The sequence below is a fragment of the Stegostoma tigrinum genome, chromosome 14 (assembly GCF_030684315.1).
Source record: "Stegostoma tigrinum isolate sSteTig4 chromosome 14, sSteTig4.hap1, whole genome shotgun sequence".
Classification (NCBI taxonomy): domain Eukaryota; kingdom Metazoa; phylum Chordata; class Chondrichthyes; order Orectolobiformes; family Stegostomatidae; genus Stegostoma; species Stegostoma tigrinum.
This window is the reverse complement of record NC_081367.1, coordinates 11,073,769-11,145,857: the sequence shown is the minus strand read 5'-3', so window position 1 is coordinate 11,145,857 and position 72,089 is coordinate 11,073,769. Positions and strand designations below refer to the sequence as shown.

General features: G+C 44.3%; 1 protein-coding gene across 1 annotated transcript; it reads left to right on the top strand.

The window, feature by feature from the left end:
• The first annotated feature begins 37,395 nt into the window (after positions 1 to 37,395).
• Positions 37,396 to 50,615, top strand: map6d1 (MAP6 domain containing 1). Its single transcript, XM_048541667.2, has 3 exons — positions 37,396 to 38,165; positions 46,545 to 46,770; positions 50,187 to 50,615. Exons 1-3 carry the CDS (start codon positions 37,600 to 37,602, stop codon positions 50,268 to 50,270), a joined length of 876 nt encoding a protein of 291 aa, XP_048397624.1. The 5' UTR covers positions 37,396 to 37,599; the 3' UTR covers positions 50,271 to 50,615.
• The last annotated feature ends 21,474 nt before the right edge of the window (positions 50,616 to 72,089 follow it).

Here is a 72,089-nt window from a genome sequence, read left to right as displayed (position 1 = left end):
AATCAGACTTCCCAATTCAAAGGGAACACGATCTGACCAGTTTATGGCATCAGCACACACTGACACCACTCTGTTAACAACTAATACGCAGGGATATCCAAATGGAGAATTCACAGCTGCCAGTACTATGTGTTCTAGATGTAGTACCAAGAGATCCCATTTGCTTAAGCTATGTTCTACCACCAATTCTCACTGTCGCGCCTACAGGAGAAGAAGTCATGCCACGGCAGTGTGAAGAAGCTTCTATCTTAAAGATACATGTCTCGCCAGGAGCATAGAGATCAGTTAACATACTGAAGGTTGAATACTTCCGAATATTTGAAGAGCTCTTTCTTGGAGAAGTAGCCTAAATGGTAAGGGAGGGTCTGGAGCAAAGGGCAGTTCTTAGTGAACACAAGACAAGACTAAATCTTGACATCAGAGCAGCCATCTCTACTCTCTCAGATACTCTGCCGTGGCTGAGACCAAAGCTCTTCAAGCACTCTATAAAAGGGAACCAAGGCCTAGAGGAGCTTCGTTGAGGGTCTTCAACTACATGGCTTTGAGAACTCCACCTACCTCCCCACCTATGGCACAAGGGAGATAAATGTCACAGACCCTTTGTGGCCTTCCAAATAAACATTAGTCGTTCTTGAGCAGGGAAGCATGTATGGCCTTCCAGCTTCTTTACACGCTGATAGAAAATGAAACTGCAACTAATTTCAGACCACTTTGAATCAGCCCCTATTGAGGATGCTCAGCAGAAAGATGTCCGACAAAACATATCTTGCCCGAATGGGGCACCACTGACAAGAGCAACCAGCTGGAACAGTAGACTCTGGACCTCAATCTGTTCCACCAGAGCACAGTGGAGAGTGTGACTGTGGTGATCTTGCAGGAGGGTGACAGCCTGGCACAATGTGAAATCCAGCTGGGAGCACAATGCATCATCAGAAAAGTGGAGAAGGTGGCAGGAAGGCATTGCACAATCAGAAGACAATTCCAGGACACAGGAGGTACCAGAGACAAGACTGATTAAAGAGTATTTTGACAGAATTGTTGCAGCACCAAAAAGGCCAAAGGGAGGGCAATCCTGACAATGAATTTGGGGGACAATGTCAAGTGGGACACCCAGGGAAATGAGCCTCAGACGATCACAGGCACCTTACTCCCTAGTGAGGTAGAGGCACAAACTTTCCTGTAGAAAGCAGCAGAATGCCCCAGTCCACCAGGATACACACATGGGGAAACCATCGCCCAAAGACAGTAACAGTGTCATTGCAGGTGATAACAGAAGATCGTACTGCTGGTAGCAATTGTCGCACCCAGCACCAGTCCAACTGCATATAAGTGCAGCCAAGAAATTGGTCAACATTAAAGCATGACTTTGAGAGATGATGGAGAAGGGAATGTGTTACAGGATGAATACCTGGAGGAGCTGTAGTAAAGTAGCTATCAATAGGAGAGCTGATGTCAACACAAGAGTTGACATTAAGTCATGAACCATTGAGTGTGTAGAAGGACTTACCCCAAGTATATCTCCCTGCTCTGTATATAATGTGTGCAGTTCAGTACTCAGTTTTGATTACCAATACTTACTCCATAACCATTTCAAAGCATTGTGACAACATTGGATAGGAATTTTGGTCAACTCATACCCTGTCAGCTCATGAAGCCTGCTCCACTATTTAATTACATTATTGTAACTGATCATCTACCTCAATGCCACTTTGTCACACATCTCCAAATCCCTATGTCATTACTATCCAGAAGTCTATTGTTTTGAATTTTGAACATTGTCAATGATGCTCCTGAACTCAGTCTTAAATAACTTACCACTGACCCTGAGGTTATGTTGCCTGATTCTAGAATAACCCGCCAGAGTGTCTACATCCACTCTGTTACACCTTGTAAGAGTTTTATAAATTTCAATAGGTCACCCCTTATTCTTAGAAACTCTTTGGAATCTCCTCATAAAACAATCTCACTGTGCCAGAGCTCAATCGGACTCTATTTTATCACTCTTTTCTAAATGTCCCCAGTATTACACCATTTGTAATAAATTCAATATTCTCCTTGTTAAGAACATCAAACCAATTGGCCTGCAGTTCCCCATTCTCCCTCTACCTCCCTTCTTAAATACTGAGGGTACATTTGCTACTTCCAGTCTGCAGGAACTTTCCAGAGTAAATAGAATTTTGAAATATTCCTACCACTTCCCTGTTCTCTGTTGTGATTATAACAAGGTTAGCCAGATGGGCTTCACAGAATATGAGTTGTCTGATTTGGGCTGCTAGCTTGGTCCAGTCAGGGATCCCTGGCTGAAAAATAGACACAGGAGTGTCAGAGGTGCTATTCATTTTGAGAGCTGGCTCTGACGAAGCCGGACCAGTGTCAAGTACTATGTGCATGTAAATAAAGGGTGACTTGATGACAAGATACCAGCCTCTATGGAGTTATTTCATTCTCCATTATATATTCTCCTGTAATTACCTCACAACTATCCTTGCTAATCTTTTCCTTTTCATATACCTTTGTGTTCCTTGTTAGTATGCATTCATATTGATTTGCCTCTTTTAATCATTTTCTTGCTCTGTTCTAAATTGTTCCAAATCTTAAGGCTTGCCACTTTTATCTTTCATCCTTTTAAGCCTCTTACATCTAATGCACGTTTTAACTTCTTTTATTAACTATGGTTAACCTTTTCCTTTAGGAATGTGTGCCTTAGAGGAAGGTACGTCTGTTTTACGCTATGAAGCATTTCTTTAAACACTAACCTATCAAATCTTTTAATGCATTTTTCTAATCCAGCAGAGCCAACTTGTACCCATACCTTCATAATTTCCTTTCCTTGGATTTAAGACATTAGTTTCAGAACGAATGACCACATTCAAAGCTGGTATGAAATTCAATCATATTATGATCACTATTTCCCAAATGTTCCTTTACAGAATCCCTTTCACATTGCTCAACACTAAATCCAAAATAGTTGGCATCTCAAAATATTGTTCCGAAAGTCAGTTCATGTTCATTCTAGGAGGTTGCCCTTGACAGCATTAGTGTTGCTAGGATTAACCTTGCCTCCATGTAAATTTAACTTGCCAATTATTGTTGCATTATCCGCTGTGCATACATCTCTAATTTTCTGATTTATAGCATGACCAACATTAATACAGTTTCGTGGCCTACAAAACATTGCACCAATGGTGTTCCTTGCAGTTACATCATAGGCCTTTTCTTATTACTTATGTACTAATTCTGTTCCTTTTTACCATCCCACCTCTTTTCCCCTTTTTGCCTATCCTTCTCAGTCACCCTGCAGCTATGTTTACATATTAATTTACCTCCATTTTTGTATGAAAATCATCAACTCTTTAGCTATCATTGTATGTGTCTAGATAGTGTGCCATTTAATATGTGTTTATTACATTATTCTCTATTTTAATCCTGTTTGATGCTTGCTGTGCTTTGTCTGACGTCTATTTTTGCTTCCTAATTTTCTACTTCTGTTCACCAGTTTTGCTTCCCTAAAATCTGAGCTCACTGTTAAATTTCCATCCCTTTGCCAACCTAGTTTAGACACTCCCCTGTAGCAGTAGTGAATGTCTCAATGAGGATGTTAGCCACAGGCCTGGCAAGATGTAGTCCATTCATCTTGCACAAATCCCACCTCTCCCAGATCCGAATGTTTCACAAATTAATGCTCTCCCATTAGCAATGAAAATAAAGACAATCCTGTCAAGGACCATTGTGAACCAGGGGTGGGGAGTGGCATGTTTGATCTGGTGGGGCCATGGATGGAGCCAAGCTTAGGGCTGTTGGGGTCAGGCTGAAGTATTGTTTGAGAGATCATTGATGAGTCAAGAGTTCAGTTTCATAGTTAGTGTTAGTCTAGGTTCTTATCTTCTAACTGTCCCTGAGTAATCAATAAGCTTAAAGACTCAGAACTGTCTGAACTCTCTGACTCCTAATGCAATTTTCTAGGCAAATCCTATGGAATAAACTTCTTTGGGAATTCCACTTGGTTATGACCTGTGATTCCAATTGACACTGAAATGGTGATGATCCAACCATTGGAATTCCTGAGCCACTGGGGAGAGTAACCACACGGAATTGTTATTAGTGGTGCAATAAAACTATAAAGACCACAAATAAACTTGCAATACAGCTTTAGAGAGACAAAATGCATTTTTTGTAACTGCCACACTAAATCATGTTTTGAAGCAATCTTGTGACAGGCACGCCTCAATTCACACAAAACTTCCTGGTATTTGTTTTGTGAACCTGATTATATTTTATTGGTATCGAGCACGCTTATGGCATTCTCAGTTCCAGCCTGTAGTCACATTCATTTCCTCTTGGAGCAATTTTTTTCTCTCTCTCTACATCTTCTGGTTTAGTGCAGCAACGCTTTCGTGAAATAAATAAACTGCACGTTAAAAATCATTGACTGGGTGCAGTGGGGAGTCTGTGATTCAATCTCCACTTCATTCCCCCTCCAATGTCTCACAGATCTGCCTACACTGTGTAAATTGTTCAGTACACTATAAGAACATGGGAAAAAGAAGCAGGAGTAGGCCATACAGCCCATCAAACCTACCCCACCTTTCAACACGATCATGGCTGGTCTGCCCCAGGTCTCAACTCCTCCCCCATGACAATTCCTCACAGCTCTTAACTCCTCAAAGTTTCAAAAATGTATCTACCTCCTCTTTAACACTTGCAGTAATCTAGCCTTGAAAACTCTCTGGGTCAGAGAATTCCAGACAACGACTACACTCTGAGAGAAGAAATTCCTTCAAATCTCAGTTTTAAATGAATGCCTCCTTATTCTGTTCAGAGATAATGGGAACTGCAAATGCTGGAGAATCCAAAATAACAAAGTGTGAAGCTGGATGAACACAGCAAGCCAAGCAGCATCTCAGGAGCACAAAAGCTGACGTTTCAGGCCTAGACCCTTCATCAGAGGGGTCTAGGCCCGAAACATCAGCTTTTGTGCTCCTAAGATGATGCTTGGCCTGCTGTGTTCATCCAGCTTCACATAGAACATAGAATAGTACAGCACAGAACAGGCCCTTCAGCCCACGATGTTGCGCCGACCATTGATCCTCATGTATGCACCCTCAAATTTCTGTGACCATATGCATGCCCAGCAGTCTCTTAAATGACCCCAATGACCTTGCTTCCACAACTGCTGCTGGCAACGCATTCCATGCTCTCACAACTCTCTGTGCAAAGAACCCGCCTCTGACATCCCCTCTATACTTTCTTCCAACCAGCTTAAAACTATGACCCCTCGTGTTAGCCATTTCTGCCCTGGGAAATAGTCTCTGGCTATCAACTCTATCTATGCCTCTCATTATCTTGTATACCTCAATTAGGTCCCCTCTCCTCCTCCTTTTCTCCAATGAAAAAAGTCCGAGCTCAGTCAACCTCTCTTCATAAGATAAGCCCTCCAGTCCAGGCACTTTGTTATCTTGGAGCCTCCTTATTCTGTTCCTGCTTTCCCTAATTCGAGATTCCCCACTGGAAGATGGATGTCTTCTCATCATTTATCCTGCCCAGCCTCCTCAGAATCTTCTATGTTTCCATGCGATTGCCCTTCATTTTGCTAAACTCAAATAGATAAAGGCCTAACCAGTTTAGCAGTTCTTGATAAACCAACCTCTTCATTCCAGGAATCAGCCAAGTGAATCTCTTTCATTACAGACTTCAATGCCATCAAGTGTCGGTTGCAAGAATACGCAAGTTACATCATGTTAGGCTTTTTACAGATTATTTTGAGCATTTTGTCGAGTACAGATTCTGTGAAAAGCATAGAACAATGAAAATGCAATATAATGTTCTTCTTTCTCATATTGTATAAGCGTCGCTACAAGTGTGGAATTATTGTTCATACCAATGCACAATATTCATTTTTGTAAGTTAACTGTGAGAAGGGAGGCACAAGACTGAATACTTGTTTGTGGGTGATTCGAATGAGCAGTGCACAGACTGAGTGCTTGCTGCCTGTGAGATATATTTACCCTAACTGAACAAATGAGTAAATAAATTCAATGTGGGAGAGAGATACATGCTGACCTTGTGATCCGTGTGCTATTAAAAGTATTTGAGGTTGGGTGTGGTATTAGTTCAAGATTTCCTGTGCTGGTGGTAGAGGCAGTGTGGTAACACATAAGTGAGGGTGTTGCTGCTGTTCTGGGTGCCTAAGCAAAGCATTAGGCGTGTCCAAGTTTTTGTTGTTCTGAACTAAAGGGTAATGCCAGCACATCAGAACTTGATCTTCATTGGAGATAAAAAAAAATGAAAGAACCGTGATGCTGTCAATCAGGGTCAAAAACAGAAGTTGCTGGAAAAGCTCAGCAGGCCTGGCAGCATCTGTGAAGAAAAAAGATCAGAGTTAATGTTTTGGGTCTGGTGACCCTTACAAAATGGTCCAGGAAGTGGTGAAAACAAATTTACTTTTAAAACATAATTAAGTCTCAACCTTCAAAGTGTGCCTGGCATCTGATTTGAGATATCATTTAGACACAAATTTCAATGTTCCTTAATCCGTGAGGTTGCTCAAAGCCATGAGCAAGCTGGAAGTGTAGAAAGCTGGGAATTATGCCATTAAGAATTCTGTTTTAAGCAGCGGTCTCAAGCATATGTGTTAAAGATTCAAGGTTAAAAGAAAGCTGCAAATGCCAGCAATATCCAGCAGATCGATCAGAGCCTGAGTGTAGAAGAAAGGCTAATATTTCAAATCCTTTGTTCCATCAGACTATTAGAAGGATTTTAGTGCAGAAAAACAAAACGGTCCAGGAAACCCGGCCCCCCTCTTAAGGTACCAAAACAGCCAATGCAAAGCAGTATGCCCAACACTAGAGACAGAACCGTTCTGAGGAAGGGTCACTGGACCTGAAACGTTAACTCTGTTTTTTGCCTTCGCAGACCTGCTGGGCTTTACCAGCAACTTTGTTTTTGCTCCGGTTTGACAGCATCCACAGTTCTTTCACTTTTTATTAGAGACATAACCTTGGACCAAAGATGTGCTTCTCATGCGATTTCTTTTCCAAAAGAACTGGGTGCAGAGCTCTGGCTCTTAAAATTAAACTTGGTTCTGGGGGTCACTCACTTTAAAAAAGCCCTTTTTATTTTTGTCAGTGTGACGTATCTTTGAGTACTTTAATGGTTTGCATCAGTTCTCCTCCCTTCTGGCTGTTCATTTTCTAAATGGCTCTCGGAAACTGCTGCTTTTCAGGTATCAAATGGATATCTTAGATTGATGGAACTGGGTACTACATCATCTGCCCTCCTACACGTTTTGAATCAGGATTTTGTTTTAGTCATGGGCCATTATCTGCAGGTGGGTCCATCCACCAACTGCTCCTGACCCAAGATAAAGTAAAACAGACAACGGTTTGTTTGATGCCATGGGTAAGGTTTTCCTTCAGACAAACCCTGCCATCAGCCTGAAACATGGGCCTGAAGTCCCCACTGCATGTACATCAGATTCTCAATAGGAGTTACCAATTGGCAGCTGGACAGCAAGCCAATTAGACAGCGAGCAATGGGAAGCTGAAGGGTCATTCAAAACATTAAAGGTCAACCAAAGGCCCAGCTGATCCCAAAATCAACATTTTCCCTATGAATTGGTCACTCTGCATAGCTGGTCTCAAATAGAGCCAGTTTGGCCAGTAAATTTAACCAGGCCAACTGGCCACAACTGAAACAAACTCAGCTGCTGAACTGAGAACTAACTCAACTGGGAGCAGCTCGAGTGGGATCAGTTCGACTGGACCAGTCTCATTTCACATTAAAACTGGTCTTGTCGAGAGCTGGTTGAGACTGCAACTGAGAGGGCACTTCATATTCAACAAAGTACCCCAACAACTCTTTTTGCCCAGCAACTTCAAGTGCAGTCTCGGCGCTGTAAATCTTCCAGTGTGAGCAGCAATCTCAAAAGAGATTTCTGTTCATTTTTCACAGTCTTTGTGAGAGTCTTTTCAAGAGGTGACTGCATACTCTGTGGTCTTCCAAATGATTCACTCCTCGCTTTATCCTAAACTTGAGCATAAGGCACAAAAGCTTGAACATGTTACTACACTACTCCTGCAGGTGATCCTTCTGAGCTGTAATTGGATGGTGCAACTTTACAATGTAGTGGGTCTTTTGCTATCAAATCTTTGCTTCAAGAGAAATGACCATAAAAGAGGCAAATCTAATTAATGCCCAGTCACATGGGAGTGCTAACCTCTCAGTAAGCACCCAGCTGCCTTTATCCTGATACATCAAGTCACTGGCAACACTCCTTTCAACCTTTGGGATATTGTTATTGATCCTATTCTATTTGTTTCAACTGCTAAGTGTATAATTCCAGAACTGCCTTCTGTCAATCACCTTGTTTTGTTATTTCATATGTTTAAATCAGCAAGAATCATGAGAATCTCCACAAAATTTGAATCTTAACATCCAACAGATTTTTTTTGAAATCCCTACAGTGTGGAAACAGGCTCTTCAGCCCAACAAGTCCACACTGAATGTCAGAACATCCCACCCAGACCCATTCCCCTCTATCCCACCTAATCTACACATCCCTGAACACTATGCACAATTTAGCATGGCTAATCCACATAACCTGCACATCTATGGACTGTGGGGGGAAACCAGAGCACCTGGAGAAAACCCAGGCAGGCACGGGAGAATACACAAACTCCACACAGACAGCTGCCCAAGAGTAGAATTGAACCCAGGTCCCCAGTGCTGTGAGGCAGCAGTGCTCACTGCTGAGCCACCATGTCACCCTAAAATTTAATATGCAATCAAAAATAGCTAGAAAGAAGATTTTCTTTTAGCAATAAACATCCACAGAGAACTAACTCTGCTGCGTTTTAAAATCTAGGAAGTTGAGCTCCCATTCAGCACAGTGTGCCTGACATGATTTGAACACACAACCTTCTGATCTGGAGTCAGACACTTTCCATTGCACCACAAGCCCACACTTTCCTTTTAACCCTATTTTTTCGAGTACAGATGGTTGAGTTGAAAATACATTGAAGCATAGAGTAGAATAGTTCTGATTAAATAGCTTGGTTAATAATATGAAGAGAATACTTTCAATGAATAATGTTGGCAACTCAAAGGAAATATATGGCTAGGGTTTGAGGAATGTCTAAGACAAGGTGAGACCTCAGTACTCATGTGCTAACCACTCAGTTCAGAGGTTAGAACAACCACAACATAAAGCATGTTGCCCTGTAGCCTTACAATCAGGCAGCCTATCAATACGCATTGTTTAACAGTAAGCTGAAAAGTAATCTGGCCTGAACTTACATGAGAAACTTTGATTAGAATGTTTTACAAAACTGGTGCATCTACAATAGAACAGGTTGGATTCAGGAGCAGCTCGCTCCAAAGCTAACCCAAACTGTTAGGTCCATTGTGTTCATCTGGTTTCAATATCAAATGAACTAAATTGGCACGACATTAGTATCGACGATGACAAGGGACGGAGTGAATCAGCCATTCAGCACCCTTGGCTAAAGACATTGATAAACACCTTAGTCTTGAGGGCCAGGGGGATTCTCTTTGGGCGGTTATTGCAAGGGTGGGGTGTGAGGGATGAGGTGCAGGAGATGCGGGAGACACGGTTGAGGGTGTTCTCGACCACTGTGGGGGGGATGTTGCGGCCCTTGAAGAACGAGGACATCAGGGATGAGCGGGAGAGAAGTGCCTCAATCTGGGAGCAGATGCGGTGGAGGCCTAGTCCTCACATACCACCCCACCAACCTTCGGATACAATGCATCATCCTCCGACACTTCCGCCATCTACAATCTCACCCCACCACTAAAGACATTTTTCCCACCCCACCCTTGTCTGCCTTCCGGAGAGACCACTCTCTCCGTGACTCCCTTGTCTGCTCCACACTCTCCTCCAACCCCACCACACCCGGCACTTACCCCTGTAATCGCAGGAAGTGCTACACCTACCCCCACACCTCCTCCCTCACCCCCACCCCAGGCCCCAAGATGACTTTCCACATCAAGCAGATGTTCACCTGGACATCCGCCAATGTGGTATACTGCATCCGCTGTCCATGGTGTGGCTTCCTCTACATTGGGGAAACCAAGCAGAGGCTTGGGGACTGCTTTGCAGAACACCTATGTTCAGTTCGCAGCAAGCAACTGCACCTCCCAGTCGCAAACCATTTCAACTCCCCCTCCCATTCCTTAGATGACATGTCCATCCTGGGTCTCCTGCAGTGCCATAATGATGCCACCCATAGGTTGCAGGAACAACAACTCATATTCCGGCTTGGGAACCCTGCAGCCCAATGGTATCAACGTGCATTTCACAAGCTTCAAAATCTCCCCTCTCCCCACTGCATCCCAAAACCAGCCAAACTCGTCCCTGCCTGCCTAACCTGTTCTTCCTCTCACCTATCTCCTCCTCCCAACTCAAGTCGCACCTCCATTTCCTACCTACTAAACTCACCCTGCCCCCTTGACCTGTCCGTCCTCCCCGGACTGACATATCCCATCCCTACCTCCCCACTTATACTCTCCTCTGCACCTATCTTCTCCTCTATCCATCTTCAGTCCGCCTCTCCCTCTCTCCCTATTTATTTCAGAACCCTCTCTCCATCCCCCATTTCTGATGAAGGGTCTAGGCCCGAAATGTCAGCTTTTGTGCTCCTGAGATGCTGTTTGGCCTGCTGTGTTCATCCAGCCCCACACTTTGTTATCTTGGATTCTCCAGCATCTGCAGTTCCCATTATCTCAGTAGACGTTACTTACTTGGATTTGAGTAAAGCCTTCAACAAAGTTCCACATAGCAGACTAATTAGCAAAGTTGGGTCACATGGGATTCAGAGTGAGCTTGCCAATTGGATACATAATTGGCTTAATGCCAGAAGACAGAAGGTGTTGGTGGAGTGTTGCTTTTCAGACTGGAAGCCTCCTTGACCAGCGGTGTTCCACAGGGATCAGCTCTGGGTCATTTTTTTTGGTCATTTATATAAATGATTTGGATGAGAGTACAGAAGGCATCATTAATAAGTGTGCAGATTACAGCAAAATTGGTGACAGTGAAGAAGGTTCTCTAAGATTACAAAGGGATCTTGATCAAATGGGTCAATGGGCTGAAAAATGGCTGATGGAGTTCAACCTGGATAAATGTGAGGTATTGCATTTTGGTACAACAAGGGTAGGGCTTATGCAATTAATACTAGCGCCTTGGTAGTTTTGTAGAACAAAGGGACCTAGGGGTGCAGGTGCCTTATTCTTTGAAGCTGGCATCACATATAGTCAGGGTAGTTAAAAAGGTGTTTGGCACCCTATCCTTCATTGTTCAGTCCTTTGTGTGTAAGAGTTGGGAAATCATGTTGAGGTTGTGTTGAAGCTGCTTCTGGAATATTGTGTCCTATTGTGGTGACCCAGTTATAGGAAGGATATTATTCAGCTGGGGAGGGTTCAGAAGAGATTTACCAGGTTGTTGCTGGATATGGAAGCTTTGAGTTATAAAGAAAGGCTGGATAAGCTGGGACTTTTTTCACTGGAGCATACAAGGTTAAGAAATGAACTGATAGAGGTTTATAAAATACTAAAAGGTATAGATAAGGATAATATTAGTTGCCTTTTCCCTAGGATGGGAGATTTCAAGACTAGAGGCACATTTTTAAGGTGAGAGGACGGAGATTTAAAACAGACATGAGGAACAATTTTTTTATACAGAAGTTGGTTCGGTGTGGAACAAACTTTCAGAGGAAGTGATGGATGTGGGTACAATTGCAACACTTAAAAGACGTTTGAATAAGTACATGAATAGGAAAAGTTTAGAGGGAAATGGACCAAGTGCAGGCAGGTGGGAATGGTTTAGTTTGGAATTATGTATGGCATGGACTGGTTGGAGTCAATTTCCGTGCTTGACAACTCTATGATAGGCTGGATGACCTAATTCTGTTCCTATATCTTATGGCCTTGCATTAGAGGTTGCAAGTACCACATGGCACCAGGCATTGTCATCTGAAAGGTGTCACATGGATCTTGGAGGTAGGTAATGGTACAGTGGTAATATCACTGAGCTAGTAATCTAGGGGCTGAGGCTAATACTCTGGCTGTAAAAGTTCATGCCCCACCATGGCAGCTGGTAGAATTTAATTTCAATTTTAAAAAGTCTTGAATTAAAAATGAGTCTCAGTAATAGCGAACATGAAACTGTCATCAGTGCTTGTGAAAGCCGATCTGATACATTGGCGTCCTCTAGTGAAGGAAGTCTGCCATTTTTACCTGGTCTGGCTGACATGAGATTCCAGATCGGCAACAAAATGGCACCCTTCTGCAATGGTCAAATAAGGCATTCAAGTCAAGCTCAAATAGGAAGCAGCAACAAAATCTGGGTTTGCCAGAAATACCTGTACTCATCAAAGAATAATAACAAAAAATTGTGTCTGAAGGCTCAGCCACTCAATGTTTGTGGATGGAAGGTGGTAACGAGACTGGAGTCACAGGAGTGGTCATGATTGCTGGCGTGTAAGGTGGAAAGGTTCACAGAGTTTCACAATGCGTCAGCGCTGCTCGTTGCCTGCAGCTCTGCTTTCAACACCATTATCCCCTCCAGACTGATCTCAAAACTGCATGATCTTGGCCTCAGCTCCACCCTCTGAAACTGGACGCTCAGCTTTCTGACCCACAGACCGCAATCAGTGAGGATAGGTAACTACATCCCCTCCACAATAACACTCAACACTGGAGCCCCTCAAGGATGCATCCTCAGCCCCCTAATGAATTCCCTGTACACCTGCGACTGTGTTGCCAAATCCTGTATGAACACCATTTACAGGTTGGCTGATGACACCACTGTATTAGGACGGATACATAACAACCACAAGTCAAGATACAGAAGGGAGATAGGGTTCTTGGTGACAATAACCAATAACCTGCCTTGACCTTCCACGTAGATGCAACATTCAAAAAGAAACAACAACATCTCTTCTTCCTCAGGTGGCTCAGGAAATTTGGCATGTCCATAAGGTCCCTCGCCAACTTCTACGGATGCACCATTGAAAGCATACAGTCTGTGTGCTCACAGCCTGCTATGGCAAATGCTATGCCCAAGTCTGTAAGAAACTGCAGAAGGTGTTATGCATAGCTCAGACTAACGTTCCAGTCATGGATTCCTTTTACACGGCTCGCTGTCGCAGAAAGACTGTCAACATCATCAAAGACCAATCGCACCCCTGTAATGATCTCCTACAGCCTCTTTCATCAGGCAGAAAGCTTGAACACACTCACAAGCAGGTTCAGGAACTGCTTCTTTCTGGCATGAATGTTTAACGACACAAACTACCAGATCAATATCATCCAGTTAAACCATTCAGATCTATTTATTCTGCCCATGGAGTTGGTTGCTATGAGGATGTTAACAAATGAAAGATCTGTGACGTTGATTCAGATTTTTCAATTTCCTCTTCCTCAATTTTCCTAATTCTGTGGAAATGTTATCTCCACTTGAGATATTTGCTCAAGGAGACAACCTCTCTGTGAGGCAAGACACATCTTTGTTCTTTCAAGCAGGTTCTAACAGCACAATCTTGCCTACTACAATACTACAGCTCAGAAAAACCCTCAGATTCAAGTTATCACCTCGAAAAATGGCCTCGGTGCCTATCTTTTATCAGACAGAAAACCTTCTACTTTTGTTTGAAAGTCCTGTCATCGACAAAAGCCAACTATTTCAATAATAAACCTGAGGTATTTGGCATCAGGCCGTTTTGCACCTATTTATTCAGCAAGAAATCTGCCGTTGAAACCGATCTTAAGCCACTCAGAATAAAATGCCATAAACAACTAACAAGTGCACCACCATGTTCGCAGTGTTTACTTGTCAAGGTACACGGATATAACATTTAAACCAGTTATAAACCAGGTATCACTCTGATGACATCTGACACACTGAGGACATTTTCAACACACAAAGGCCATAATAGTCCTCTTGATCTATACATTGATGCTCCACACTACAAAAATAAAGATATTCTCAAGGCTGGTCTGTTAAAACCTTTCCAGAAACAGTGTAAAGAGATTGCAATCAGCAATTTCTGAAGATGAGCAACTACAAGAGTAGTAGACCATTTTTATCCATGGATGGCCTGATGGTATATAGTGAAGTTCCTGAGAAGGTTTGTGTATCTTGTCCATAAGAGATGAACTTGGTATACCATGATGAATCGTTTTCAACCATACTCTGAAATCATTACGCAGAGACACCAGGACCACTTCACACCAGGAAGGCAAGATTACTGAAATCACATGATGCCAGCGCATGAATGTTTGTACTAAACAGGAAAAAATTACTACTTCCAACAACTGGTGACGCAATCATTACAACAACAATAATGCAATCATTATCAACTCCAACAGCAGAGGAAGCCTCTACATCCACTTCTTGATGAAAATAGAAACAGACCTATTGACAATGCACAAGGAAAATTACATACATTTGACTAGTAACTTCTTCAAAATTTCCCATAGTTTGACATATCAACACAATGAGTGTTATTGACACAGTAATGTTATTTTCAGATTATTCACTACTCAGAGCAATGTTTGACAACAGACCTCAGTTCATTGTCAAACCATTTTGAAACATGCATACTAAGTGGGGAATGACCCCATTTCACACTGTCAGCCCACTACCTTTGGTGAAATGGTCTAGCAGAACATACAATTTGCACCAACAAATCTATGATCGTTAAGTTCAAGAAACAAATGAAAGGTTTTGCATTGTTACATTTTCGTGTAACATCACTGATAAAGCATTACCATCCCCAGCAACAGTTATACCTAGGAGGCAAGTTTGAACAACCATGTCCAGCAACCAATTGTCAATCATTCTGAAACACAGGACATTCTTCAACAGCACAACTTAAGGGAAGAGACATGATCAACGAGCACAACTGCAGAGGTTTCTAGGAAATGCAACCAGCCCAGATCAGACAAAGTCATTACTGACGGTGATGCTAAATTGGTCTAAGCTGGTTCCTGTTCCTTTGCAATGTTTGACAAGCCAATCAAACTGGAGGAAGATGAGGAGGAAGCTTTGACGGTGGTGATTACATAATGATAGTGAGGGGCAATGGTCAGCAGCAAGACACCCAAGTTCTTAACCAGGAGTAATTCAACACAAGATAATAAAATGTGAGGCTGGATGAACACAGCAGGCCAAGCAGCATCTCAGGAGCACAAAAGCTGACGTTTCGGGCCTAGACCCTTCATCAGAGAGGGGGATGGGGGGAGGGAACTGGAATAAATAGGGAGAGAGGGGGAGGCGGACCGAAGATGGAGAGTAAAGAAGATAGGTGGAGAGGGTGTAGGTGGGGAGGTAGGGAGGGGATAGGTCAGTCCAGGGAAGACGGACAGGTCAAGGAGGTGGGATGAGGTTAGTAGGTAGCTGGGGGTGCGGCTTGGGGTGGGAGGAAGGGATGGGTGAGAGGAAGAACCGGTTAGGGAGGCAGAGACAGGTTGGACTGGTTTTGGGATGCAGTGGGTGGGGGGGAAGAGCTGGGCTGGTTGTGTGGTGCAGTGGGGGGAGGGGATGAACTGGGCTGGTTTAGGGATGCAGTAGGGGAGGGGAGATTTTGAAACTGGTGAAGTCCACATTGATACCATATGGCTGCAGGGTTCCCAGGCGGAATATGAGTTGCTGTTCCTGCAACCTTCGGGTGGCATCATTGTGGCAGTGCAGGAGGCCCATGATGGACATGTCATCAAGAGAATGGGAGGGGGAATGGAAATGGTTTGCGACTGGGAAGTGCAGTTGTTTGTTGCGAACTGAGCGGAGGTGTTCTGCAAAGCGGTCCCCAAGCCTCCGCTTGGTTTCCCCAATGTAGAGGAAGCCGCACCGGGTACAGTGGATGCAGTATACCACATTGGCAGATGTGCAGGTGAACCTCTGCTTAATGTGGAATGTCATCTTGGGGCCTGGGATGGGGGTGAGGGAGGAGGTGTGGGGACAAGTGTAGCATTTCCTGCGGTTGCAGGGGAAGGTGCCGGGTGTGGTGGGGTTGGAGGGCAGTGTGGAGCGAACAAGGGAGTCACGGAGAGAGTGGTCTCTCCGGAAAGCAGACAGGGGAGGGGATGGAAAAATGTCTTGGGTGGTGGGGTCGGATTGTAAACTGGTGAACTGAAGGTTGGGGTGGAAGGTGTTGGTGAAGTGGATGAACTGTTCGAGCTCCTCTGGGAAATGGTTTGCGACTGGGAGGTGCAGTTGGTTGCAGGAACAGCAACTTATATTCCGCCTGGGAACCCTGCAGCCATATGGTATCAATGTGGACTTCACCAGTTTCAAAATCTCCCCTTTCCCTACTGCATCCCTAAACCAGCCCAGTTCACCTGGGCCATCTCCAGCACAACCCTCACCTTCCTGGACCTCTCAGTCTCCATCTCAGGCAACCAGCTTGTAACTGATGTCCATTTCAAGCCCACCGACTCCCACAGCCTCCTAGAATACACCTCCTCCCACCCACCCTCCTGCAAAAATTCCATCCCCTATTCCCAATTCCTCCGCCTCCGCCGCATCTGCTCCCACGATAAGACATTCCACTCCCGCACATCCCAGATGTCCAAGTTCTTTAAGGACCGCAACTTTCCCCCCACGGTGATTGAGAACGCCCTTGACCGCGTCTCCCGCATTTCCCGCGACACATCCCTCACACCCCGCCCCCGCCACAACCGCCCCAAGAGGATCCCCCTCGTTCTCACACACCACCCTACCAACCTCCGGATACAACGCATCATCCTCCGACACTTCCGCCATTTACAATCCGACCCCACCACCCAAGACATTTTTCCATCCCCACCCCTGTCTGCTTTCCGGAGAGACCACTCTCTCCGTGACTCCCTTGTTCGCTCCACACTGCCCTCCAACCCCACCACACCCGGCACCTTCCCCTGCAACCGCAGGAAATGCTACACTTGTCCCCACACCTCCTCCCTCACCCCCATCCCAGGCCCCAAGATGACATTCCACATTAAGCAGAGGTTCACCTGCACATCTGCCAATGTGGTATACTGCATCCACTGTACCCGGTGCGGCTTCCTCTACATTGGGGAAACCAAGCGGAGGCTTGGGGACCGCTTTGCAGAACACCTCCGCTCAGTTCGCAACAAACAACTGCACCTCCCAGTCGCAAACCATTTCCACTCCCCCTCCCATTCTCTTGATGACATGTCCATCATGGGCCTCCTGCACTGCCACAATGATGCCACCCGAAGGTTGCAGGAACAGCAACTCATATTCCGCCTGGGAACCCTGCAGCCATATGGTATCAATGTGGACTTCACCAGTTTCAAAATCTCCCCTTCCCCTACTGCATCCCTTAACCAGCCCAGTTCGTCCCCTCCCCCCACTGCACCACACAACCAGCCCAGCTCTTCCCCCCCACCCACTGCATCCCAAAACCAGTCCAACCTGTCTCTGCCTCCCTAACGGGTTCTTCCTCTCACCCATCCCTTCCTCCCACCCCAAGCCGCACCTCCATCTCCTACCTACTAACCTCATCCCACTTCCTTGACCTGTCTGTCTTCCCTGGACTGACCTATCCCCTCCCTACCTCCCCACCTATACTCTCCTCTCTACCTATCTTCTTTACTCTCCATCTTCGGTCCGCCTCCCCCTCTCTCCCTATTTATTCCAGAACCCTCACCCCATCCCCCTCTCTGATGAAGGGTCTAGACCCGAAACGTCAGCTTTTGTGCTCCTGAGATGCTGCTTGGCCTGCTGTGTTCATCCAGCCTCACATTTTATTATCTTGGAATCTCCAGCATCTGCAGTTCCCATTATCTCTGTAATTCAACACAATGTGTGTCTCTCCAGAGAGGTATACAATCACCAGATCAGGACAAGTTGTGAAACTCCAAACTGCTAGGGGAGGGCACGGTGGCTCAGTGGTTAGCACTGCTGCCTCACAGATCCAGGGACTCAGGCTCAATTCTAACCTTGGGTGACTTTCTGTGTGGAGTTTGCGTGTTCTCCCTGTGTCTGTTTGGATTTCCATTGGGTTCTTTTTCCTCCCACAGTCCAAAGATGTGCAGCTTGGATATATTGGCCATAGTTAAAAAATGCGCCATGCAGGGCTACAGGGTCTGGGTGAGATGTCTTTGGAGTTTTGGTGACCCTCAATGGGCTGAATGGCCTCTTTTGGCACACTGGTAATTCTACATTATATGGAAGCTTGAATTGTTAATCTTACAAACTTTGTTTTACCTACCTGTAAAATTGATGAACTGACACTATATGTGACCGTATATATCTGCTTGAGATTTCTGTCCTTTGAAAAAGGGAGATGTTGTGTTACCTGTCACAGCTAATACACAATATGTGTTTGAGACATATGCTCAAGATATCATCAGCATGCATACGTCTTAGGCTCTAGTTTAGCTGGGTCACTTAAAGCATGATTAGAGAATTTATGGGGCAGGCACTCATAGGATCTGCCAGCATTCCATTGATATGGATATCAACTAGAGTGGCTGAATATGGGCAGATATGCCTCACTCTTTATTCAAAATTGGTCAGTCTGTTCATTTCAAAATGCCATTAGCAGATGTGGGAAACTTTCGCCCCCACAGCCTAAGCTGGATTCTAACCTAAGTTCTCATGGCCGGATGTCAGTGTAACTCATTACATTAGCCAGCTAGCTGTTGTGCTTAACATTGCTTCCCTGTTAAATTGGTTTCAGTAGGAGTGCAATGTGGTTTCATCTCTTTCATTACAGCTCTGCAGTAGTTCTAAAGGGTTGAGCTATGGTTCCCGTCTTTTCTCTCAGTTCCTTCTGTCAAGAGACTCCTAACCCGATATACCTGGCCTACTTTGCTATCAGCACTGAAAAGACGCACCAGTCCATAGAGGAAAATTGGAGTCCCGCTTTTGTCAAGAGTTTTGCGTGGGCAACTTCCAAAATGCTTCCCAATAGTGGAAGCAGAGAAGAGCTGACTCCATCCAACTTGGGGTAGCCAGGAGTAGGAGAGTACTCAGAGACAAGAAGGACTGCAGAAGCTGGAAGCCAGAGTCTATTCACCTGAATAAAAACCAAAAGAACCGCGGATGTCATAAATCAGGAACAAAAAACAGAAGTTGCTGGAAATGCCCAGCAGGTCTGGCAGCAGCTGCGAAGAAAAAAATCAGAGTTAACGTTTCGTATCCGGTGATCCTTCCTCAGGACTGATGGTAGCTGGGGAAACATCGGTTTAAATGCAGAAAATAGGGAGGAGTAATTGGGTAGGGAGTAAACGATGGGATAAAGGACAGAGCCCAGAGATAGAAAAGAGCAGTTGGATAGACAATGGAGTTGAACTCGGACTCAATATTGAGTTCAATAAATTTAAGGGCTAAACTTTCCCGTGTCCTAGCCCCATACCCCACACACCAAGCCTTGTTATCACACAGCCTGCCATTACATACCCCCTGTTAACCACTAACAGCCCCCGTTAACAGCTATTCACCCTCCCAGCCAGATCGTCATCAACATACTTCTAGCTGTTCAAGAAAAAGTATGTCGCCTTTCACTGATACTGACTGACCTGTAGAGTATTTCCAGCAATTTCTGACGTTATTTCAGATTTCCAGTAACCATGTGTTTTCCTTCATAAATGTTGCCAGACCTGCTGAGCTTTTCCAGCAATTTTACCTTTGTTCCGATATTTTATATATGTTTGACATGAGTCAAACATTGTAAATAAAATAAAATCTCTATTTGTAAATGTGGGGAGGAACCTCTGACTGGAAATTCAATTGCAACTTGTGTAATGTCAAATTCAATCTGCTTAGTGCACGTTGATAAATTGTATGAATAAAGTTTTTTATGGCAATAAAAAGGCCTGTAAATAATTCACCTGCAGTTAGTGTGGATTTAGGATTTGCAGTTTTATTAGTTATTCAGCTTTACCGAATCTCGGTAGAGAAGCACCTAAACTCTTCAGTAGATGCAATTGTTCTGAGGTTTGGGCACTGTCTTTATGTCTGAAGGACCTGACCTGAATCTGACCTGAATTCCCCAGTGGCCATGCATCAATGAATTCTGTTCACGTTTGGACATTGAACAGTTTTTCCACCACCCCCGCACCTATTTCTTTAACTGCGAGTCTAACCTACACTCTTCAGACCCTTTCTCCTGGCTCCAACACACCCCATCCTCCGGGACACCACCCCAAGTCCTCCTACCATCCCTTGACCTCTTCATCTCTAACTGCTGTCATGGCATCGATCGCCTCAACCTCTCCACCCCACTCCAACCTCTCCCCCATGGAATGTGCAGCCATCTGCTCCAACCCTAACCTCGCTATCAAACCCATGGTTAAGGGAGGCACAGTAGTGGTATGGTGCACATGGCTAAGGCCAAGCGCCAACTCTCTGACACCTCCTCCAACTGCCCCCTCAATTATGACCCCACCACTGACCACCAAACCATCATCTCTCAAGCCATTCATAACCTTATCACCTCAGATGACCTCCCACCCACAGCCTTCAACCTCATAGTTCCCCAACACCACACCGCCCATTTCTATCTCCTTCCTAAAATCCACAGACCCAACTTCCCCAGCTGACGCATTGTCTCTGCCTGCCCCTGCCCCACTGAACTTATCTCCACTTACCTTGAGTGATAATGGGAACTGCAAGTGCTGGAGAATCCAAGATAATAAAATGTGAGGCTGGATGAACACAGCAGGCCCAGCAGCATCTCAGGAGCACAAAAGCTGACGTTTCGGGCCTAGACCCTTCATCAGAGAGGGGGATGGGGTGAGGGTTCTGGAATAAATAGGGAGAGAGGGGGAGGCAGACTGAAGATGGAGAGAAAAGAAGATAGGTGGAGAGAGTATAGGTGGGGAAGTAGGGAGGGGATAGGTCAGTCCAGGGAAGACGGACAGGTCAAGGAGGTGGGATGAGGTTAGTAGGTAGGAGATGGAGGTGCGGCTTGGAGTGGGAGGAAGGGTTGGGTGAGAGGAAGAACAGGTTAGGGAGGCAGAGACAGGTTGGACAGGTTTTGGGATGCAGTGGGTGGAGGGGAAGAGCTGGGCTGGTTGTGTGGTGCAGTGGGGGGAGGGGACGAACTGGGCTGGTTTTGGGATGCGATGGGGGAAGGGGAGATTTTGAAGCTGGTGAAGTCCACATTGATACCATTGGGCTGCAGGGTTCCCAAGCGGAATATGAGTTGCTGTTCCTGCAACCTTCGGGTGACGTCATTGTGGCACTGCAGGAGTGGAAATGGTTTGCGACTGGGAGGTGCAGTTGTTTATTGCGAACCGGCTTGGGGACCGCTTTGCAGAACACCTCCGCTCAGTTCGCAATAAACAACTGCAAGGCTTGGGGACCGCTTTGCAGAACACCTCCGTTCGGTTCGCAACTGCACCTCCCAGTCGCAAACCATTTCCACTCCCCCTCCCATTCTTTAGATGACATGTCCATCATGGGCCTCCTGCAGTGCCACAATGATGCCACCCGAAGGTTGCAGGAACAGCAACGCATATTCCGCTTGGGAATGCTGCAGCCCAATGGTATCAATGTGGACTTCACCAGGAAACCTGGAATTCAAAATCTCCCCTTCCCCCACCGCATCCCAAAACCAGCCCCGTTCGTCCCCTCCCCCCACTGCACCACACAACCAGCCCAGCTCTTCCCCTCCACCCACTGCATCCCAAAACCAGCCCAACCTGTCTCTGCCTCCCTAACCGGTTCTTCCTCTCACCCATCCCTTCCTCCCACCCCAAGCCGCACCTCCATCTCCTACCTACTATCCTCATCCCACCTCCTTGACCTGTCCGTCTTCCCTGGACTGACCTATCCCCTCCCTACCTCCCCTCCTATACTCTCCTCTCCACCTATCTTCTTTTCTCTCCATCTTCGGTCCGCCTCCCCCTCTCTCCCTATTTATTCCAGAATCCTCTCACCCCATCCCCCTCTCTGATGAAGGGTCTAGGCCCAAACGTCAGCTTTTGTGCTCCTGAGGTGCTGCTGGGCCTGCTGTGTTCATCCAGCTTCACATTTTATTATCCACTTACCTTGGCTCTGTTTTCTCCCCCCAAATCAAGGAACTCCCCACCTACATCCGAGCGACCACCCATGCCCTCCACCTCCTCCAGGTATTCCAGGTTTCCTGGCCCCCAACACCTCATCTTCACTATGGACATCCAACCCCTATATACCTGTATCCCCCACACAGATGGCCTAAAGGCCCTCTGCTTCTTCCTCACCCACAAGCTCAACCAGTCCCCCTCCACTGACACCCACATCTGCTCAGCCAAATTCGTCCTTATCCTTGACAACTTCTCTTTCTACTCCTTCCACTATCTGCAGACTAAGGGGGTGGTCACAGGAACCTGCATGGGCCCAAGCTATGCCTGCCTCTTTGGGGGATACGTGGAACAGTCCCTCTTCCGCAGCTACACTGGCCCTATCCCTCACCTCTTCCTCTGCTACATCAATTACTGCCCTCACATCCCCTTCCCCCAATAAAAATAAATACTGATTTCCCCTTTGTCCTCACATATCACCCCACTAACCTCCTCATCCAACGTATCATTCTCTGCCACTTCTGCCACCCACAATCCAGCCCCGCGACCAAAGATATATTTCCCTCCCCACCCCCCATCTGCCTTTCGTAAGGACCGTGCTCTCTGAGACTCCCTCATCGGCTTCACACTCCTCACTAGCCTCATCGCCCCGGCGCCTTTCCTTGCAACCGCAGGAAGTGTTACACCTCCCTCCACCCCCTCACCTCCATTCAATGCACCAAAGGAACCTTCCACATTAGACCTGAACATCCGTCAATATGATCTACTGAATTTGCTGCTCCCAATGTGGCCTCCTCTACATCGGTGAGACCAAGCGGAGTCTCAGAGACTTTACCGGTTTCAAAATCTCCCAAAACCTCCCAGCCTCATCCCATGCCCAACCCTCCCTCTCATCCCCACCTCCTTGACCTGACACAACCTGTCCATCTTCTCTCCCACCTATCCACCCCACCCACTTCACTGACCAATCCCCACCACTGCATACCTGCATTCACCTATCACCATCCCACCTACCTTTCCCAGCCCCATGCCCCTGTCTATTATTTCTGAGCACCCTTCCCCCTCCCCATTTCTGAAGAAGGGTCCCGACCCGAAACGTCAACTTTCCTGCTCCTCTGATGCTGCCTGACCTGCCGTGTTCATCCACCTCCACCCTGTGTTATCTCAGACTCCAGCATCTGTAGTTCTTGCTGTCTCTGACATTAATCTAGCTCCATCTGTTGGGCAATGTGAGAGTCGACCGCACACAGGGCAAGCCACCAGTGAGCAGGTACAGAACAGGTTAAACTATACCAGTACCAAAGGCACTGAGAATGGAAAAAGAGGCAATTTGGCTCATTATGGGTGATGTTTAAGAATTCCAAACTCATCCTACTGCCCTCTGCTCCCCCACTGCTTTGCATATTTACATCTCTGCTCACTCTCACATGTGGACGAATATAGATTGTTGCCTCTCAAAATTAACTCCATAAGTACTCTTTGCCCCCCCACAGCCATCCCACCAAAACCCTTCATAATTTGTAAAACAATCTTTGACTTTCTCCTTAGCTTTCCCTGCTCCAAAAGAAATAGTACCAATTTCTCTAGACTGCCCCATTTCCAATATCGTCCTCATAAATTCACACTGTGCGTTTTCTACAATATTATTGTCCTTTTTACAATAAGAACTCAAAAATGCCCACAGTCCTCTATCTGTGCTTAAACATTGCCTTTCAATACTTTTAATTCTTTGCACTTGCAGTCAATGCTTATATAACTAAATGTGCTGTTCTTTAAGATCATCCATCTGCCCTCACCTCTTCGGTTACTCATCTGTTTGAATTCCACTCTTTTCCCTCATTCCAATCAGCATTTCGCATCCTGCCAGACCACACAATCTCTCTCTCACTCACACACACACAATGTCTCTCTCTCTCACATATACACTATCTCTCTCTCACACACACACACACACACACACACACACACACACACACACACACACACACACACACACACACACACAATCTCTCTCTCAAACGCACACATACTATCTCTCTCTCACACACACACACACACACACACACACACACACACACACACACAATCTCTCTCTCACACACACACATACTATCTCTCCTTCTCTCTCTCACACACACACACTATCTCTCTCTCTCTCACACACACACACTATCTCTCTCACACACACACACACACACACACTATCTCTCTCTCTCTCACACACACACACACACACACACACTATCTCTCTCTCTCTCTCACACACACACACACACTATCTCTCTCACACACACACACACTATCTCTCTCTCTCATACACACACACACACACCCACACACACTATCTCTCTCTCACACACACACTATCTCTCTCTCAAACGCACGCGCACACATGCACGCACGGTCTCTCTCTCTCACATGCGCACAATCTCCCTCTCCCTCACACACACACACACACACACACACACACACACACACACACACAGTTCTGAGGAAGGGTCCCCAGACCTGATACGTTAACTCTGTTTTTTCCTTCACAGATGCTGCCCGAACTGCTGAGCCTTTCCAGCAACTTTGTTTTTGTTCCTGATTTACAGCATCCGCAGTTCTTCCAGTTTTTACACTATCTCACACCTCTCTGCATTTAAATCTGAAAAAAAAACTTGTCCATCCATTTCAATAATCTGTGTCCTTTTCCCAGTCATTTTAGGAACATAGAAACCCAGAAATAACAACAGGAGTGGGCCATTCTGCTCTAAAACCTGCTCAACCATTCAATGTGATCATGGATGACCATCCAACTTAGTACTCTGTTCCCACTTTCTCCCCATACCCTTTGATAAATTTAACCTTAAAACTGTATCTAACTCTTTCTTGAAAACATTTAATATTTTGGCCTTAATCGCTTTCTATGGCAGAGATTTCCAGAAGCTCATCACTCTCTGGGAGAAGAAATTTCTCATCTCAATCCTAAATGGCTTATACCATATCCTTAAACTATGACCCTTGGTTCTGGACTCCCCCACCATCAAGAACATCCTTCCTACATCTGGCCTGTTTAGTCCTGTTAGAATTTTATATAATTCAATGAGATCGTCCCCTCATCCTTCTAAATTCCAGTAAATATAATTCTAAATGATCCAGTCCCTCTTCGTATGTTAGTCCTGCCATCCCAGGAGTCAGTCTGGTAAACTTTTGCTGCTGTTCCTCCACAGCCAGAACATCCTTCCTCAGATAAGGAGACTAAAACTTCACTTGAAATCCAATTGTGGTCTCACCAAAACCCTGTGTAATTGCAGCAAGACACCCATGCTCCTGCACTTGAGTCTTCTCACTACAAACGCCAACGTACTCATTTCCATCCTCACCGCCTGCTGCACCTGCACACTTACCTTCAATGACTGGTGTACAAGGGCACCCGGGTCTCATTTCAAACCTCCAACCTTTCCCAATCTACCACCATTCAGATAATAATTTGCTTTGCTATTTGCTACTAAAGTGGATAACCTCACATTTATCCACTCTATCATTCATCTGCTACACATCTTCCCACTCAGTTAATAAAATGTGAGGCTGGTTGAACACAGCAGGCCAAGCAGCATCTCAGGAGCACAAAAGCTGACGTTTCGGGCCTAGACCCTTCATCAGAGAGGGGGATGGGGTGAGGGAACTGGAATAAATAGGGAGAGAGGGGGAGGTGGACCGAAGATGGAGAGTAAAGAAGATAGGTGGAGAGGAGAGTATAGGTGGGGAGGTAGGGAGGGGATAGGTCAGTCCAGGGAAGACGGACAGGTCAAGGAGGTGGAATGAGGTTAGTAGGTAGGAGATGAAGGTGCGGCTTGGGGTGGGAGGAAGGGATGGGTGAGAGGAAGAACCCGTTAGGGAGGCAGAGACAGGTTGGACTGGTTTTGGGATGCAGTGGGTGGGGGGGAAGAGCTGGGCTGGTTGTGTGGTGCAGTGGGGGGAGGGGATGAACTGGGCTGGTTTAGGGATGCAGTAGGGGAAGGGGAGATTTTGAAACTGGTGAAGTCCACATTGATACCATATGGCTGCAGGGTTCCCAGGCGGAATATGAGTTGCTGTTCCTGCAACCTTCGGGTGGCATCATTGTGGCAGTGCAGGAGGCCCATGATGGACATGTCATCAAGAGAATGGGAGGGGGAGTGGAAATGGTTTGCGACTGGGAGGTGCAGTTGTTTGTTGCGAACTGAGCGGAGGTGTTCTGCAAAGCGGTCTCCAAGCCTCCGCTTGGTTTCCCCAATGTAGAGGAAGCCGCACCGGGTACAGTGGATGCAGTATACCACATTGGCAGATGTGCAGGTGAACCTCTGCTTGATGTGGAATGTCATCTTGGGGCTTGGGATGGGGGTGAGGGAGGAGGTGTGGGGACAAGTGTAGCATTTCCTGCGGTTGCAGGGGAAGGTGCCGGGTGTGGTGGGGTTGGAGGGCAGTGTGGAGCGAACAAGGGAGTCACGGAGAGAGTGGTCTCTCCGGAAAGCAGACAGGGGAGGGAATGGAAAAATGTCTTGGGTGGTGGGGTCGGATTGTAAATGGCGGAAGTGTCGGAGGATAATGCGTTGTATCCGGAGGTTGGTAGGGTGGTGTGTGAGAACGAGGGGGATCCTCTTAGGGCGGTTGTGGCGGGGGCGGGGTGTGTGGGATGTGTCGCGGGAACTGCGGGAGACGCGGTCAAGGGTGTTCTCGATCACCGTGGGGGGAAAGTTGCGGCCCTTAAAGAACTTGGACATCTGGGATGTGCGGGAGTGGAATGTCTTATCGTGGGAGCAGATGCGGCGGAGGCGGAGGAATAGGGGATGGAATCTGATGAAGGGTCTAGGCCCGAAACGTCAGCTTTTGTGCTCCTGAGATGCTGCTTGGCCTGCTGTGTTCATCCAGCCTCACATTTTATTATCTTGGAATCTCCAGCATCTGCAGTTCCCATTATCTCTTCCCACTCAGTTAACTTGCTCAAATCACACTGAAACATCTCTGCATCCTCCTCACTGTTCACCCTCCCACATAGCTCTATACTGTTGTTTTGCATTGCTCCCTACTTTCGTATCACTCACAAGTGTTGACAGTATTCTCGCAACACCAACGACAAGATAATCATGCAAATTAACTGCCAAAATTGGCAACACAGATTTCTTCTCTAATGTCAGCAATGATACACATTGAAATTGCAGTGAGTCAAAATCAAATAAGTCAAAACACTGATTGCGTCAAAGCTATCACCCATTTCAACCAGCAGAACAGGAAATCCAAATGTGTGAATGACCATAGATGAGGCAAGCAGGTCAGAGGAGGGGGGAATGAGATAGATCATTAAGGGTGTTTTTTACAGAGTACAGTTGTAGCTAGGGTGTGAAAGTGATAGTTAGCTAGGATGATGGGTGATGGGACTGATTAGGAGTTTGGGGCAAGTTGGGAATCAGGGTCAAAAACAGAACTTGCTGGAAGCTCAGCAGGTCTGGCAGCATCTGCGAAGAAAAAAATCAGAGTTAATGTTTTGGATCCGATGACCCTTCCTCAGAACGTATCTGATTTACAGTGTTTACCAAGAAATAGTTTTAATCTATCTGACATTTTCTGGAATGATCCTTAAGTAAGTCCAAATTGTCCAAAGTCACCAACTCTAACTAAGAGTTGGGGAGTTTTGGCTGACTGCAGGGAACAGAAGAATTGCACATCTGAAGCTCAAACATGCTGACAGTTCTGACAAAGTTAGTAGATTAGGACTTCCATGGATCCCAACTGGTTGTACATCCTGTCTCTGACCATCTGGAGATGGAAAAACCTGAGCCTTTCTGTTCTTATGTTCCTTCCAAGACAATATGTTGATTCTAAGAGGCAGTGCTCAGAGCTGTACATAGTTTAATTTGGTCTTTATATAGTTGCAATAGTTGCCTGAAAAACTCTATATGTTCTAGTCTTCAAGTTATAAAGGTTAATGCTCCATCAGCCTTGATTATTTTTGTAACTGAGTACCACAGTTTAGTGATCTATGAGCATGGACTTGGAAAACATTTTTTATCCATTTATAGATTATGGTAATCAAATTATGATGTGTGTTTCACGGATAGTTGGAACTGCAGATGCTGGAGAATCTGAGATAACAAGGTATAGAGCTGGATGAACACATCAGGCCAAGCAGCATCTCAGGAGCACAAAAGCTGATGTTTCGGGCCTAGACCCCCAAACGTCAGCTTTTGTGCTCCTGAGATGCTGCTTGGCCTGCTGTGTTCATCCAGCTCTATACCTTGTTATCTCAGATTCTCCAGCATCTGCAGTTCCCATTATCACTGCTGAATTTCTCTGTTTGTTTCCGAATTCCAGCATCCGCGGTATTTTGCGTCTATTTTCTGGGATGAGGGATTTTTCATGGATAAGGGGCATTGAATACAAAAGCGTGGAGGTTATGTTTCAGTTATGGGGCCATTGGTGAGACTATATTGGAGTGTTGTATACAGTAGTGATCTCCTTATTTAAGGATGGATGGAAATGTGTGGGGAACAGTTCAGAGAAAGTTTATCAGACTAATTACTGGATTAGTTGGTCTTCTTACTTGAGAAAGGATGAACTGGCACTGGAGGGAGTGCAGAGGAAGTTCATTGGGTAGATTCTTGAATTGAGAATGTTGCTTTATGGGAGAGATTGAGTAGATTGGGATTTTACTTATTGGAATTTAGAAAAATGAAGGGGGATCTTACAGAAGACTATGAAGAGAATAGATAGGATCGAAGCAGGGAGGCTGCTGCCACTGGCAAGTGAAATTAGAACTAGGCGGCAGAGCTTCAAAAAAAGTGGCAACAGATTTATGACTAAGTTGAGGAGGAACTTCTTCTCCTAAAAGGTTGTGAATCTATGGAAACCCCTGCCCAGTGAAGCAGTTGAGGCTACCTCATTGAATGCTTTTAAGGCGAAGAAAGGTAGATTTTTGTATGATAAAGGAATTAAGGGTTATGGTGAGCAGGCAGGTAAGTGAAGCTGAGTCCTCAAAGATCAGACGCGATCTTTTTGAATTGCGGAGCAGGTTCGACAGGCCAGGTGGCCTGCTCCTATTTTTTATGTCCTTATTTTAATCCCTGGAATTGGTCAACCGTGTTATGAGGACATCCTAGACCTATATCCAATGGAGCTTAGAACAGGTGACTTGATTCAAGCATATAAAATCCTGAGGGTTTTCACAGGATGGATGTGGGAAGGATTTTTCTTCTTGTGGTCAATTCTCAAAGTAAGGATCACAAAAATAGTGGGTTGCCCATTTAAGACAGAGATAGAGTAGAATTTGTCTTCTCATAGAGGATTTTGAATCATTGAAGCTCTGTTCATCAGGCAGAGGTGGACAGATTCTCGACAAGGAGTGGGGTGAAAGGTTATTGGGAATTGGAGTAATCAGATCAGCCATGGGCTTATTGAATGACAAAGCAGGCTTGGGGGGCAGAATGGCCAAATCTTCCCACAAGTTTACGCCAGTCAGATTGATGTGTGCATTGGACAGTGCTCCAAGTATCTCCTGGCCACATCCATCTCAGTGATAGAGGTTGCATGTATGGAAGTTGTTGTCTAAGGAGCCGTGATAAATTGCTGCAGAGCATTTTGTGAATAGTAGGGTGCGAATGTTGGAGGTGGTGTGTGGGGTGCCATTCAAGCAGATTGCCTTGACTTGGATGGATTCAAATTCTCTTAATATTATCGATGCTGTATTGATCCAGTCAAATCACTGAGTCATAGAGGTATGCAGCATGGAAACAGACCCTTCAGTCCAACTTGTCCATGCCAACCAGATATCCTACATAAATATAATCCCATTTGCCAGTATTTGGCCCATTTCCCTCTAATTCCTTCCTATTCATGTACCCATCCGGAAACCTTTTAAATGTTGTAACTGTATCAGTCAAGTGGAAAATACGATATCATACTCCTGACTGTTGCCTTATGGCGGAGAGGTTCTGGGGAGGCAGGAGGTGAGGTCCCGCAGAATTCCAAACCATTGACATGTTTTACAGTAACCATCAATTTTACGTGGCTGACCAAGTCAATTTTCAAGCCAATGGTAACAACCAGGTTGGTTATAATTGGTGATTCAGCAATTATAATGCCATTGACTGTCATTGAATGAGAGGTAGGTTTGATTCCCTGTTAGTGGAGATCGTAATTGTTTTGCAATTGAGTGTCATGTATATTACTTGTCACTTATCAGTCGAAGCCTGAATGTTGTGCAGGTCTTGCTGCATATAGAGAAGGACTGTTACAGTATCTGAGGAGTAGCGAATAATGCTGAACATTATGCAATCATTAGAAAGCATCCCCTGTTCTGAATTCAAGATGGAGCAAAGGCCATCAATGAATCAGCTAAATTTGTTTGGACCTCAGACATTATCCTGAGGAGCTTCTGCAGAGATGATCTGGAACTGAGATCATTGGTATCCATCCATTTTGGTCTCCATTGTTCCTAGTTTTCACCAATTAAAAAATTGTTGGGTCGGTACAATTGTGGCCCGAAATTGGTGGCCTCACAATTACTTATATTGAAATCCATCTGCCAACGTTTTAGCCACTTATTCTGTCAATATCTTTTGGTAATTTTGTACCCTGATCTAATTATCATTGGCAATTTAATAATGTGCTAAGTCATTACTATATATAGGGACTGGTTGAGACCCCAGCATTGTCTCTAGTTAGACACCACTCATCACATTGTTTTAATTCAAATAGAAGGATCCTTACACTGTCTTCTACCAACTAGTAAAACCCCTAATCAAGTCAATAAGTTGCCTCCAATGCAATCAAGTTTAATTTTAGCTAAGTTTGTGTAATTTAGAACCTTATCAAATACCTTCTGGACAATCATAAAAGCTAAATCCATTGACATTCCCCTGATGATGGTTTTAGTTCCTTCTTTAAATAAATGCAATATCTGTTAGACATGACCACCCTCATACAAATCAATGTAATCTGTCACTAATCAACTTAAATTTCTCCAGGAGTTTAGAAACTCTACTCTCAATGATAGATTCTGAGGAAATGTCTTTACTGGTGTTATTTCTATAATTTCCCGATTCTGTAGAGTTAGACATTTAGTGGGACATCAAGAGCAACTCAATAGCTGTAGTCAGAACTCTGGAAGAAATTCTAGTAGTAAGCAGTTACAGCTAACTGTTAAAGTCAGTGCTCAGAATATGTCCTGGGAACTGTAAGGCTGAGAAATCATATTCCATTAATAATTCAGTGCAACTGTGAGCAAGAGGGAGGACGTCCACAAACGGTATCTGGCTTGTGCAACTGTGCCAAATTAGAACTCAGGAAGCAAACCCAGGAGCTATTCTAGCTTGTTGAAACATATTGTAAAGCTTCAATTGTGTCTTTACATTGTTGTGATTGTAATGAGGTCAGCCAGGTGGACTTCATAGAATATGAGCTCCCTGATTGGGGCTGTTAATCTGATCCAATCAAGGTGCCCTGGCTGACCGATATAAATAAGAGTGTCAGAGGTTCTGTTCACTCTAGGAACCAGCCCAAGCTGGCTGGATCAGTGTAATGTACTCTACATGTGTAAATGCAGGGTGACTTGGTGACCAGATGCCAGCCTTTGTGAAGGTATTTCAGTGGCAACAAGAGAAAAACATGTCCCTGAAGACATTCACTGGCAACAGTTGTTTTTGAAGTGGGTAAGCACTTCCTGCATCGTGCCGTTATTTGGGAAGTTTGACTCCCTTGATGCCGGCATTTAATACTGAGCTCAGCATGCAGAAAGAATGCATTAATCTTTTCCAGGCAAATGATGTTGGCCACATGAAAAGCCAAAACAAAATTTCTCCTGACAGCTTGTGGACCTGTAGCTTTTTAGGTTATTAGGAACCTAAGTTTCCCTGAGGCACCAGGCACTAAAATCTTTCAAGAATTGACAGGCTTAGTTATGGACTATTACTACCCCAAGCATCCTCTAATTCTGAGACGCTCTTGGTTTTATTTGGCATTTTGAGATACTGCGGATTCTGCATTGGTATTTTTGATAAGGTTATGACAACTGACAGAGGCATGTAAATTTGGTTTAACCCTAAGTGAGATGCTGAGACACTGGTATTTGGGATTAATGCTTTGACCATGCAAAAGTGCTTACCATTTGAAGCCCAACTGGACTTCAAACAGGTACTACAACTGGCTTTGTCAATAGAAAATGTGGCAAGTGGAGTTTGAGTTACAAGGTACGCAATCATAAGTGGACACCCTTGCCAGTTGGACTGAGTTTGAGTAACACCACTTGAGTGAAGGCAATTGCATAGCCTCGTTCATGATATATCCTGAACAGAGGGACTTTAAGTCAGTTGACAGCAAAACCCCAAAATAAAACCAAACCTTGGTCAAACTGTCAATATTTTCTGGGGGATCCAGGCCAGCAGATCATTGTAGTTGCCGCGTTATGCACACTTAAGACAAAAGCTTCCCACTTGGCCTGAATCGAGTAAGAGAATTCATAGGCCGGTATTCCGGGGAGCGCACACCCTGGAAAGCCCACCTACATCTGGTTTGGAACAGTCAAATTGCTTAGCAATATCCAAATCAGAACCAATCAAAATAAGCATTTGGTTAAATGGCCACCCAGTTGGAATGGAGGTCAATGCTTGTGCAGCCATTTCAGTGACTGTGGATGCCAACCATTAAGTTTTCTTAAGGCCTTGGCCACACTGAGCACTTACGCCGGGCTACCATTACAGACTAAGGGTACAACTTGGATTCCAGTCTCTCAAGAGAAATACCTGGTTCAGCTACTACTGATAGTAGTAAAAGGTTTGGGCCGAAGCTTGACGGGGCGAAATTAGTTGAGAAAGTTTCAACTTGATTGGCTCAACATTTTTCGACTAGAAAATAGCTGCCAGAGTGAAGTCCTAATTAAATACTCAGACATTTTTCAGCAAGTTCTAGGGACTATCAAAGGAGCCAAGGCCAATTTACATCATGACCAGGAAGCAATTTCCACAATTCAGCAAGTCCCGCTCAGTGCCACTTGCCTCATGGGCAAATGGAGAGGCAGAAATCAGGAGGGTGGAGACTGAAGGAATCATCAAACCAATCCAGTTTGCGGAATGGGCAGCGCCAATTGTACCGATTGGGAAGCCCAACGAATTTGTTCGCATTTACAGGGATTTCAATTAAACGGTAAACCACTTTTTTGCAGCTGGATAAATACTTAAACCCTTGAATAGAGGAGCCATAAGCAAAAATGGCAGAGGGAGCTGTCCTTCACAAAGCTGGACATGAGCCTTGCATTTTTGCGCTTAGATGAGGATTCCCAGAAGTACGCTACAATTAATACCCATAAGGGTTAGTATGAAAATACATGATTGCTTTTTGGAGTACCATCAGTCTGTGCCATTTTCCAACAGATGATAGAGAATATTTTACAAAGTCTACCCCAGGTTGCCATGTATCGAGATAATATAACTGTAAAGACCAATAAAGAACACTTATAGAACTTGGACACAATGCTTAAACATTCCTCCAAAGCAGGTGTACACTTTAGGAGGGAAAAATGTGCTTTCCAGGCATCCCAAGTGACCTGCTTGGACTAGAGTCGACAAGACTGGGTTACATCTGTTGAAAGATAAAATGAGGGTGATCAAAGGTGCCTAGGTTCCCATGTCTGTATTGAAGCTTACGTCTTTCCAGGGTTTGTTGAATTATTATGGAAAATTCATAAGTAACCTGGCCTTTACCCTAGCACCCTTACATCTGCTATTGAAAAACAGTCAGCCTTGGAAATGGTCTCATAGCCAAGAAGTAGCCCTGAGGTAAGTGAAGGAGCAGTTATCATTGTCTAAGCTGTTGGCGCACTATGATCCCAAGTGAAATGTAGTGCTAATATGTGATGCCTCTCTGTACTGTATCAGGGTAGTGTTGGCTCACTGGTGGCACAATGGAGAGGAACATCTGATAGTGTATGCTTTCCAGGCTTTGACTGATGCCAAATGCAGATATGCCCAGATAGAGAAGGATGGTTTGGTTATCATCTTTGGTGTGGGTAAGTTCCATCAACATCTTTACAGATGTAAATTTGTCGTGGTAATGGACCACAAACCCTTGTTAGGTCTACTTAAAGAGGACAGGGCCATGCAGCTCATAGCTTCAGGTTGAATTCAGCGGTGGGCTGCTATTCTGAGTGCATACAGTTACGAGTCGGAATACCATCCGGGAGGTCAAGTCGCAAATGCAGATGCCATGATCCACCACTACTAGTGTCTCCCCTCAAAGTGTCCATTCTAGTCTTAAACTTTCTAGACACCCTTCCAGTCACCACTGGTAATACCAGACTATGGATGCAAAAAGATCCTGTCCTGGCAAAACTAAAACAGCTGGTGGTGGGAGGGGGAGAAACAAAAGGGCCATCACAACCAGAATAGAAACCTTTCTGGACCTGGTGAGACGAGATCACAGGAGGGGATGGCATATTATTAAGGGGATCAAGAGTGATTGCCCTGAACAAAGGTCACTGCCAGATATTGGATGAGCCTTTTGGGGGGTGGTGGGGGGGGTAGGGTTGGGGAGGAGGGCGAAACGGCATCAGGAACACCAATGTCAGACACTAGACTCCACTAAGCAAGAGAGACAGTTTACCTCAGAGGATGAAATTTGACATTGAAATGGTCCTGGGTAGGAGGCATGGATGATGCAGGTCAGGTCCTATGAAATACACAGATCAGGGAGGAGAGATGGTTTTGAACAAGCACATGGACCACATGAAAGTTGCAACCTCACTATAGGGCCAGGGAAAATTGTACCTGGCCCCTCAGAACACCTTTCAGGTCTGTGAGAGGCCGTGTGTCCTTCTCCTCCACCTAGCATCAAAGAAACCTCTGAGGACAAGATGGGCATGGCAGATGTCACTGCCCGTCTGCCATTACCACCTGGAGAAGGTTTGTTTTGAGATGCGCTGGGCTATGGTCCAGCATACATTGCCAGTATCCAAGATAGATTCAGAGGATCTGGACCAGGTGTGAGAACACCCCAGGAGAAGCTACAGGAAAAGGAATGGCCCATACCCCAGGACTTAGAGGGGGAAGGATGTAATGATTGGAACAAAAACACACAGGTGGACCTCATAGAATATGAGTTCCCTGATTGCGTCTAATCAAGGAGCCCTGGCTGATAGAAATATACAGGAGTTTCAGGGGTTCTGTTCACTCCAGGAGCCGGTTCTGAGCTAGTTGGGTCAGAATCATGTACTATGCACATATGAATAAGTGGTGACTTGGTGACAGGATACCAGCCTTTCTGGAATTATTTCAAAGTAAATGCTGTAGTGCTATTTCTCAAATTCAGGGGAGTATGTTCCCATAAAAGAGAGGAGAACCATCAGAATTTGAGATAGTTCAAAACTGTGCAGGTCTTGAGGGAGTTTCAAGGCACGTAGTCAAAATGTATCAATTGAAATCCCCTGTGAAGCATTAATGAGATCAGGCAACTTATAGGCATCTGTGGGAGTTGGAAGGAATAGGGGTAGGGTTGGAGTTAAGGGTCAGTGAGAATCTCCATCCAGACTGGATGGAGATTCAAATATTTGCCACAATTACTTTTGCTGTTGGATCTGTTCTTTGGGGTACTTCACAGTAGGTTTGTCTATTGCCCATTTTTGTCTCATGTCAAGTTTGAAATGTTAGAATAGAAGATGTAGCTACTTTTGCACAGTCTAAACCTTATTTTTATGAACAATCTTTGCAGGTTTGTTTGAGTAAACTTAATTTGTAATTAACAGAATATACTTTGACTAAAGAAACAGGGCTGATTTGTTTCTGATACTAAACCAGATACATTCTATAAACACATATAATTGGCCATTTCATCAACCTGGTTAATTTCAAAATGTAATTGGCCAGTGGAGGATTTGCTGCTCCCTCCGACCTCCATCCTAATAAGTTATGAGTAAATTTGCAGAATGGGTGTGTAGTTTCAAAATAGTGTGTGCTGCCAAGAGGAATGAAGAGGCCTTGTAGTCTTCAGAAAAATTAGAGTCTCTATGGGGTAAGGGATCAAAGGATCCAGGGATGGGGGTGTGGATTACCGCTTCAATAATATTTGAGCAAAAATAGATAATCAGGTCATTCCCAAATTACGGTTTATGGGATCATACTGCGCACCCGTGACTAGTGCTTCCAAAAGTATTTCAGTGGCTGGGAAGTGATAGGTGTGGGCGAGGAGGGAAGTAGCCTGATTTCCAGTACTGGCACTATATAAATGCAAGCCCTTTTACTTGTGTGGGAATGTGTGTTTGTGCAAAGTAATTATTTCATCCACATCAGCTATTGTGTATCCGGATCTAAGATGGATAACAATGTTGGCTAGATTTCCTCAACAGTATTACACTTCTTAAAAACTGAAAGAACTGCTGATGCTGGAAATCAGAAACAGAAACAGGAATTTTTGGAGAAATACAGCAGATCTGGCAGCATCCGTGAGGTGAAATCAAGGTCCAGTGACCCTTCCTCCGAACAGTACTGCATGGTCAGTTCTCTGCCTGGTGTTTTAAGCCTGAACTGGGTGATCAGCAGAGGGTGCTGCAGGATAAGCATTTTGCAAAGAACTTAGTGGAAAAGTGAAGGCAAGTGGGGTGACTGCTGAGTCTAACCTTGGAATTGTGGTGCCTGGGCAGGCTGCAGTTCTGGGGTTAGGGGATTGGGTTGGGACTGGGAATGGGGTAGAGGGGGATGGGGCTGGTGCTGGGTCTGGGGCGGTGGGTTGGGGGATGTTGGGACTGTGGGTTAGGGGTTTGGGAATTGGGGGTAAGGGGCTTTGGCTTGGGGAATGGGGATGGGAATGGGACTGGCGATTAAGGGGAGGGATCTGGGGGTTAAGGGATGACAGTAGAGGGGTGGGATGGAAATTAGGGTGTTTTGGGGATGGGATGTGACTGGCAGTTGAGGGTGGGATTTGGGGGCTATTGGGATGGTTCTAGGCGGATGGTGTCTGGCAGTTGGGAGATAGGAATGGGAATTGGGGGTTAGGGAATGGAATGAGAATTGGAGGTTAGGGACATGGATCTGGGGGTTAGTGAATGGGAATGGGAATTGGGGGATGGATCTGGGGGTTCGTGGATGGGAATGGGAATTGGTGGTTAGGGGAATTGGTCTGGGGCTTAGGGGATGGGATCTGGGGGTTGGGGGACAGATCTGGATGTTAGGGGATGGAATGGGAATTGGGGGTTAGGGGGATGGAGACTGCGGGTTAAGGGGATGGGGGTTAGGACGAGGAGTTAAAAGGATGACACTGGTACTGGGGCTTTGGGAGTGTGTGCCAGGGACAGGGGGCTGGGGCTGGATTACGCGTGAGCTGACTTCCCAATGCAGCATCTGAGTGACAGCGCAAGGGGAGGGGAGCAGACGGTGCGCCGGCTCGGCGAATATTGCGGACCTGGACGCGCCCATGAAGGAGCCCGCGAAGGAAGCTCTCGCCGGGTGAAGCCGGCCGGATGGTGCGGGCGGCACAGGGGCCGGGGTTTTGCAGTTCCATTGGTCGCTGGACTGGGTCTGGGTCTGGGTCCGGGTCTGGGAGCTGTGCCCCTGCCCGGCCGCAGCTATGGCTTGGCCGTGCATTAGCCGGGTCTGCTGCCTCTCTCGCTTCTGGAGCCAGTTGGACAAGTCGGATCTCTCGGTGCCGCTGACTGTCCAGAATTACTCCGAGGTCATAGAGCAGGAGGTGAGATCCGTGGCACAGCAGGTGCCTCCGGACACGTCCCTGCCCAGCAACCCTCCCCAGGCTCCCGAACCCCGAGGGGAACTGGCTGATGTCCAGGAGTCTGTCTCTAAGCATGACTTCAGGTCTTGGAAGGTGTGCAAGGAGGCCAGCTGCAAGCCCAGGCGGGAGTACCAGCCTTCCGAGGTCCCCTTCTCCAGCGACACCCAGTACAAGCTGGACTTCAAAGCGTGGCCCATCCCCAGGAAAGAGAACTACCCCTGGCTGAAGGCAGGGCAGGAACAGCGGCCCATGCCCAGCAGCGCCAGCGCTCACACTCTGCATCCCTCCGGACCAGCCAGAGATAAGCAGCAGAGAGGAACCAAGCTGCAGAACCATCCCAGGGAACCCGTGCACAGGCACACCACAGAGGAGCAGATCAGACCCGCGGTGAAAACCACTTCCTACAGGTCAGTGCCGTGCAAGGGGGCTCAATCCGGACAAGTTGTCTTCACCCTTTGGATATTTTAATTCCCAGTTCGACAGCCCTTTGAGGGCTTGTTCTGTTGAGAGCACCCACAGTCTCCCTGGTGTAGTTTAAGCCATTCTCTGAAGCATACCTTTAGTGCTGGCACTGCTAAGAAATCTGTTTCATGATTAACAGTTTTTTTTTAAAAAAAAGACTATTATTGGATGGTGCAGTATATCCATGTGTCCCTTTTTTTCAAATTAGATTCCTGTTCAATTCGTTTTATTCATTATCAGATCTTCACAGGGTAAATTTAGACATTTGTTTCAATTAGTCCTAAAAGGAGACGAGGTAAGGATCAGGTAGACTGGGTCACCAGGCCCACTGTGTTGGAACAAAATCTCACCGTCGTACTTTGATGTTTGCTATGGTGCTCAGCCCAAACCAGGAATTCTCAGGTGCTGTCCCCATCAGGGATTGGTCTTCCTCACATCCATTCGACAACCCTTCCCCTCCCCCATTTCCTACTAAACTGGATCCCAAAAGTAGAACTGATAAACTTGACAAAGCACAGGGGTGACACTAATGCAGGAACGACGCCAGAGAGGGAGAGTGATGGAGAATTTAAGGGTGCTTTTGGGACCAATTAGAGTTACCGAGATTAAAAACGGATTTAAGCGCGCGGATCAGAATTTCATTTGGAAGCATTTTGGACTGGAAGCTAATGGGGCTCAGTGAGTGCAGGGATGATGTGAGTGAACTGCACTGCAGTAAAGGCCAGCAGAGATTCAGCTGAGCTGAAATTTATTAGGAAGTAGGGAATGAAGAGTCAATCAGAGCAATATTAAAGGAGCCAAATCTAAAGATGATAAAGTGGATGATGATTTGAACAGCAGCTGAGCTGCGGAAGGAGCAGGGGTCTATGGAGATGAAAGTAGGCAATCTGGCCAAAAATAGGCAGAAACAGTGTAGGTTACGGATAGTAAGGCTCCAAACAGTAGAGTGTGTGTGAAAAATTGTCAAGTACATGGAATTAATTCCTTGATTATTGGAATCTATCTTTTAAATGCATAACTTGTGGAAATTATGACTAGTCCAAGGCTGATTTTTAAACACGGGGCAGGGGACAAACTGAGCAAGGTGATGGGGAGGACAGGTCAGGTAGTTCTCGGAAGAAATCTCAGCGAGTTGCTGATTTGCTTCCTGTCGAAATTGCCCACAGCATCCACGGTATGCCAGTTTGTGGAGAGTGAACACTTCAGTGGCTAGTAGATACCCATGAGTGGTTATATAATACCAATAGCAATGCATATCGAAAGGAGAAAGGAACAGAGGGAAAATAAACATTCATTAACAGAGTGGTGAAATGTTGGTGAAGAGGGTAGGTGCCTTTTGTAGGTATTCTGTGCAGCAGTGCTTTTTCTTCCCCCACAGCATTGTTAGGCCTTTTATTAAAAATGCCCACTATTATCAAACCTCAACAAATGATGCTGATCTTAGACTCTGATAGGAAATGATTAGTGAAAACTATTGACTGTCGCTTTGTTTCTTTGTGCTATTGAGGCAGAATTTAAGCATGTTGCCCATTCTTTGGATACCTGACCTTTCATAGGACATTGATGGATTAGCAGATGCTCAGCGAAACACAATTAGAACAGTTCTAGGATAACAAGGTGTAGAGCTGGATGAACAGAGCAGGCAAAGCAGCATCCGAGGAGCAGGACGGCTGACATTTCGGGTCTGGACAGATTCTCCAGCATCGGCAGTTCTACTATCTCTCGGTCAGTTCTAGGATTTGATGAATAACAAAAGAACTCACAAATGGATAAACAATCAGCTCTTGGTTCTCTTTGTCTCTTACTGGTTTTATGTCTCTTTCATTCTCTTCCTCATGTTTCTGTATTAGTGTTTCTTCTAAGTTTCACTCCTGCTGTTTCTCTCTTTGCTCAACTTCACTCCCTTGCTGTGTGCCACTGACACCTTTCACTTTGTTTTCTCCTTCACTGTGTCCTCATTTTCCATTTGTACAAGGAGAGCTCGATGCATTAACATGTAACTTGTGTGATATCTTGTAACTGTTGCAGGGTATTTAACTTTCCCATACTCCAGATACATCTACAGGCCAACAAGGAAGGTAGACATCTGATGTGCTGTACTCAAAATTATTACAATTGCATGGATCTTCCTCAGGCTTTTTTTCACAGCCTGGTTAATGACAAAACTGAGATTTTTTTTTCAAAACCTTTAATTTTTTTTAAGATTACCTCCAAGCCTGTTCGTGAAGTATACCCCAAGACTAGGTCTTTTGTAGGTTCAGGTCGCACCTGACATGATTGTGGGTCATGACAGCTTGAATTTTTAAAAAAATAACTACACCAAGACTAGAATGCTTTGCTGGAGACTGTTTGTTTATTGCTTACCACGGAGCTTACAAAGCTCTTTCTAATAATCCCACCTAGTGCTGGTTAGCTGTTCCTATATACACGGATACGTAGATTCAACCTGTTCAGAGGCTTTCTTGTACACCTCTAGAGCAAGTGAGACATGAACTCAAGTCCCCTAAGTCCAAGATAGGGACACTCGCACTGCACCGCCAGAGCCAAATTGGGTGATCTTAGCTAATCAATACCTTATTGATAAACAATACTAGCTTACTTCACCTTCTTCCTTCAAATATCAGCTATTTAACATGCATTAATAGAACCCCCTATGGAGACTAAGACATCTCACTGAGGAAAATTGGAAGACGATGTTTCAAACTGGTTTTCTCATTATTTGATGCATTATTTACACTTCAGTATTGAAAATGCAGTGGAACACAGCACACATAGACTGCAGCTCATTGTATTGCTGACAGCTCCAGATTCCAGAGCCAAGAAATCTGATTCACTGTGTAGGATGCCGTACAGTCTCCCATGCGGAGACAATGAGGGGATCAGTGGAGGAGAGACAGTGAAACACAAAGGCAGATACACACGCCTTGATTTTAATTCAATGGCCAGATATAATTCACTAAATTAGGTGAATTCATTAATTTGAGACTCACGCAAATTCTTATTATTCATGTTTGGTTTATATTAGAATCAGGGCTATAGGTTGACAGAGAGACAGTTAAAATGAGAAAGATAAGGAGATAAAATCATTCCACTTATTACACTTGAGTCTTTCAAACAGAATGAAAGTCAAATGATTCAAACTGTGATATTGTAGTCTTCAGCCCAGCGTTGGGACTGTCTCTCTCATCTAAATTAAATCTCTGCTGGTCCTCTGGTAACCCTCTCTTTGTCTGAGACAGCTGCTGTGTGCTGGTCCTGGGGAAACAGTAGTAGGAACTGAAATCACAACAGGGTTGCTGGGTCAACTGTGAATAATGAGTGAGCTGTTCTAATAAAACAACAAGTACCCCCCTGTATTTGGGAATTGTGACAGCATCAAAAGCTTGTACTTGGTATTTGCATTATCGTTGCTCATTTACCAAAGTAGCTGCTACTGCATCTGCTGTGTGGCGTCTCTCTGAAACAGTGATCATCGTAGGTTCATTGTTTCAAAGGGATCGGACTACTGCCAACATGTCCCAGTTATGGCTTTCTGTATTCCTGGCAGCACCTGCAAAATTGCACTGTGCTAAAGTGGTCAAGTATGATCCAAATATAAAACCCAGAAGGTGACTCATTTGTCAATGTCCCAGATCGTACCTTAATATTCCTTAATATTTATACTATCATTTATTTCTAGAGGCCTTCAGCACAGAAAAAGGCCCTTCAGCCCATTGTATCCAGACCAGTGAAAAACAAAACAGCCATGTAACTATTCGAATCCCATTTTTTAGCACACGACCCACAGTTTTGTATTCCTTGGCATCACAAGTGCACGTCTAAATACTTTAATGTTATGAAGGTTTCTGACTGTGTCACCTTTACCTGCTGCCTCTTATCTTAAATCTATGCTCCTGGTCATTGATCCCTCCACCAAGGGCAAAAGTTTCTTCCCATCTGTGCCCCTCATAATTTTGTATATCTCAATCATATGCCCTCGCCACTGGGCTTCCTCTGTTCCAAGAAAAACAACCCCAGGCTTTCCAATCTCTCTTTGTATCTAAAGCTGTCCACTTGGTTGCTGGTGCAATTATACTTGGAGTTCAAGGGCTCCTAAGCTGTGATGTCCCATTCCAGCTCATTTGAGGCCACTTTCCACTTGTACTATCCCCAAACCAAAAGTATTATCATGCTCATTTCAGTGAATGTGAAAATCATGGGCCAGTGGAAAATCCCACCTGCCACCTTTTAAATAAAGTTTAAAACTAATAATTCATCCACCTGTTTAACCGCATGTGAACTATCCAACTATACTACCCATGAGAAATTCTCAATTTAAATATGTGTCTCCATGAGCACCATCTGAGGAAATATAAACTAGTTATAGAAAACAGGTTAAGTAAAATATAATCTGCTCAAGTTGACCTCAGTCCGACCATCCCAGGACTTTGCCTTGTGAACCTCTGCTCCTTCTCACGCATGGCAGTGCCCTGTCCAGAGTCCTCAAGAACATGAATTAGTTGGCTCAGCGAATGGCCGCAAGTTGAATTAAGAAATCGCCTAGGGCCTCTTCTGTCTTTGTAGGTCCAAGAGAAGGTGAATCCAGATAAGTACTTGCAACTAAATTATGTAGGTAAAATCAGCAGCATCTGGTTTGAACTGGCAAAAAGCAAACACAGCTAAATGATGGAAGTTCTGCTTTGCACAAAGATGATTTAATATGTGGCATGGACCACCAGGTAGAGTAGCAGATGCAAAACCCCTAGAGTTATTGATGGCCCGTTTGCATGCTGCGAGGAGTACTTAATGGTCATTTATACCTCCTTAGTTTCTTTTCATTTGTTGGATTGTGGACATCTCCAAAGAGGCGAACACTGCTTTCCTAACCTTTTGAGAAAGTTGCGTTGAGCCACCATCTTGAACCTCTGCATTTTACGTGGTATAGATAGACAGGTTTGAAGTTGACTCAATAGTTATGAAAGCTATGTACTTACAAGTTTGGATGCTGTGTGACTTGGATGACACTTGCAGAATGTGTAGTGCCCCATGTGCCTGCTGCCTTATTCCTCTAGTCAGTAGAACCTATGGATTTGCAAGGGGTTATCACAAAATCACGTTTGTACCAGAGTATCATGTGCAATGAAAGTTCAGATATTTCACTAAAAACTAGCAACAACCTCATGGATTTCTGCTAATCGTGGTCATGTGATAAATTTCCATGCCCATCAGATATTGAGTTTTTTTATTCATTTGGGGGATGGAAGCTTCTTTAAATCAGTATTTATAGTCCGTCCTTAATTGCCCTTGAAGCTGATGGTAAACTGTCTTCTTGAACCACTGCAATCCATATGGTTTAGGTTCACCTACAGTGGTGTCATAGAAGGAGCAACACTTTGACCCAGCAAGACTTGTATTTCAAATCAGGATGATCAGTGATTGGAGGGGGACTTGCATTCCCATGTATTGCTGACCTTGTCGTTCTAGATAGTAAAGGTCATAAGTTTTGAAGGTGCTTTCTAAGGAACCTTGGTGAATTTCTACAGTGTGTCTTGCAGCTAGTAGACATTAAGCGTCAGTAGTGGAGGAAGTGGCTATGATACCAAACAAGCAGGCTGCTTTGGACTGAGTGATGACAAGCTTCCTTAGTGTTATTAGAGAAAACTCATCCAGGCAAGTAAGGATTATTCCAGCACGCTCCTGACTTGTGCATTATAGGTAGTGGACAGGCTTTGAGGAGTTAGGAGGTGAGTTACTCACTGTGGGATTCCTAGCCTCTGACCAGCTCTTGTAGCCACTGTGTTTATATGGGAAGTCCAGTTCAGCTTCTGCTCAGTGGTAACACCCAGTATGTTGATAGTTGGATTCAGTGAAGGTAACACAATTGAACGTCAAGGGGCAATGGTTAGATTGACTCTATTGGAGATGGTCATTGCCTGGCACTTGTGTGGCACAATGTTACTTGACACTTTTTTCAGCCTGCTTGCTTTGCCTGCTCACCACACTTTCTCGGTGGAAGTCTGAGGCAGTTAGTTTATATGTCTATCAAAGGGATCTTCAGACTGAGTCAGGAGAAGCTGGAAGCAGTTATAGCACATTTTATTAAGCCAGCTATCCTTTAGAAGCTTCCTCCTTCCTTATTGCTGCTGCTCTAACTGATGCTTTGCTTCATTCCCGGTGCTCTTGCCCTCCCTTTGTAAGGGACAGTAGCATTTCCTTCATGTTCAGTTGCTCTGCCTTGAGATAATGAATAGGGAACATCGTTCACACAGGTTGCTTGCCAAGCGAATTTAAACCAGACCAAAATGGACACATTCCATACACCCATGCCCCATGTCTGTCTGACTCATACCTTACCCGAAATCTCCTAATAGGTTTAAACTGTTTTTATTAAGGAGTTTAAAAACAATGACTGCGTTACTTTGCAGAGTTGATGAGCAAGTCTTTATTGAGCCACTTTGAATTATGTAATTGCATTTGCCAGGCCCACATACCATAAACAAGATGCTTTGGATATCACAGCACAGATAGTGTGATTTATATGGATAGGGTTTTGGAAACTGTAATTTACACTTTCCAACAAGATGAGTACTACAGGAATTCCAGTGCTCATATGATTAAACTGAGTCAACTTTAAAGCATGAAATTTTAATTGATATTTGGCTGTGGATTAAAATCAGATGGTATCAGTTTAGAACTTGTCGATGAGCAATATGGATCGGATGAGAATGGCACTGCTGCCTCACTACACCAGTGACCTGAGTTCAATTCCATTCCCAGGCAACTGTGAAAACCCCATACAATCTCCCGTGTCTGCATGAAGTTTCCTACAGCTGCTCCAGTTTCCTCCCACAGTCCAAAAATGTGCACATTAGGTGGATTGGCCATGTTAAATTGTCTACCGTGTCCAGGGATGTGCAGACTAGATAGCATAGCCATGGGGAATGCAAGTGTACAGGGATAGGGTAGGGCAGTGGACTGGGGTGGATGCTGAAGCCGGACAATGTGGACTCAATGGGCTGAATAACCAGCTTTCACACTGAAGCATAGAATCACTACAATGTTATTATCACCCTCTGGACCAGGTGGGACTTGAACCCCAGCCTCCAGGCACAGAGTTGGGGCCACTTTTGTGACTAGTGCTGCTCATATTTCATAATCTAAGAAACAGCACCTTTTGAAAAGTAACTCTTGGATGTGTGTCAACATTAATTGGAAAGAATACCCAATTCTTTCCTAATTTTCATTAGAGATTTCAGATTTTATTTAAATTAACTTTCCCTTCAGGATTTTAAAAATCAAATATCACTACACCTTATCACTATTTTCTGTTTTATTGTTCTATTGCTCACCTTCAGTCTCTGGTCTGCTCCTTGTTCATGTGGAGTGGAAATCAATGTACATTAGTATAGCACTTTTTGTAGATCAGAAAGTCCGAAGGTACTTCAGTAAAAGTAAGTGGTGCTGAGTTAAAGAAATCTTAAGGTAAATTGTTAAAATTGTTGCCAGAAAGGTAGCTTTTAAAGGACGGTCTCAATGGAGAAAGTTGGAGAGCTTTAAAGGAGGGAATTACAAAGTTTATGACCTAGATAATGGTAGCACAGCATCCAAAGGGTGTGATTTTTAAAATGTGATTGCTCAAGAGGTCAGGATCGTAGAAACACCAAGTTCTTAGAGGCTTGTAGGGCTACGAGAAGATACAGAGGGAGGATGGGGTGAAGTCATTGAGAGATTTGGGCACAATGATGAGAGTTTTTAAATTAAACTTTGCTGGATGAGGCTCCACTGAAACTCAGTGAGTGGAATGAATGGAAGGTGAGTGACAGCAGGTCAGAGTAGCACTGGAAGTTTGGAGACCCTGATGGTGGATCAGCATTTCAACAGGAGGTGAGCTGAATTGGAGACAGGTGATACAACAGAGGTGGAAGTAGATGGAGTTGGGAAAGAGGGAATCAGAGTCAAACTCCTGTAGGAAACCAAGATTAACAACAGTCTTGAACCAGCTTGTGAGCAGAGAGCAAGATGGAACATGTATCTTGTGAATATAGTTTGTGGCTTTGTTCTCTTCTCAGACTAAAATGGTCACCTTCCATCAGGGGCAAATATTGGAATGATCTGTGCTAAATGTCATTTAAGGACAGTCTTATTAACCTTGAATTTCTAATATAGGCTGGTTTAAAGGAAGGTGTGTTTTCATTACATTGACATACTGTAAAGACACATTTATTGTAAAGAGGGAGCAGGGCGTGACGGATGTTTGCCTGACATGTTCGTCAACAATGACATGCAAGCTGTGGAAACCCTGCTTGTAACTCACCCTTCTACTGAACCCCCTCTCTTTGTTCCAGACAGGAATTCCAGGCATGGACTGGAGTTAAAGTGGTCAAACCTGTGAAGGTAAAGCAAGTGTACACGCCCCCAGGAGACAAGATTGTCCTTGAAAGCAGTTACAGGGCTGCTTTCACGGAGGATGCATTTCGGCGTATAGAACCATTGCAGGTTACATCCAGCAAGTCCCAGAACCAAATAGCTTCATTAACTGAGACTGACAACACAACAAAGACAGAGAGCTCAGTAAGTACATGTCAATCCATTCTAATGTATATGGCCTTTAATCTCCTCGAGATTTCTAGTTGTCTTAAATTCAATTTTGCATCATTATTTGTAAATGGATTCTATCTTAGCTTAATTATACAATGAAGATAATTTAAAATTTTAACACCAGGGTTAAAAACAGAATAAATTCACACCAGTTTCACATTTTAAACTTCTCCCAAATTTCTTTTCCATTGGAATCAAGTGAGGTGTAAAACAGGTCGCCTATTTAGCATCACCTATTTATGACCAAGACACCCTGTCAACTCTTTAATTCAATTGAACATTGAAGTTTCTAGCTTTTAAACTGGGCAGATGGTTCAGTCCATTACCTTGGGAGTACACTCTTATCAAAGGTTCTACAACACTGGCCGAACTGGATTAGGGTAGCACTTAGTTGGGCAAAAATCTTTGACTTTGGTCGTGACCTGTGGCCTTTTATTTGCCTTTATTCATTCAGAATCCCAAGAACTTTCTGGTGTAAGTCATTGCAAGTGAATGCTAGGTTTGACTAGAAATTAAACAGTAGATCTAATGGCAAGTAGTGCACTTGTGTACTGTTCAGTCAGTTTGCGAGTTATACAAGTGGGTTAAATGGCCCTTCTCATTCCTGTTTTAAAGTGGTGCCATGAGTGGGGACTTGTAAACTTTTCGCTGTACTCATGTGGGTACATGTGACAATAAAGTCAATTCTAATTCCATTTGTATTGTTGGATCAAAGATGGTTCAGTTGAAAAGAATCGCTATTTAAATAGCATCTCTAACATGATTTAAAAAGTCCAGAGGAGCTTTATTGAGCATAATCATAGGAAAGAAATTAGCTCCAAGGTAAAGATAGAGCGATTAAGGCAAATAATGATAAGCATGGGCCAAGAGGTAGGAGGAAAATGAGACTGAAATTCAGAGAGAAATAGAGACGGGCATTCTAGAGTTTCATGTACAGAGGGCTGAAGGCCTGGCATTCAGTTGTGGAGTTCTAAACATCAAGGATATGCAAGAGCTAGAGCTTGTGGAATGCAGATATCCAGACAGTTGTAAGGATGGAGAATATTACACAGATAGGGATGGGAAAGACAATGGGAGCATTTGAAAACATGATGAGAATTTAAAAATGGAGGTGTTGTGGATTGGGAGCTAATGTTGCTCGGAGAGGACGGACGCAATATGGGAATGAGATGAGGTCCAAGCAGCAGAAATTTGAATGAGTTCAAAATTGTCAGGGGTGGAAGATAAGAAGGAAGTCTGAGAGCATTGGCACAGTCTGCTTCAGAGGTAACCAAGAAATGTGTGAGGGTTTCAGCAGCGGACAAGCTAAGGCAGAGGCAGTAGTGTGATGGCATGTGCCATATCTTTGTTCACCGAGCCCTTAGCCCTGCAATAATTCACTGAAAGACTGCAAACTGTTCAGGTGTAGACAAATGGAGCCGTTGCCTTCATCTGTGGTGCACTCAATGCTGTATTGTCACTCTCATATCCTAAACTGCCGGGGATTTACAGAAGTAATGATAAACTCCCAGATAATAGCCTGATGTGATTGAAATTCTCCCAGCCAGCGCTGTGCTGGAGGCTAGATCAGACTGGAGCGGAGTATCTCACCATGAACCTCTTTATTCATCATCTTCACCCTTCAGCTCCAAAATATTTTGCGCAGTAAATTCTGGAAGTGTGAATCGCTAATCCTGTGGTGAGAATAACATGGTGCCAGAGAACTGTGAAATTGAAGAAACAAAAACTGAAAGAGCTGGGTGAAGCTCAGCAGGTCTCTGTGGAGAGAGAAACAGTGTTAATGTTTTGAGTCCAACAGCATCCTTCTTCAGAACTGAGATTCAAGAATTAGAGAAGGAGGGTGAATAGAGTCCAGTCAGATACAAAAAGAGGAAAGGACTGTGTCATAAAAGGAGCCAGAAAACATTTTAAAATTTAAAATCTTTATCATGTCTATGAGCAATCTCTTACCTGAAGAAAATGACGCACCGCAGTTCAAATTGTTCAGGTTTTCAGCCAGAGATTTTGACTGGCATCATGTAAAAAACTTGTTAATTCCCACTTATAACTTCCCTGTGGAAAGTTTAATTGGTAATTTAATGTGAAGTTCCAATATTTAAACAGATTCAATCTGTCAAAGGAATCATACTTGGGGACTTAAATCTGCATCGCCAGACACACGGTCCATAGCAACTGTTAGTGAGACAAGAAAGCTAACCCTTAGCAAAAAGCACTGCAGAAAGTGATTCAGACAGCAGATCCCGCTCCTCTCAGCATTTCTCAATGCAATAATGAGCTGTCCTGGCAACAGGATGCGGAATACCTTTGCTGACACTTAATCCTTCCAAAAGCTGAAATGCTACAATTGTAATTTCTCAATCAATAGACTCCATTTTAAGGTTGTGTTAGAAGTAACTGCTCACACGACAACAGCCAACAAGCAGCAGCTTGTTAAAATATAGAATACCTGCACACTACATTCAACCGAAAACTAATTCCAGGGCTGTTTTTTTCACAGGTTACCCCTTCACCTCTGGCTCTCACTGAGCTGCCTAATCTAAATGGTCATTGCCCACCTGGTCATTGGGTGGGAGTGTACTGGAGAATGAAAGAACTGCTGGGTGGGGAGACTCAACTGTTGCTCCATTTGCCTGGTCCAGATAACCCAGCTCAGAAAAATTCCAGCGCCCCAATCCCAAAACTGGCCATTCCCTCAACTCTTTGCCCCCTCAGTATGTCATCCTCCTGTATTCATCAGCCCGTCTAACATGCGACAGGCAGCATGGTTGTTAGCACTGCAGCCTCACAGCGGCAGGAACCTGGGTTCAATTCCAGCCTTGGGCCACTGTCTGTGTGGAGTTTGCACATTCTCGCTGGGTCTGCGTGGGTTTCCTCCGGGTGTTCCAGTTTCCTCCCACAGTCCGAAGATGTGCAGGTCAGGTATATTGGCCACGCTAAATTGCCTGTAGTGTTCAGGGGGGTGTAGATTAGGTGGGTTATAGGGAGAAGGGTCTGGGTAGGATGCTCCGAGGTTCAGTGTGGACTTGTTGGGCCTAAGGGCCTGTTTCCACACTGTAGGGATTCTGTTCTATTCTGAGTTTACATGTGTGTCATTACAAGCAGAAAGTAAAGTTAATAAGATGGTTGAGAATTTAATGTGGGGGAGTTACTATGAGGCCTCATCTGCTTGTTCAGGTGGATGTAAAATAGCCCCATTGCACTTTCCTGTAGAATGAGATTATTTTGGACCTTGTTCACTGCAGCTTTGTGGAAATTGCCAATTACCACAATGTCAGAACTTCCAAATGATTCAATGGCTGCGAAACACTTCGGGGGAAATAGTTGTATGTGGCCGCTGCAAGGAAACATTTCACACTCTTTCCGTAATTCTTTCTGATTTTTGTGCTAAGGAACCAGTGGTGAAGACAAAGTTGTCGCCATCTTCGAATTCCTCAGCGGTGTTCCAGAGCCGCTCCCGTGTGCTGAATATATAAACCCAATCACAGCGTCCTCTCAAAGGAGCTGTCCCCTTGCTGAAGTAGACCCAGACGAAAGGCAGCTGCTTTAAATTCCTCCATGACAAACTATGCAAAACAAACCTTGGAGAGGAGCAATGTTGGCATTTTGAAGTGCCCCTCAGTTGAATGTTCATTTGCAGTCGCCTGATAAATACTTGGCATTGTACAGTAGATGATAAGTCCCGTTGGACTCGAACAAAACTCTGTTTAATGTCTGAATGCCTCATCTGCATGTTGAGTAAGGAGTAGATTGTTTAATTACACAACAGAGACTTGGACAACAAGCAATAGGTCGGGCAATAAAAGCTGAGAGAAAAGTAACGTCTGTGTGAGTTTTTCTACTGTTGTTGCTGTGCCTACGGTAAGGAGCCACTCCTTTGTTCAAACCAGGAGGGAAAGTTCCCCTGCTGAGAGACGATTGAAATCAGGAATATGACTCGGATTCTCCATTTCCCTCCAGGTGAGGAGAAGATCTATGCTGGTCAATTCTAGGCTGTACTTTACAGATCCTGGGATCATTCCTGGTTTTTGTTTGCATCTTAAACTGTAATAATTGTTTTGAGCATGTAAGAAATGGTACAATGCATGGACATAATTGTATCTCAAATTGGAGGGTCATTTAAAATTAATCAGATAAATAGACAGTCTTTTTCCATCATGTGTTACAGTACTAATGGCAGAGTCTCATAATAGGGCTAAAGTACTAGAAGGATGAGTGAAATCTGTGTGACAAGAGCAAGCTTTGACTCAAGAGTGACTGTACTAGAGAGAGTGGCTTTGGTGGATGACGTGAGCTTGGAGTTCAAATGATGGGCTTCATGAGAGGATCAATACTGCAGGAATAGAAATTTCCATGCAAGATGGAAGTTTACGTCTGTGTTCACATCTTGGAAGTAATTCTACAGAACTCAGACACTCTCCTATTTCTTCCAACTCCTCCCTGCAAAGTACCTCTACCTCAATATCCCACACCAACTTAAACAAACCAAAACTCACCAATACCCTAAGTGAGCAAATCTCACCAAAGCTAATGAACCTCCAATGTCAAATCTTGAAGTCCCTAACCAAAATTCACAAAGCTAATAAAGCCCCCATCAACTCCGATTCCCAACTATAACCTCAACTACACTTTGGATCTGGCATTAAAAAAAACTTGAATTTTGGGGATAGCATCTTCACTGCAGGCTCACACCAACATGCTGAAATTCACTGTCACAAGATGTGCCTTGTTTTGTTTTAGCAAATCCTCCCTATTTCTATACTCCATTCGTTTTGGAGTAAAGATCACCGTTCCATTTCTTTCCCTTTTAGCTGGTGTATTGGTTTTGTTCGTAATTCATGTATAAGGTCATCCAAATCATTCTGTTCAATAGCTTTCTGCAATCTTTCCAATTAAATAATATCCCACGCCTCTATTCTTCCTGCCAAAGTCCATAATGTCCCATTTTTCCAAATTATATTCCATCTGCCATGTTTTGCCCACTCAATGAACTTATGCCTATGTACCTCTGCAGACTTTATATCATCTTCACCACTTACCTTTTCAATATTGGTGTATCACCCACAAACCTGGCCGTAATACATGAATTTCAACCAACCAAGTCATTAAAATATATATAAATACAATAGTCGTCCCAGCACTGATTACCAACAGTGTTGCCTTCCTGAAAATATCCCCTTTTATCCCAACTGTGTTTCTATTAGTCAGCCAATCCTCTGTCTGCTATCCCCAACACTGTGGGGTTTTTCTCTTATTAAAGTAGGCTTGTCTACTTATCTACCTGCCTGTTAACTGCCTTAAAGAAGTGTAATAAAATTTATCAGGCATGATTTCCCTTCATGGGGCCACGCTGGTTCTGCTTGTTCGTAGTAAGTATTTCCAAAACATTTTGTTATAACATCCTTTGTAATAGATTTTAACATTTTCGTCATGACAGATGTTAAGCTACCTAGCCTATAGTTCCACTGCCCACAAATCGACAATCTGCCCTGATTTGTGAGTTGAAGGGTGCAGAGTGAACAATTGACTCTCCTGTTAGAAACTGAGTAAAACGTTACCGCACTGCTAGAATATTTTAGCTTAGGCTAAGAGTAGCTTATCATGAAATAGCAATGCACACAAAACAGTTATGAACAAAGAAACTATGATTAATATTCAGAATGGTCAATAAATTGGTGTTTTCCCTATGTTAAAGGGGCTATATAAATGCAACTTGTTTTTGACTTCCATGAATATATAAATTTGTGCCTAAACCAATTAAATTACTCCATTTCAAAAGCAAATAAGTACCGTAGGGTGCTGCAAAATCTGAAATAAAGAGAGAAACGATAGAAAACTCCAGTGGTCTGGCAGCGTCTAGGGAGAGAAACGGTTCATGTTTAAGCTCAATGAAATTGCATCAGAACGCGGACAAGTTAAAGATATAAGCATCATGCAAATACAGACACAGGGAAGGAGGGTAGAGGGAAGAACAAAAAAAAACAGATCTGTGATGGAGTTAAAATTGTTTCAGAGATTGTAGGAACTGCAGATGCTGGAGAATCAGATAACAAGGTGTAGAGCTGGATGAACACAGCAGGCCAAGCAGCGTCAGAGGAGCAGGAATGCTGACGTTTCGGGCCAAGACCCTTCTAGTCCTTTAAAGGAGCTTTGTAACAAAATGCACTCAAAATTCAAGTTAACAAAATTCAAATTAAGATGGGGCTTTAGAGGTTAATAATGTTACTTTAACCCCTGTGGTGCCCACCTTTCATGGCAGGCTTTGAGCAAGTGAGTGTACCCAGCTTGCCCCCTCTCTGTGAATACCCAAGCATGGTCATAAACATAACAGCGAGCAACTCCTTGTCCACGGTCACCTTGGAGGGACCCAAGAGCAGAATCACAAGAAGGTCCTCTAAAATCTGTCACTGCCCCCTGCAGGCTGGCAGGCCAAAGATCAGAAGTGTGGGGCTGAGGTGCAAGCAAAACCTAAAAATGCCCTCTCCTTCAGGAAATAAAATAGGGACTGCAACCTACTGCCCAGTGTGCATGTGGAACCTACATCCTCAAAGCCAGCAAAACCACAACTGGCCTAGGAGCCTGTGCACAACATTAACCTTTTTCATACATTGGACTGCTGCCTGCAACACCCTCCATACGAACTGCCAACGAAAAAAGGGAATGTGTCCACAGTAGGGGGCCAGTCACTGGAACCTGTGCCCCATTGAAATGCCATGCCGTGTCTGAGCAGTTGACAAGGGAGAGGTGTGTAACAGCAGCTGCTTGTACAGGAAACAAGGCCACACCAAGTGAAATGTTAGGGAATTACGCTAGCTACTCAAAATGTTGGCCTTGGATTTACTATGGAGGTTTTGAGACCTGGGGCCAATGTGTGAACTGTTCGACCTGCGGTTAGGTTGGATGGGTGACCGCTGCGTGCTTGAGATGCCCTAAGTGCTGCCAGGGAAGAGTGTGAGTGGGACAGTGAATTAAAATGGCATTCACTTGAGCTTTCTCTATTGAGGTGTTCTGCAAAGCAGACATTCGAGTTGTGTCCTCCCACCCAGTGTAGGAGCCTCATGAAAAGTGAATCCAGTTATATAGTAGAGGTGAATCGCTGTTTAACTGTAAGGAACATCTCAGTTGGGGTGAAGGGAGCAACTGTTTCATCTCCTGCACCTGTTTGGAGAGGTGCTATGGGACTGAAGCTTAAAGCTTACGGACAGTTTTGAATATGTATTTGATTGTCAGCTGACCCAAGCTTGTGAACCAAGACAGTAGGATATAAGTCAGAGAGAGGGGTAATTAAACTGTACTGTGCTCTGCTCACCAAGAGATACAGGACGCCACAATGTGGTGAAGATCCAGAAGGTTGATTCTTATGTCAGGAGTTTGAGTTGTGAGAAAAGATTGGAGAAACTTTGGCTTTTCTGTCTAGAAAGAAGTTGTTGGGTGATGGTATAGAGCTTTAGTAGAATATAGAAGGTTAATTCGGAGTATTATTTTCTATTGAACTACAGGAGTAGAACAAGCGGGCACAAGTGAACGATGTCTATGAGAATGATGTCAGGATGTTTTCAATGTGTGGAATGAAATTCAGGATGCATTGTGAAGGGGAAAACTCTAGAATTATTTCAGAAACAAGAAAAGGAATAAAGTGAAGGATCTTCTTGGATGAAACCAAGCCTTCCTCATCTCTGCAGAGTTCGTGTAAAACCTCCTACAGTCACTGTGATGATTGTCGCTATAATCTGGCAAATGCAATTTGACCAAGCATTAGCTGGAATTCAGCCAGTAGAATTCAAGAGTGGTAAAATGAAGGCCCATCATCTATAGCACTCACCCCTTAACCATCAATACCTGTCACTAACTACGGCTGTGGGTTGCTTTATTCTGAATACTTGTCCAATAAATTAGCCATATGCAACCAATTGGAAATCCAGATGTGACTAATGTTATTTGATTTACAAATTAAAATTGACTAATAGACTGTTGTTTAACATGTGATCTCAGTACACACAATCACATGGTGTATGTTGAGGAACATCAGTTACCTGCTTTGTGTTTGCTAGTAAAATGTTTAGGGGCAACAGTTGTGTTTGAGGGTAATTTTTGATTATTGGGAGTGCTTCACTTTCTTAGTCACTGAATAGTGATAAGTGATTGAAACTACATTAACAGTGATCATTGATTAGAATCTAGCTGTATCGAAGGCACAGGTAATAAAGGAATTTGTTTTTCACTTAGCACTTCAAATGATCTCTGAGACATAGTCTAATCAGCTAATATTCAGTCTGTAGCTTGAGTAGGGTAAAGATATCAGAGCAAGCTTTACTCATTGCAGTATTTGTGCCTTTTTTTAAAAATCAGAGCTTTTGATAAACCTCAGAGATTTGTCCCTTTAATCTGAAACGTTGCAATTGAAAGATATTACCAGCTAAATCCAGAAAGAAGGATCTACCCGCAGCAGATGGGATCTCAGTGTGTCTCTGTTCAGCTGAAAAAGAAATTCCACTTTGCTGAAGCATGGACCCTTTCCTGGTTAAGGCTCTTCAACAACAGTCTTATGGCACCTCCTACGGTTGAGACGAGTTCAGTTGGCTAATTAGCTGCTTTGTGATGCAGAGTGATGCCACCAGCAGGGGTTCAATTCCCATACCAGCTGAGATCACCCCGAAGCCCCTGCCTTCCCAAACTCACCCAGTGGTAGCCCTCAGATTAAACTCACTACCAGTCGTCTTTTTCTCTCTCTCTCAGAGCAACCTTTAGTCTCCTGGATAATGGTAACTTTGAACCCAGCCCAAGGGTTGTGATGGGGGAGGGTAATGAGTGAAAAATAATTCCCTCTCTTTACTGTTATCCTGTGGTACCTGCTGAAATAGTGAAGTGAATTTGTCTGTAAGCTGGCTGTATAGATTGGAAGATAAGCAATAATGATTCCCAACCCTTCTCCAATTGCTGAATCAATCGTCTATGCAATAATATTCTCAGAGTCATAGAACATGGAAACAGACCCTTCGGCCCGACTCGTCCAGGCTGACCAGGTTTCCCAACTAAATTAGTCCCATTTACCAGTATTTGGCTGGTATCCCTTTCAGCCCTTCCTATTCATTCGCTTGTCCAAATGTCTTTTAAATGTTGTAACTGTATCTGCATCTACCGCTTCCTCTGGCAGTTAATTCCACACACAAACCATCCTCTGTGTGGAACAGTTGTCCATTGTGTCTTTTTTTATAAATATTTCTCCTCTCACCCTAAAAATATGCTCCCTGGTTTTAAATTCCCCCACTCTAGGGAAAAGACCTTTGCTGGTCACTTTTTCTAGGCCCGTCATGATTGCATAAACCTGTACAAGGTCACCCCTCAACCTCCTACGCACCAGTGAAAAAATGTCCAAGTCTATTTTTATAACTCAAAGCCTCCAGTCCTGGCAACACCTTGGTAAATCTTTTATGAACCCTCTCCAATTTAATGATTCTTGTGTAATCTAAACATAATACAAATGACATGCATAGATTCTGTTAATTTGAAGATTTCTGCTGGACTTATATATAGGCTAAACAAATTTATAGCAATCTCCAGTCACTGCTTTGTGTGACAGTGCAAAAAACCTGTGGTTATGTGATAACATCTGGGTGCTTGGTTCATTTACATAAAATCTTGCAGACACTGAAACAAGCAAAGAGAATATAGCATGTCTGGCCTCTCAACATGGTAATAACGGGTTTGCTCTTTGCTGTTTTATTAAATGGAAAATAATCCCAACTCCACACCATGGTATAATATTTTTGTGTTATCTGAATTTAATATCAGATTCTGTTTGCTTGAAAATCTTGTAGTTTTTTTATGTATAAGTTAATGTATACAGTACAATTTCCAAACACAGCCTGTGCCCTGAGTGCTACAGTGCAGAGAACTTATGGTCAAGTGATATTATCCAGCTCAATACATGATGAGATTTTCAAGGGACATTACCACAGAGGAGAGTCAGTCAACACTCACTATCCAGACTCAGACATGAGAAACAACAAATTTGACTACCAAACACAACAAGCCCAAACTGAGCAGGAATTGCAGTCTGTGAATGATATTTTAAGAATTAAAGACCAGGTAAGGCAACAGCAATACAGTAAGATTAACCTGAACTTTCTACAAGTTCTAGAGGAGACTACAGAAAACGTTAACCAAATAGTTATCAGAGATGATGAGAACTGCAGATGCTGGAGAATCCAAGATAACAAAGTGTGAAGCTGGATGAACACAGCAGGCCAAGCAGCATCTCAGGAGCACAAAAGCTGACGTTTCGGGCCTAGACCCTTCATCAGAGAGGGGGTCTCTGATGAAGGGTCTAGGCCCGAAACGTCAGCTTTTGTGCTCCTGAGATGCTGCTTGGCCTGCTGTGTTCATCCAGCTTCACACTTTGTTAACCAATAGTTATCATGTTTCAGGCATCTGAGCGACAATGAACCATTGAAGAACCCAGGATTATTTACACGTAAGCAGGTTTTTGGTGTGAGTTTGGATGGTGACAGAAAAATTATGAAAGCATAATTGTGCTATCTGGCCTCAGAAGATACAATCAGCAGATTCCAACACGATGCAACAAAAATAAACAGATGGCACAGTGCACTCTTGTCAATAAATAGATAGCATAATGCTGTATCTTCCACTGGGGCTTACTGTTGACCAGAAACTGAACGGGGGTCAGCTTTGTAAATATCATGGGTACAAGAGCAGATTGGACTTTCCAAAATCTGAGGTGAATAACTCAACACTTGACTCCCCCAAAGCCTGTCCACCATCCATAAGGCACATGTCAAGAGTGTGATGGAATACTGCCCACTTACCTGGATGAGTACAGCTCTGACAACACTCAAGCAGCCTGACCGATTGCAACCACATTCATCACCTTCAACATTCACTTCTCTCACCATCAATGCAGTGACAACAGTGTGCACCATCTGCAAGATACACCTCAGTCGCTCCCCAAGGCTCCTTTGATAACATCTACCAAAACCACAACCTCTACTAAAACAAGACAAGGGCAGCAGATGCTTGGGTGCAGCACAACCTTCAAGTTCCCCTCCGAGTCACACGGAACTGGAACTATATCACTATTCCTTATTGTGACTGGATCAAAATGCTGGAACTCCCTTCCCACATGCACTGTGAATCTAGCGACCTCAAATGAACAGCAATTATTGAAAAATGTAGTTTGACACCATTTTATGAAGTACAAGTATGTTTGGGCAACAAACAAAGCTTTTACCAGTGATGCACATAACCAGTTAAAGAACCTTTAAAACACACAATCAACAGACAGATAACACCTTTAACCCTGTTAATAAACAGCCAGCAAAATGCACCATCAATATATAGGATTCGAATGCACCATCAATTAACAGAAATATAAAGTATTATTATTAAACAGCCAGAAAGCTGCATAATCAATAAGCAGGAACACAAGACACTATTAATAAACTGCACAGTGCAGCATCAATAAACATGAGCACAATGAACCATCAATAAACAGAAGCACCACCCATAAGCAGAAGTACAATGTACCATCAATAAACAAGAAAACAAGGCACCATCAATTACCAGGCAGCAAACTGCATCATCAATAAACAGGAACACAAGGCAGTGCAGTGGCCCAATGGTTAGCACTGCTGTCTCACAGCGCCAAAGACCTGGGTTTGATTCCACTCTCGGGTGAATGTCTATGTGGAGTTTGCACATTCTCTCTATATTTGCGTCGGTTTCCTGCGGGTACTCCGGTTTCCTCCCACAGCCCAAAATTATGTAAGTTAGGGGGATTGGCCATGCTAGATTGCCCATGGCGTCAAGCGATGTGCAGGCTAGGTGGGTTAGTTATGGGAAATGCAGGGCTACAGGGATAGGGTGGGCCTGGGTGGGATGCTCTTTCGAAGGTCGGTGTGGATCTGAAGGGCCAAATGGCCTGCTTCCATTCTGTAGGGATTCTGTGATCAGCAAACAGAACCATAATGCTTCAACAATAAGCAGGAATACATGGCAACTGTATGTGGATGCTATGGCCTAATGGCCTGTCACTGGACTGTTAACGCAGAGATAATGTTCTGGGGACCCGGGTTCAAATCCTGCCATGGCAGACGGTTAAGTTTGTATTCAATAAATTTCTGGAATTAAAAGTCTAATGATGACCATGAATCCAGTGTCAATTGTCAGGAAAAAGCCATCTGGTCCACAAATGTCCTTTCAGCAGAGAAACTGCCATCCCTACCTGGTCTGGCCATCATGTGACTCCAGACCCACAGCAGCGTGGTTGACTCTTCACTGCCCTCTGGGCAATAAATGCTGCCTAGCCACTGACGCTTTCATCCCATGAATGAATGTAGTGGGGGGATATAATAATCAAGGTGAATCATTACTGAAATCATTACTGAAGAAGGGTCTAGGCCCGAAATGTCAGCCTTCCTGCTCCTCTGATGCTGCTTGGCCTGCTGTGTTCATCCAGCTCTACACCTTGTTATACCAGATTCTCCAGCTTCTGCAGTTCCTACTAACTCGGAAATAATAAACAGCCTGTTCACTGCACCACCAACAAACTGGCAGCTCATGAAGCATGTGGTGGAAGCAGGTTCAATTGTCGTTTCAAGAGGCCATTGGATGATTATTTGGATGGGAATGGTGTGCAGGATTGTGGGTAAAAAATAGGAGATTTGGCATGAGGTAATAGAACTGGCCCAAGCCGAATGGCCCAAATGGCCTCTTTCTGTGCTATAACAATTCTGTGATTTTGTGAATAATCAGGAGCACAATAAACCTTCCATAAAACAGTGTAATTATCCTTCTTAATTAACAAGAATATGATTAGAGTTTTCAGAATATTAGTCTCAGAGTCCTCAAGTCAGATGCAGTAAAAGCCATACTCGTCCCCTGATGGAGCAAAGCATTGACAATCCAGCTTTAAAATCCACACATCGAAATATTGAGTTCGATTAGTTCTGCCTTCCAGACAGCTTGCTCCTGGAATATTGGAAGCTGGATACTATGGACAGGGTGGTGTGCAGTGCTGAAATACTGGAGGGCAGGTGCAGCTTTGTGTTGTATAACGTAATGGTTCTGAAGCGGTTAATGTTAGAGACTATATTGAACTTCACCCTATCTGATGACATCATTCAAACTTCATGGGGGAGAAAGCAGATCATCACTGGATCTTGAAGAGAACAGACCCTTTATCCTAAGTCTACCAATAGTCTTAGTAATGATGACTCATGCACTAAAGTGACTTGTCTCATGTATGATGTATGGTAGGCTACATCTTATTGAAGACAAGAACATCATCTCATTAAGAGTTACTAGTGGCGCTCCTTTACAACTGTAATCAAAGTAGACACTTAGACCTTGTCAAGTAAAGGGACAGTAGCAGCAATCTACCCCAATGACAAGCTGGTAGTGGTTGGCATCACAACACATGCAATATGGCAACAACAGTAGGCATTGTTGATTAATGTCATAATGGTGCAAACTTCAGTGGACCCAGGAACTGTACTAGAGATTAACACCCCTGAGACTTTACATCTTTAAGAACTACTCATACAAACAGATGCTGGCTGTGGTAGCTGATCAGACCAGCAGCTTGCAGATAACTTCAACTTTCCCAATATAGATTGGAACCTCCTTCGTGCAGATGGTTTGGATGGAGCCGTTTTTGTCAGGTGTGTTCAGGAGGGATTCCTTGCTCAGTATGTGGACAGGCCAACGAGGGGGGAGGCCATTTTGGATTTGGTGCTCAGCAATGAGCCAGGACAGGTGTCAGATCTCGTGGTGAGAGAACACTTTGGCAACAGTGACCACAACAGTCTCACATTTACCATAGCCATGGAAAGGGAAGGGAGCAGTTACCAGGGAAAGATATTTAACTGGGGAAAAGAAAACTATGATGCTGTCAGACAGGAGTTGGGAAGTACAGATTGGGAGCAATTGTTCCACAGAAAGGGCACAGCAAACATGTGGAGGCTGTTTAAGGAGCAGTTGTTGTGAGTGATGTATAAATTTGTTCCTCTGAGACAGGTAAGAAGGGGTAAGATTAAGGAGCCTTGGATGACGGGTACAGAGGTGCTTCTTGTCAAAAAGAAAAAGGCAGCGTACGTAAGGTGGAGGAAGCAAGGGTCTAGCACAGCTTTAGAGTATTACAGGCTTGCTCAGAAGGAGCTCAAAAGTGGACTGAGGAGGGCCAAGAGGGGGCACGAAAAAGGCTTGGCAGGAAGGATTAGGGAGAACCTGAAGGCATTTTACTCATATGTGAGGAAGAAGAGAATGATCAGGGAGAAGGTAGGGCCGATCAGGGATAGCGTAGGGAACTTGTGTGTGGAGTCTGAGCAGATAAGGGAAGCCCTAAATGAGTTTTTTGCTTTGGTTTTCACTAAGGAAAGGGACCTTGTTGTGAATGAGAACTTTGAGGAGTAGGAAAACAGGCTTGAACAGATCAAGATTGAGGAAGTTGATGTGCTGGAAATTTTGGCAAACATTAAGATTGATAAGTCCCCAGGACCAGACCAGATTTATCCTAGGTTGCTCCGGGAAGCGAGAAAGGAGATTGCTAAGCCGCTGGAAAAGATCTTTGCTTCCTCACTCTCCACGGGAGTCATACCGGCAGATTGGAGGGAGGCAAATGTTGTTCCTCTTTTCAAGAAAGGGAATAGGGAAATCCCTGGAAATTACAGACCAGTCAGTCTTACGTCTGTGGTCAGCAAGGTTTTGGAAAGAACTCTGAGGGATAGGTTTTATGACTATTTGGAAAAGCATAGCGTGATTAAAGGGAGTCAGCATGGCTTTGTGAGGGGCAGGCCATGCCTCACAAATCTTATTGAGTTCTTTGAGGAGATCACGAGACAGGTTGACGAGGGTCGAGCTGTGGATGTGGTGTACATGGACTTCAGCAAGGCATTTGATAAGGTTCCCCACGGCAGGCTCATTCATAAAGTCAGGAGGTATGGGATACAGGGTGATTTGGCTGTCTGGATTCAGAATTAGTTGGCTGACAGGAGACAGAGAGTGGTTGTAGATTGTAAGTATTCTGCCTGGAGGTCAGTGCTGAGTGGTATCCCGCAGGGCTCTGTTCTTGGGCCTCTGCTCTTTGTAGTTTTTATAAATGACTTGGATGAGGAGGTTGAGGGGTGGGTTAGTATGTTTGCTGATGACACAAAGGTTGGAGGTGCCGTTGATAGTATTGAGGGCTATTGCAGGCTTCAGCGAGACATTGACAGAATGCAGGGCTGGGCTGAGAAATGGCAGATGGAGTTCAACCTGGATAAATGCGAAGTGATGCATTTTGAAAGGTCGAACTTAAATGCTGAATATAGGATTAAAGGCAGGATTCTCGGCAGTGTGGAGGAACAGCGGGATCTTGGTGTTCAAGTGCATAGCTCCCTCAAAATTGCCACCCAGGTGGATAAGGTTGTTAAGAAAGCATATAGTGTTTTGGCTTTCATTAACAGGGGGATTGAGTTTAAGAGCCGCGAGGTTATGCTGCAGCTCTACTAAACCCTGGTGAGACCACACTTGGAATATTGCGTCCAGTTCTGGTCGCCCTATTACAGGAAAGATGTGGAAGCTTTGGAGAGGGTGCAAAGGAGGTTTACCAGGATGCTGCCTGGACTGGAGGGCTTGTCTTACGAGGAGAGGTTGACTGAGCTTGGACTTTTCTCTCTGGAGAGAAGGAGGAAGAGAGGTGACCTGATCGAGTGTACAACATAATGAGAGGCATGGACAGAGTCAATAGCCAGAGACTTTTCCCCAGGGCAGGGTTGACTGCCACGAGGGGTCATAGTTTTAAGGTGTTAGGAGGAAGGTACAGAGGAGACGTCAGGGGGAGGCTCTTCACCCAGAGAGTTGTGAGCGCATGGAATACTTTACCAGTGGTAGTCATGGAAGCGGAGTCATTAGTGACATTTAAGCGACAGCTGGACATGCACATGGACAGCGGTGAATTGAGGGGAATGTAGGTTAGGTTATTTTAATTTTGGATTAGGATTATTCCACGGCACAATATCGTGGGTCGAAGGGCCTGTACTGTTGCTGTACTTTTTTATGTTCTATGTTCTATGATCTATAAATGTGTGGAAAGATCAAACAGGAAGAAACAGGTAACAATAATGTGCTGACTTGGCAAGAGAAGCACAGAAGAAGGTGTGAGCTACACACTGGTCACTCCTGACGATTGCAGGTTCCATGGAAGTGAAAATCTGTAGGAGCAACCCATTTAAAAGGCTGACATGGGATGTGAACAGAGATCCACCAGTAAATTTGACGTTCCTGGTTGGTGATGGAGAACTCTTTAAAATAACAGCAGTTAATAGACCAAGAACTTAAAAAGGGGTACTTAAGCTCACAAGTACACTGCCATAGCAAATAACCTTCATCATACAGCAGGGAAATCAATGATGATAAAAATGATTTAAAGCAAAGTTGAAGAAAAGATAAAGCTGCAAAACCAGAATTAAGGCAAGGAGGGGGCAGTTTAAAAGCACTAACAGGGTCTAACAGAAGAAGATAGTAAGAAAACTATTGAGGCTGCAATAAAAGTTGAAGATTCATAATTTAAACCATCACTCATATTAGATTAGATTAGATTCCCTACAGTGTGGAAACAGGCCCTTTGGCCAAACAAGTCCACGCCACCCTTTGGAGCATCCCACCCAGACCCATCCCTCTATAACCCACGCACGCTGAACACTACAGGCAATTTAGCATGGCCAATCCACCTACTCTGCACATCTTTGGACTGTGGGACGAAACTGGAGCACCCGGAGGAAACCCACGCAGACGCGGGTAGAATGTGCAAACTCCGCACAGACAGTTACCTGAGGCTGAAATCGAACACGGGTCCCTGGTGCTGTGAGGCTGCAAGTGCTAACCACTGAGCCACCATGCCACCCACCCACTGTGCCGCCCTGTGGGAAGGGTTCATTATGGTCACAAGCAGCAGGACTTAATTTGGGTAAATCATAGTATTATTTCTCCTGCCATTCTTCTTACTCTAAATTTTTTTCATGCTGAGTATTTGAATGGTTCAGTGGTTAGCACTGTAGACTCACAGCACCCTTGGGTGACTGTCTGTGTGGAGTTTGCACATTCTCCCTGTGTTTGCGTCAGTTCCCTCAGTGTGCTCTGGTTCCCTCCCACAGTCCAAAGATATGCAGGCTAGGTAGATTGGCCATGCAAAAATACCCATAGTGCCCAGCGATGCGAAAGTTAGTTGGATTAACCGTGGGAAATGCAAGGTTATAGGATAGGGGGTAGGTTTATTGGTGATGCTCTTTGGAGGGTTGGTGTATACTCAAAGGGCTGAATGGCCTGCTTCCACATTGTAGTGATTCACATTATACAAATGTATCTTATGCCAGATTGTTCTCATGCAAATCATTCCACCTTGTTTAAGACAAGAGCCTCTTCCTTTTAAGACTCACTAGTATTTTCTTATGTCATAGTGAACCAAGTAGGCCTGTAGACCAAGTCAAGGAAAGGGGATGGTGGCAGCAAATGACCCCAATCACAAGCCATCAGCAATGGTATTGCGTATAATGTATTGGAAGGTGAGGTTGGTCCCCAGCTCCTGGAGCGGGCCGCAGAGTAAAGAGACGAAAAGGAAAATTACAAACAGGATATTGGGTGGTAGTTTTGACAGACCCTAGGATCTGGAGGTGACTGAACCATGTGGAAGAAATCCCCTCCATCATCCAGTTTGATAACCCAGTACAGAGGTTCAAATGAGATGATGTGTCAGGATCCTGTCTGCTCCCTCAGGCAAATCAAAAAGATTCTGTACCATGAATTTCCATAGTGTCCTGGCCAACATTTCTGTTTGCAGGACTTTGCCATGTGCAATTTGGCAGCCATACTTCCTGTAAGTGACTCACTTCAGGCCGTTGAGCAATTTTTATTTCGCTTGCAAGATGACAGAATATTAAACAAACGCTTTTGATCTTATAAAAACCAAAGAGGAAAGAAACAGATAAAGCAAATATAGCAATAGGCTAAGGAATTCAGCATGACTGGAAAGATTCTTACCAATTTTTACAGATGCACCATAGAAAGCATTCTATCTGGATGCATCATGGCTTGGTACAGCCATTACTCTGCCCAGGACCATTAAGAGATTACAGATTGCCCCATTCATCACACAAGTCAACCTTCCATCCATTGACTCCACCCATGCTTCTTGCTGTTTCTGAAAGGTAGCCAACATCATCAGAGACCCCTCCCACCTGGTTATAAGTTCTTCTAACCTCTTTCATCATGCAGAAGATACAAAAGCTTAAACACATGTACCAACAGATTCAAGTACAGCTTCTTCACTGCTGAATGCACCTCTCAAATTTTAAATTTAATGTTGATCTCACTCTTCGTGCACCTTCTGCGCAGCAGTAATGTTGCATTCCTCACTCTGTTTTATTACCGAAGGCACTATATGTAGTATGATCCGCCTATACTGCACACAGAACAAAACTTTTCACTGCACCTATGTACTTGTGACAATAATAAATCAAATCCACTGAAACTGAGGAGCGGGTCTGACTGTCACACTAAAATATTCTTAGAGGTTCCTAGCCAGCCTCCTGTTCTCTGCTGCACTGCAGATTTGTAATTGCTGCTTTCAGACAGAAGGGCAATGTTCATGTTTCAGTCAGCAGACAACTGCTGTTTTCCTGAAGCAGCAACGGTCTGTCATATACAAAGGGCATTAAACTGAAAGAATGGACAGAGTGCAAGGGCTGTAGGGAGGCACGAACTCCAATACCCAGCCGCACCAGCATCTGCAATGGAGTCTTTTGTTATCATTCGAGGTTTTTAATCATTTGTTCCTCACTGCAAGACCCAAAGCTAGCAGCCAATGCTGGAAGGAGCTGTTTTTATTTCATCTCAGAGGAAGAAGGGCTTAACAATAACCAGAGACAACGAGGTGTAGAGCTGGATGAACACAGCAGATCAAGCAACATCATAGGAACAGGACAGCTGACATTTTGGGCTTAGACCCTTCTTCAATGACCAAGAAGCTTTGGATGACTGGCACTTAAAGAGTCAAGTTGAATGATTTGATTGGTGTAAACCAGTCTCAATTTATATAGACTACTGTCTGTGCAGAAATCAGTACAGATTGGAATCTAATCAAGAAGTCTGGGAGGCTAATTAGAAAGTAATTATATAGGAGTGCTTTCAAACGGGGCTTTAATAAGATTTCTTGAACCTCCTCTGAATTGTGACCAATCAAATAGTGATCAGATTTGAGAGAGTACAGTTTCAGTGAAAACAACTGGCCACTGCCATGACTTAACTTGGAAGGGTGTATTGATAATCATACCCCACTGTTCCAACCCGGAGCAGCTAGCATGACCAGGTAGGTGTGTAAATATGTTTATTTTTTGTATATTCTATGAATAAAGTATATTTTTTAAATACAAAAAAAATCCCACTGTTCCACTAGCTGTTCCAAAATGTGTAAATATATACAATCCTGATGGGACCCCCAAAATGACCAGTTTGCCTGACTAACTGCTACTCAGAACAAAAGCACTTCACTACAGATTGCTTTCGTAATGAAAAGAAGTATAACTACTTACTGTAACACAACTTTGTCAAGAGCATTAAAAAGAAAAGGTTTCTAAATTATGCACCCTGAAAACTATTTACCTTCGAAACTGCAGACACACTCACTGTATCAAAATTACGGCATGCAGAAGACAAATGGTTTACGTATAGATATTTCCAATCAACCTTTTCAGAGATAATATCATCTACCCTGTAGAGCAGGTAGGTGCACAAAGAGCGAGATCAAAATTAAATTTGAAATTTGAGAGGCCCATTCGGTGGGGAAGAAGCAATTCTTGAATTTGTTGTTTGAACCCAAGCCTCTTGGCTCTGAGGTAGGGACACTACCACTACACCACTACAGATCATGATTTATAGCCTACATCCCAACAATGGTTGGGAAAGAATATGTACTGGATAAACAAAATCCTGAAAACCTCAAGTCTAAATCATAAACTGGAAAGTTCTGACAGCTTTTTGATTTGTTGCAATGGGAAAGTGTTGCTTTGTTGCAATGGGAAAGTGTTGTTGTGACAGTCGGCACAGTGGCTCAGTGGTTAGCATTGCAGCCTCACAGCGCCGGGGACCTAGCCTCGGGCTTTTGTCTGTGCAGAGTTTGCATGTTCTCCCCGTGTCTGCGTGGGTTTCCTCCCACAGTCCAAAGATGTGCAGGCTAGGTGGATTAGCCATGCTAAATTGCCTATCGTGTTCAGGGGTGTGTGGGTTATAAGGGAATGGGTCTGGGCTGGTGTGGACTTGTTGGGCCGAAGGGCCTGTTTCCACACTGTACGTAATCTAATCTAATCATCCTTACACTTGATGGTTGATTAGGCAAACTTTTCTTGTACAAGTTCTTTATTTTTTCTTGTGTTTGCTGCCATGATCCCCACATAAAGACAGACAGAGAGAGAGAGAGAGAGAGAGAGGAGAAGAAAGCAAATGATGCTTTCTCTCTGCAGACTCTGTATGTTTTCCATTTTCTGCTGCTGTTGGTATTTGCAACTCTTCAACATGCTACAACTTAGCCAATCAGAGGGCTGTTACCAGGAAGATTTTCCTGAACTCAAAAGATTCTCAATGCTAAGATAACAAGGTGTGGAGCTGGATGAATACAGCAGGCCAAGCAGCATCTCAGGAGCACAAAAGCTGACGTTTCGGGCCTAGACCCTTCATCAGAGAGGGGGATGGGGAGAGGGAACTGGAATAAATAGGGAGAGAGGGGTAGGCAGACCGAAGATGGAGAGAAAAGAAGATAGGTAGAGAGGAGAGTATAGGTGAGGAGGTAGGGAGGGGCTAGGTCAGTCCAGGGAAGACGGACAGGTCAAGGAGGCAGGATGAGGTGGTTGGTAGGAAATGGAGATGCGACTGGAGGTGGGAGGAAGGGATGAGTGAGAGGAAGAACAGGTTAGGGAAGCGGAGACAGGCTGGGCTGGTTTTGTGATGCAGTGGGTGGAGGGGAAGAGCTGGGCTGGTTGTGTGATGCAGTGGTGGGAGGTGAAGAACTGGGCTGGTTTTGGGATGCAGTGGGGGACGGGGAGATATTGAAGCTTGTGAAGTCCACATTGATACCATTGGGCTGCAGGGTTCCCAAGCGGAATATGAGTTGCTGTCCTAGCAACCTTCGGGTGGCATCATTGTGCCACCCAAAGGTTGCAAGAACAGCAACGCATATTCCGCTTGGGAATCCTGCAGCCCAATGGTATCAATGTGGACTTCACAAGCTTCAAAATCTCCCCTTCCCCCACTGCATCACAAAACCAGCCCAGCTCCTCCCCTCCCCCCACTGCATCCCAAAACCAGTCCAGCCTGTCTCCGCTTCCCTAACCTGTTCTTCCTCTCACCCATCCCTTCCTCCCACCTCAAGCCGCACCTCCATTTCCTACCTACTACCTCATCCCACCTCCTTGACCTGTCCGTCTTCCCTGGACTGACCTATGTCCTCCCTACCTCCTCACCTATACTCTCCTCTCTCCCTATCTTGTTTTCTCTCCATCTTCGGTCCGCCTCCCCCTCTCTCCCTATTTATTCCAGTTCCCTTTCCCCATCCCCCTCTCTGATGAAGGGTCTAGGCCCGAAACGTCAGCTTTTGTGCTCCTGAGATGCTGCTTGGCCTGCTTTGTTCATCCAGCTCCACATTTTGTTATCTTGGATTCTCCAACATCTGCAGTTCCCATTATCATAGATTCTCAATGCTGTTCAGTCTTAAGTTCACCCTCTCACTGCTTCCAAAAAAGTAATACTGTATTGCACAACTCAACAATAGGCAACACCTAATTTTCAAGCTGAAAAACCTTCCTGTTGGTAATAGCGGTCCAGCTTCTATCTCTGTTGATTGTTCCAAATATGATGTCTCTTACAAAACAAACAGAATAGACTCTGTTGTGTTTGCCCAACAGGACAAAGCTTAAACCATCAATGTCATTCAAGAGAAAATCCCTCACCAGCAGCAATTCACAATAGGAATCTATATTTGGAATAAAACATGCATGGATGAAGTTGGCTCGAAAATGTGACGGCTGAAAGTTTGGAGTTTCCGACCAGGAGGATTACATATACTTAAATATCTGTGCATCTGGAACACAGCCAGATCACACTTTATCGTTGAGGTTGCTGAAGTTTGAATTGCAAAATTGTGACATTGTAGTAATTCCTGGTGGTCTCGCTCTCTATTCCTCAAGGATAGCAATGACAAAAACAAGCGAATGGCTGGATAATCAGGGGAGGGAAGACACCCATCAAGGGAGGCAATGTATGGGCTCCAGCTTTAGCAATCAAGAATGAATGACTTGTAGCCCCTGGGATAAAACCAGAATGGAAAACATCATCAATTCCTTTAAGAAATGTAGGATAATTAATGTACTTGATGGTACGGAATTTGACAATTCATGGAATGATACAGCTGATGATGACATGATTGCTGATGAGGATGGTATTGATGATCCATACACTGATGCCATTCAAGAGACCAACTGAGATGAGTTACTTGGTTCTGAAGAAGAGGAGACGGTGATTTTTATTAATTTTATACACACTCGGTGCACAATCCACAGCTAACTGGTACTCTGCTCTGCATTATGAAGAAACTGTGAAGTTGTGCATATTTGTATTTCTGGCTTTTGACCCGATAAATTTGATGAACTTAATGTACGGACATGAACGTTTATCTCCATGGAGATTCTTATTTATCTATAAATAAAAATGCAATAATTAAAATATTTTCAGATCTGCTTGCACTCTTTCTGGAGATGGGGTTAGCAGGAGCAACATTTAATGTGGCAGTTGCTATAGTGAGAGGATGAGTGAGGGTGGTTGTTTTGCATGGAAACCTAATGGATGGGGGGATACCAACCTGCGAACTAGCATTAGATTTGAGTTTGGAAGAGGCAAGAAAGCATCAGCTGGACAGAAAAAGCAACAAATGACAAAGTGTCAAGGAGAGAGCAAACACACAGGAAAATCTTGGGGCTGTAATTCGGAATAGGTGCCTTGGCAGGACTCATCTTAAGAGGAAATGGACTCGCTAGAATTATTGAGAAGGAATGATTTCAATGAAAAACAGGAAGAGAATATCAGTGATAGATGATTTGAAAATTGATGTAAGGTTTTGGTAAAGGGAAAGAATGACATGGGAAAAGATATGGAGATTATTGTGAACCTAGAACCTGCCTTCAGGCAGAGCACAAATCAAGTTGATGATGGATTATCCTTCATTTATTGCATTTATCATTAAATTGTTGCTGAGATTATGTCTTGAATATTGCTTGCTGCAGTTTGTCAAGATTCTTTTCAAACAGAAACTGTAGGTAAACATTTTTGCTTTGCTGCTGCCTTTGCTTGCTGTAAAATACATAGGCTTGCTGTGAGTTTAATCCAGCCTTGGCCTCACGCTTGACACAATGGTGTCAACTGACGCTCTGTAGTGGGACTGAAGACAGTGTCTCTTTTAATACAATCCGCCCAGGATGTCCCTGCTTGCTCCAGCCTTTACTGGTGATGGTAGATTAAGTGCGAGCAAGGAAAAGGAGGTCATGGAGACAATGGTACAAAGTGGTGAATTTCAATGCTTTTAAAGAAGTCTTCCAGCAGCTGAACAGTCATGGTGGTAAGTTTGACCAAGGCACTGACGATGCCACTTTGGTTATTCCAACTGAGTACCGGAGTTACTACGATGCATACCCTCGTCAGCAAATTCTACAATTTCTGCAGCGATGTGGGCATCCACGAAGCTATTAAAAACAGCTAGAATAGCTTATACAAGCAGCATTCGCTGAATTGATTTTTCATAAGCCAAATGTAGCACAAAACTGGCAATGTGGAGCAGCACAGTAAACAGTGGCAGCTTCATTCGGGGCCCATCTCATCACCTATTTACAGCGTGCCCTTGACAACTCTCTGATTATCTTCGGTCTCATTTGTTGACGAATCATTTCTTCTCTGTAAGTTTCCATGTTTCACTAGCTGTGCAGTAAATCTGCTCCATATACTCACCTCCTATTAGGTGAGAAACATCTTCCTGCCTATCCAGTTCCTTTATTATGCTTAATTTGCTAATTATCAGGTTAGGCTACAGTGATTTCCCAGGCCTGTGTCCGTGTCTGATAAAGGGGTAGCTGCTCTTAGTGAAGGTGGGTATGGGTGAGAAGGGCTACTTTACCCCACAGGTCCTCTGAGTTATAGGAGAGGAAAGGAACTCAGCCAGCAATCCTGTTCCGGATTACGGTCTGACATTTCTGGTGTGAGGAACAGATTGCCCTTGGGGGGATATGTCCTTGTTGAATACCATGTTCGCTGGCTGGGTTTACACGAGGTTTGTCATATAGACAACTGAGGCCTTGGAACCTCACCTTTCAGGACTTGGCAACTTCAGGAGAAGGTGGAAACCCACAGGGATAAAGAGAGATCAAGCAAAGTTTGACCTATAAATGATACCCCACCATCGTCATCTCCAATGAAAATGTAACAAAGGGAGGCAGAATGTGGTGTTGAATCCGTGCAAGCTTCACACTGAAAACACAATTCCTTTTAAAAAAGTCCTTAAAAGGCATGAATTTAGCCTGAAGCACTATCAAATTTAGATTTGCAGATATAGCAGCAATAGGGCTTAACATGACCATGTTAAGCACGACATTCCAATTTATCAACATGTAATTTCCTTCCTAATACACTACAATTACCAATCTATTAATTATACAACAGCCTTAAATAGGATACCATCCCACAGCAAGGGTTTCTTACTCATTTCTTTTAATGTTAAGTGTTCAAAGCCAGGGAACTGGAGGCGGTTGCAGAACAGACAAAATGGAGGGAATGACAGAAAGGAAATGAAACAAACTATAGGACAAGTAATGAGATGGACTGAGGATCAATCGAGCATATTGAAAAACAAGAAAAAGAGCATATTCTGGGACATGTACAAAGTAATCAGAGAAAGAGTGATAAGGGAAGCTGACATGGTAATTTTCAGTGCCAGGAGGAGAGGTTGGACTAGAGCTGGGAAATATAGACAAAAAAGCTAAATTCCAGAGGTGACATGATATCAAGGCAGCATTTGACCAAATGTGGCTTCAGGGAGTCCTAGCAAAGCTGCTATCAATTGGAGTTGGAGGAAATCTCTCTGCTGGTCGCTAATGTAAAGGAAGAGAGCTGTGGTTATTGAAGGCAATCTTTTCAATCCTATGATATTGCTGCAAGAGTTTTTCAGGGTACTGCCCTTGTCCCACGATTTTTAGCTGCTTCATCAATGG

Excerpts from the sequence above, each read along its gene's own strand:
- map6d1 (XM_048541667.2), top strand. The coding sequence starts at position 37,600 with ATGGCTTGGCCGTGCATTAGCCGGGTCTGCTGCCTCTCTCGCTTCTGG. Across the intron at positions 38,166-46,544 it reads GTGAAAACCACTTCCTACAG|ACAGGAATTCCAGGCATGGA; the intron begins GTCAGTGCCGTG and ends TCTTTGTTCCAG. Across the intron at positions 46,771-50,186 it reads CAACAAAGACAGAGAGCTCA|GAACCAGTGGTGAAGACAAA; the intron begins GTAAGTACATGT and ends TTTTGTGCTAAG.